We start from the raw sequence: 61,895 nt of genomic DNA, 5'->3' as shown, positions 1-61,895 counted from the left end.
TTCTCCGGATGTATTAAAATTTAATAAGAAAGAATCAACTCTAAACCCCAATGTGGACCTGATATAGATTAAAACTCATTGATGAACTTAGACAGGTCTAATTGGATCAATTTAAGGTTCTTTGGATTTTTGAGAATGTAAGGAGTCCAACGACGTCCTTTATTACTTATTTCAACTTTTCTAGATGTATTAAAATGTTATTAAAATTATCAGCTCTAAATCCCAACGTGGGTTCACGTTGGGCTTGATATAGAATCATATCAAGCCCACGTTGAGCCTGATTTAAATCATATCAGGCCCACATTAAGGTATTCATATCAGGCTCATATTAGAGTTTAGAGTCAATTCTTTCTTATTATATTTTAACACCTTTAAAGAAGTTAAAATAAGCAATGAAGGACACTATTGAACTCTTTACAACCTCAAAAATTCAAAGGATCTAAAATGGGTCTAATCGGATCTGTCTAGGTCCATCAATGAGTTGGTCAAAACACACTTATGAACCTAGACAGGTCCAATTGGACTCATTGACCAAAATCCATTGATGCACCTAGACAGATTTGATTGAACCCATTTCGTGTTCTTTGGATTTCTGAAGCTGCAAGAAGTCCAACGGTACCATCTATTACTGATTTTAGCTTTTTTGGAAATATTAAAATATTATTAAAAGAATCGATTTTAAATCTCATCATGAACTCATGTTCGGCTTGATATGGAATTCATATTAGACCCACATTGGACCTGATATGGAATTATATAGGGCCCATGTTGGACCTGATATGATTCCATATCAGACCCATGTTAGACCCTATATAATTATATATCAGGTCTAATATGGGTCAGATATGATTTTATAGGATCAAAATGAACAAGAGAGGAAGGGATTGAATCTCGTTTAAAACTTTTTCCCCCTTTTTAAAACTTTTTGGAAAACTAAGTACGCGGCAAAAAATAAAAATATTGTTTTTTACTTGGTTCATAATTTTGCGACTACTATTCCAAGGCCCATGATCTCTTGGATCATTTCAATTTGGGCAATCTACTAAATTTTCCTCCAAAGAACCTTTGGGCAAAAAGGTCTAATGCAAAAATGAATAAAATGTAACACACTACACTTTCTTATGCAACAACAATAATAAATAAGAAACAACACTTTAAATTTTACTGACACTTATAGTAGTTGAAGATCATAACTCGAGGTCAGTGTTATTCTAATTGCAGCAATTAAGCATAACAAAGTCGTAGCGTAATAGTAGTAGAAATACAACATAACAAAATGAGCTTGAAAGCTAATGAAGAATTTTTATCAAAAGCACTAGTTGGACACTTCTTTTATATTGCATTGGGGGATGCTTTGGTTTATCTGGGATGTTTCCATCAACTCTGATCCAATTTGAGTAGTTTGGCTTTTATCCACTTGGGGGGTGTCTTCATTCGGCTGAGGGCACCTCTAATGCTCCAACTTGAGGTGCCTCCAGTAACCTAAGGCACCACTAGTGCTAAAGTTTTATCTTTGACTCTTATCTACTTAGGGATGCCTCCACTTACTCGAGGTGCCTTCAAGCCTTTACTAAGGGCGCCCTCCTCGAAGCACCTCAAACATTGTTCATTAGAGTTTCATTTTTTTGCTCGAAGCTCCTACAAACTGTATTAGTCTAAATAATAGAATTACCTGTAAAACAGAGTTAGCACAGATAATAAAAATTATGAATTAGATCCTGTTTAACACGACTAAGATCTAGTCTTGGTCACAACTTAGATTTTTAAAATGAATCTATGTTGAACTAGCGGCTACAATCCCATGAGGACTCGTCCTCATTGGAATCTTGATCTCTCTCTTCCAATTGCTTATTTCTACTTATCATTTGCAGACTTACTTGATGTTTGACACATTAGGTCTTCCTGCTATATATCTTATCTGGACTTCAGCCAGTTGTCAGATCTTGCTAATCCAACTGGACTTCCTGCCAAATATCAAGTTCTCGTTGATCTATCTGAACTTTCTGTCAGCTGTCTGGTCCTAATCTAACTGAACTTCAGCCTAATATTTGGCACTTGGTCTTAGTATTAAAAAACGCTAGATCTAACTTTAACCATTTATCATATATCAAAATCTGAATTTAATTAATACGGCTGACCGCACCAACAAATTCTATATTTAGTTGCTTGATTAGATTTTCATAGGACAAATTGTATCTGAGTACGATCAGACCTGCTTATTTTACATTTATTACTAGATATCATTTAATATTTATCGAAGTCTGTTTAAACCAGATCAAATAATCAAATTCAGTTTATTAGAGAACTCATTGAGTAAATAGACTACATCAGCATATGTCTTTATTAAATTTTACTGAAACATGTTTTGAGTGATATTCAAAGGTTTTTCAATTTCAACTAGCTAGCCATGATTCTCAGAAATATCTCATGCGATCTGAGCATGTTCTTCTTAAATGTGTTTGAATGCTTCGACGTCTCATCGTCCTATTATCATCTCTTATCTAAATATATTGATATTTTCAACTAATTACTTAGCTAATTCATCTAGATACTATCAAATTGGTCCACTAGTTGCATGAATGATGGATTTAAATCTTTTGGACGGCTAATTATAGATTACAAATTAACGAAAGCAAATGGATATTAATTTTAGTTCTTTAGTCTATGGATGAGTTGCAGTCTTACAGCCTGGCTGAACTGTTGAAAATATTCCTTTAGTTAGCCAGGTGCTAATGGAGGATTCCCACTTTCTTCATGTTGTTGCCCATCATCCAAACTTTTGCTAATGGATTTAAATGTGTTTTACATCAGAAACCGAAGATACAGTTGATACGGCAAATGAGGTAGGACTCCCGAGTAGAAAGTAAAGTCAAGTTTACTAGCTGACGGGATCAAAGTCTAAGAAAAGTTAACGTAAGCACCTTAGTTTCAAGATGGCTCTTAAAGGCCGATCGGATGGACGAGATAAACCCCCAAGGGTGATAGAGCGTGACTCCCAAAATTCGAGTGGATAATGCCGATCGGATATTAGTGGAGTCCACTAAACCCAACTTGAATAGCACACGGAATGGTCCCACTACAACACTGTTTCTTAAATGATAACCATGAAGTAGCCCGTGTAAATTTCTTAATTCCCATCTTTTAGCTCTATTCTTTTTTGCATTTTGTAATCATTCAACGACGATGGCACTTCGATTTCGCCAAGAAAGCACCGAGGAGGATTGGATTCAATAATTAAACAAAAACACAACCGATATATAATGAAACTCTGATCGCAAATCAAGAAGGAATATGTAAAAGTTATGGTGCAACACGTGGAAGCCACAGTGATTGAATTAAGAGCGTCGTCGGAGTGCTACGTTTCGGAAGCTGGTTGGCCACCGTCAAACTTCTCCGCTGTTTGATGAGCCAGCGCTGATCTAAACTCCAATGAACATACCGGCAATTCGCAGTGCATGAAGAGTTATTGGCTTGTACGACGGCAGGCACCCTGCAGATCCATATAAAAATAGAAGCAGCAATTACGTAAAAGAGGATAGCTTTTATCTTTTATGTGTACCAGACAAATAAAAACTCCATGTGTTAAACTAATCCTTGCCCGTATAATCTTCAGTCCTATGACTTTGTCAACAAGCGAACTGTGGACAAGCGATACATAGATCCTTCTAAGCTCCGCATCGAATATAAGCTGATTTTTATCATATCCGCCACCGCTAATCTCGCCCTGAGTCCACGGCTTGCAAATCCAAGATTTAGACGCTACTGAACTAAATATAACTCGTGTGCGAGCACATCTAGTCGGAAAAAAAATTATCTGAATGAAATAAATTAATATCCGATGTTTTCGATGTTCATTTCGGATGAGCTTATTTCATTTTCGGCTTCTTGATGACCTGTTATAATTATAAGTTCGGCGTAAACTTCAATATCTAATTCAGATGAAGACGATTCATCTCACGTTGTCTTAAGATTCTTGTGCTTCGTTCATGTTGGCCTTTTGTTCTTATCCTTCTCTTTTAATTAGTTTTGGATAGTTGTTTTTGATGTGTCATTCTTCATCACAGTTGTAGCATTTAATCTTTCTTCTGTCTCTTGGATTTTTCTTGGCATACAACTCATTAAACTTGTTAGATCTAAATTTTTTTTTGAACTTCCTTACCATATATGTTTCTTGATCTGAGTCGAGTGAGGAGTTTGATTCTTGCTCGATCTTCTTAGCTTTGAAGGCTAGGTTTTGAGTTGGCAAGAGGTGATCTGCTGCGGATGATACGCCACATGTCCGTGCACACCACATTAATCTAGGTGCTTGAATTCAATTTCTTTTTTAAAAAAATCAACATCTCCTCAAACATGAACATTATACCCCGTGAGCATCTAAAACTTTTTTATCTTGAACATTATGCCCCAAGAGGGAAACCTAAACACTAGAGGGAAAATCTTATTGGCTCAAATTTATTATAACTCAACTCCTAAATCCTAAACTTGTTGGTTGGTCCTAAGAAAATCATACTGGTTCCACTGCACAAAAAATTTGTACAAGTGTCGAACCTTTCTTAACAACCTATTGTGTTCTTTAGAAATTAAATTCGGAATCGCAAACGGAACTTAACATTATTGATTTCAAATTTAACTTATCTGTTCTGAGTGGTCTAGACTCGGATCGCAAACGATACTTAATATTATAGATCCAAATCCACTTAGATTACAAATGTAATTAAATATTTATTTCAGAAATCGACTTCCAGGTCAAACATGACGAGACACTTGGCCTTATTGAGTATGGGAACATCCACCATTACCTCGACAAAGCCTCTTAACGAAATTCAATATTTAATTTCCTTATATAATCTTAGGTTTAACCAAAAAGAACAATCGAATCACAAATTCGAAAAAACAAAACAAAAAAAACACAACTCCGAATATCTAATCCGAAAATCTAAAATCACTAGCCTCTTGTGTTTGGAATTCATACAAAAAAACTAGTATGATGCGAAAAATAATTACTAGTTATTCCTTTCTTTGTAAGCAATAACCTCTTGATCTTCTACCGTATTCCTCTTCTTATCTCGGATGTTGTGTGGGCAACGATCTACCGAGATGAGAACCACCAACACCTTCCTTCTTGCAAGATTCGACCACCAACCTTCAAGCTCCAAGGGATGCAAGAGCAAAGCTTCCTTTCTCTCCTTCTTCTCCTAGCTGGAACCGGCCACCAAGGACTCCTCTTGTGTTGATGTCGCCGACCACCAAGGAGGAAGAGAAAAGGAGAAGAGCAAGGAATTTATAGCCGACCACCACCAAGGAAAAGAGGAGAGGAAAATAGAATAGAGTTGTGTCATGAAGGCACCCCCTCCCTTTCTTTTATAATCCTTGGTCATGACAAATAAGAAAAATTTAAATAAAAACTTCCTTATTTTCTTTACCATGAAAAAAAAATTTAATTGATTAAAACCAATTTCCTTTTCTTAAATCATCATGTCGGCCACCTCATAACTCCAAGCAAAGAGAGTTTTAATAACACAGGAATTAAAACTTCCTAATTCGCTTCCGAAATTTTTAAAAAATTTCTCTAATAATTTATCCGTTGGTTATAAAAGGAAATTTTATAAATTAAAATCTCTCTATTAAAACATGTGGATGATTTCCAAAAAGGAAAGTTTTCTCTAAAATTAAAATCTTCCTTTCAATCTACAAATAAGGAAAGATATCAAATCTTTTCTTAATCTTTTGTAGAAACTTATAAAAGGAAATATTTAATTTTAAAACTCTCTTTTAAATCATGAACATGGTTACAAAAAAGGAAAGTTTTATTAAAAATTAAAATCTTCCTTTTAACTACAAATAAGGAAAGATATCAAATTTTTCACTTAATCTTTTGTAGAAGGAAAGATTTAAATTTTAAACTCTCTTTTAAAACTATGATATCACATAAGAAAATATTTTAAATAAAATCCTTTTTTTTTTCTAGTGGCCGACCACTTAAGCTTGGTAATTCAGCGGTAAGAACAGAGACCCCCCCTCTGAGGGAAGTTAACGCCACGTGGAGTCAAAGGGCCGAACGACCGACCGGAGAAGGGGGAGCTTGGTCGGCCGGACGGGGTCTCATCAGAGTCAGGCACCCGGCGAAGAGTCAGGGTTCCGACGCTCGGGTTGAAGAGAGGCATATGGCCGAGCGGATAGCCCGTTCGGCCGAAGGCATAGAGTAGCATATTGCAAAGTCTCCACAGAGCACATTACCGGGAATCTCCTAAGTGGACCAGTACACATGACCGGCCGGATGTGAGTGTAGTGCCGACCGTCTGGACACCCGTCATGGAGTAAGGAGAAAAGGACAAGGAACATCTTCTGACAGTGTGCATGCTCTATGGCCAGGCCATACTCCAAACCTTACGACAAGGGGTTCCGCTGTCCCATCGAAGACGTGCTTGGACTGTAGCAGTATGGTGTCAGGCAAGCTTTCTGACGAGCCCTTACTGAGGTATGGGCTGGGGACACGTATTCACCTCGGTATGTGTGCATGAGCTCCTTCCCAGCTCTATATAAGGAGCCTCGCACTTCACCGGAGGTACGCATTCTTGCATATTCGAAGCCACTTCTTTGTTGTCCACTTGCCTGACTTGAGCGTCGGAGGGTCATCGCCGGGAACCCCTTCCCGGCCCGACTTCTTTGCAGGTTCGCCGGAGGCCCGTACGTCCAGTCGGGGATCTGCGTCAGCAACGCGAAGAGCGCCACGTGCCCAGCGTCCGTTGATTCAGCGTTCGGACAGGATCAATTTGGCGTCGTCTGTGGGAACGCTCCTGCATCCGATCAAAAGCAATGGACGAAGCTGGACGACCGCATACGGTGACGTTCTCCACGGAGGAACTCGACGCTCTGATCGAGTCGAGGGCAGCTAAGCTTGTGGAGCAAAAACAGAGGGCACAAGCCGAGCGGATTGAGCAGCAAGCAACATCAGTATCAGGGGGCCGAGCGGAAGCACCTCAGGCCACGGTTCCGTTTCACCGGGCCCAATTCTGCATGCCTCCGGAAGCCGCGGCAGTTAATCGTGATCGAGGGTCATCATCAGACGAAGTGCCAATACGAGACAGCAGAAAAGGCAAATCCCCCCGAGCGGACGCTTCTCCCGAGCGAGTCAACCGTCAGTTTTCGGAAGCCATCTTGCGAGACCCTCTGCCAAAGCACTATGTGCCCTCGGCGATTGATGAATACAATGGAACCACCGACCCAGACGATCATTTGGGTAAGTTCGATAACACGGCTACCCTTCATCAATACACAGACGGAGTAAAGTGTCGAGTTTTTCTAACCACCCTCTCGGGATCGGCTCAACAGTGATTTCGGAGGTTGCCGGACGGATCCATCACAAGTTTTAAAGACTTCTGCACAGCCTTTCTTCACCACTTTGCAAAAAGTAGGCGCTATCAGAAGACTAGTGTCAGTCTGTTTGCCATCAAACAAGAAGCCCGCGAATCACTCCGAGCCTATATCCAGCGGTTCAACAGGGTGGCCATGGATATCCCAACTGCCACCTCGGAAACCATGATGAATGCCTTTACACAAGGCCTCGTGGACGGGGACTTCTTCCGATCGCTCATCCGGAAACCGCCCCGAGACTACGACCATATGCTATACCGAGCCAATGAATACATCAACGTGGAGGAAGCCCAAGCGGCCCAAAGAAAGGAAACTCCCACCGAACGGGCTCCCCCTGCCGAGCGGAAGCCGCACACTGCTCATCAGCCGCCCAGAGGACCGAGGGCCGAAGCAATCCGCTCCCCCTAGGCTAGGTCCCATGTACAAGAGGTAGCTGCCGAGCGGCCCAAACCAAAGAGGAAGGTATGGACCCCTATGTTCTGCTCTTTCCATCGGACCGACACACACAATACAAGAGATTGTCGAAGCCTTCCTCTGATTGCCCACCCCGTGCCCCGGGGTGGCCACCGCCGATCGCCATCATCCGACAGGCGATAGAGGCCTCGTGAAGCCGATCGGATGGTAGCCGACAGGAGACAACAACAGACTCCTGAGCGACATCACACTCCGAGGCATGAGAATCCCCGAATGTCTAGGGAGCGGCCCCGACCGTCCTCTCGGGAAGAAGAAAATATAAGTAACACTTCTCGTGGCGAAATCAACATTATAGCTGGCGGGCCGACCGGAGGCGACTCTAACCGAGCAAGGAAGGCGAGCGTCCGGCAGCTCCAGATCCATGCGATCGGCTGCAGCCAGGAGCGGGCGAGCGGACCCGAAATCAGCTTCGGGCCCAAGGACTTGGAGGGAGTCGAAGTGCCGCATGACGACGCTCTCCTCATCAGAGCGGTAATAGCCAACTACACTATTCACCGCGTTTTTATTGATACAGGAAGCTCAGTCAATATCATATTTAAAAAGGTCTTCGACCAACTACAAATTGATCGAGACGAGCTACTACCCATGACAACCCCCCTCTACGGGTTTACGGGCAATGAAGTTCAACCGGTCGGACAAATCCGACTGGCCATTTCGTTGGGAGAGGAGCCGCTCCGAAGGATGCGGACTGCAAACTTCGTTGTGGTGGACTCTCCGTCGGCGTACAATGTCATATTGGGACGACCGGCTCTCAGTGAATTCCGAGCGGCCGTCTCCACCTTCCACCAGAAAATCAAGTTCCCGGTTGAAGACAAAGTGGGAGAAGTGTGAGGAGATCAACTAGCGGCTCGGCGATGTTACGTCGAGATGGTCCGAGCAGAATCCACTTCCGCTCGAAAGACGCCACGGATCGAGGTGAACGCTATAACTGAAAAACCTCCCTCTTTGGTTTATGAAGAAAAAGAGAAAGTGCAGATTCACCCGACCCGACCGGAGGCCACCACATTCGTTGCGGCCGATCTGGAGGCGAGCCAGAAAGAGGAAGTGATCAAATGCCTCCAGAGAAACTGTGATGTCTTCGTCTGGTCGACGCACGAGCTGCCCGGAATTTCGCCGAGCATAGCGCAGCACGAGCTACATGTCTGACCGGATGCTCGGCCGATGAAGCAGAGAAAAAGGGATTTCAGCGCTGAACAGAATGTCATCATCCGAGCGGAGGTTGAGAAGCTCCTGGAGGCCGGCCATATACGCGAGGTTCAGTTCCCTAGCTGGCTGGCGAACGTAGTATTAGTCTCCAAGCCGGGCAACAAGTGGAGAGTGTGCATAGATTTTCGGGATCTCAACAAAGCTTGCTCGAAGGATTTTTATCCTCTGCCTCGGATCGATCAACTGGTGGACTCCACAGCTGGCTGCGAGTTGATATGTATGCTCGACGCTTATCAAGGCTATCATCAAGCGCCGCTCGCCCGAGAAGATCAGGAGAAAGTTAGCTTCGTTACAGCCGACGGTACTTACTGCTACAATGTGATGCCGTTCGGACTGAAGAACGCTGGAGCAACTTACCAGCGCTTGATAAACAAAGTGTTCAAGGAGCAGATCGGACGCAATCTGGAAGTATATGTGGATGACATTCTCATCAAGTCGGTCTGAGCGGCCGATCTCTTTAAAGACATGGAGGAGACTTTCCGAACACTAAGGAGGTATGGAGTTAAGCTCAACCCTCAGAAATGTCTGTTCGAAGCAAAGGGCGGGCGTTTCTTGGGCTACATACTGACCGAGCGGGGCATCGAGGCAAATCCCAGCAAAGTGAAAGCACTATAAGATATGCCGCCCCCAAGAAATACGAGGGAAGTGCAGTGCTTGACCGGTCGGATAACTGCTTTGTCCAGATTCATCTCCAAGACGGCCGACCGGAGCCTACCTTTTTTCAAAATCTTGCGCAAAGCCACTAAGTTTCACTGGGACGAAGAATGCGATCGGACGTTCGAAGATCTGAAAACATACTTGAACTCTCCGCCTGTGCTAGCCAAGCCAGCTATGGGTGAGCCACTTTGTATCTATTTATTTTCAACTGAGCAAGCAGTCGGCTCGGCACTAGTAAGGGCTAGTGGAGAAGAACCTGTATATTTTCTAAGCCATATTTTAAAAGATGCTGAATCTCGCTACACTGGACTCGAGAAGCTGACTTTTGCTTTGGTCCTCGCCGCTCGGCGCCTCCGTCCCTATTTCTTGGCGCACACTATCATCGTCTGGACAAATAGCTCATTGGGGAGAGTGCTGTTGAATCCAGAAGCGTCCGGACGGCTCATCAAATGGACAACGGAGTTAAGCGAATTTGATATTCTGTATCAACCCCGTTCGGCGATAAAGGCGCATTCCTTGGCGGATTTTATCACCGAAGTGCAAAGGCCAGAGCCCGAAGCTATGTGAAAATTATTTGTGGACGGATCGTCCACCCGGCTTGGGAGCGAGATCGGCATGCTATTGCTCTCTCCCCAAGAAGAAAAGATACACTTATCCGTCCGGCTGGATTATAGAGCTATAAATAACGAAGCAGAATATGAAGCCCTTATAGCCGGCTTACAGGCCGCCCGGCATGTGGGAGCTGGACGGGTGACGCTGCATTCAGACTCTCAGTTGGCCGCTCAACAACTCTCATGCACTTTTGAAATTAACAACACTCGGCTCAAACTCTACGCTGAGGCCTTCGAAAAGCTTAAAGCCAATTTCAGAGAAGTCATTATCCAGAAGATACCCCGCGCAGAAAACCAGGCGCCCGATGAGTTAGCCAAACTCGCAAGTTCGATAACGTCGGTCGTCATCCAGCAGCCAATTGAACAAGTATCTTTGGTGGCACACATCGATCGGATGGAGGACCTCTCATTTCCGAGCGATTGGAGGACGTCGATCATGGAGTTTCTCCGCTCAGGGGCTACACCGTCCGATCGAGATGAAGCCTAGCTTATGAGGAGGAGAGTCGGTCGGTTCACACTCATTGGAGATCAACTTTACAAGAAGGCTTTCTCTCGTCCGCTTTTGAAATGCGTGAGCTCGGAAGACGCGGCGTACATCCTCCAAGAAGTGCTTCAAGGATCATGCGGAGGACATCCGGGCGGACGATCGCTGGCTAAGAAGATCCTGCTGGCCGGATACTTTTGGTCGACCTTGCAAGCAGACGCCGCTCGGACCGTTGCGACGTGCCTTTCTTGCCAAAAGTACCATAACTTCTCCCACCGACCAGCGGAGGAAATGAAAGCCGCTACCGTGTCCTGTCCGTTCGACCAATGGGGAATGGATATTGTGGGTCTGTTTCCTATGGCGACCGGGCAACGGAAGTTTCTGTTAGTGGCGGTCGACTATTTTTTCAAATGGGTGGAGGCCGAGCCGCTAGCCAAGATCACCGAGCAAATGGTCAAGAAGTTTATCTGGCAACATATCATCTGCCGGTTCGGCATCCCCCGTCGACTTGTTTCCGACAATGGGCGGCAATTCGCGGGAAAGTTGTTCGAAGATTGGTGCAAAAGTTATGGCATCGAGCAACACTTCACGTCCGTGGCATATCCCTAAAGCAATGGTCAAGCCGAAGTAGCCAACCGGGAAATTCTTCGCATTCTGCGCGCTCGGCTCGACCATTTGGGAGGAAGCTGGGTGGATGAAGTGTCGGGCGTCCTATGGGCCATCCGAACGACCCCGAAGGAGGGCACGGGTGTGACGTCATTCCACTTAGTGTATGGGGCTGAAGCAGTGATTCCAGTTGAAGTGGGCGTCGAGTCCGTCCGGATCCAGAACTATGATGATGGCAACGCCGAGCGGAGAAACATGGAGCTAGATTTGGTTGACGAGGAGCGAGCCAAAGCATTCGTCCGGCTGATGGCGTACCGGCAGAGAATGAAGCAGAATTACAACCGGCGCGTGATCCGTAGAGCATTCCAAGTTGGCGACCTTGTTTGGAAGAAAGCAAAGCCGGTCGGCGACGTCGACAAACTGGAGGCTCCCTGGGCAGGCCCCTTCAAAGTCATTGAAAAGCTCCGCTCGGGTGCTTATTATTTGGAGGATGAAGACGGTCGGCGGCTAGATCGACCATGGAGCGCGAATCATCTTCAGCCATATCGAGCTGGGTGAGAGGTGCGCTGATGTAATTTTATATATGTTTTGGTCGCCTATGTCCTTGTAATGCAGGAAGCAGAAATAATTAAAGGATGGCAAATAGCTTCGCCGAACGGCAGTGTCAAAATTAGCCTTAATGGTCGTCGAGCTCCGACGTTAAAAATCAAGAGACGAGCGGCGTCTATAAATCTTCCGAGCGGAAGACCGTCGAGCCCCGACGTTAAAAATCGAGAGACGAGCCGGCGTCTATAAACCCTCCGAGCGGAAGACCGTCGAGCTCCGACGTTAAAAATCGAGAGACGAGCCGGCGTCTATAAACCCTCCGAGCAGAAGACCGTCGAGCTCCGACGTTAAAAATCGAGAGACGAGCCGGCGTCTATAAATCTTCCGAGCGGAAGACCGTCGAGCTCCGACGTTAAAAATCGAGAGACGAGCCGGCGTCTATAAACCCTCCGAGCGGAAGACCGTCGAGCTCCTACGTTAAAAATCGAGAGACGAGCCGGCGTCTATAAAACCTCCGAGCGGAAAACCGTCGAGCTCCGACGTTAAAAATTGAGAGACGAGCCGGCATCTATAAATCTTTCGAGCGGAAGACCGTCGAGCTCCGATGTTAAAAATCGAGAGACGAGCCGGCGTCTATAAATCTTCCGAGTGGAAGACCGTCGAGCTCCGACGTTAAAAATCGAGAGACGAGCCGGCGTCTATAAACCCTCCGAGCGGAAGACCGTTGAGCTCCTACGTTAAAAATCGAGAGACGAGCCGGCGTCTATAAACCCTCCGAGCGGAAAACCGTCGAGCTCCGACGTTAAAAATTGAGAGACGAGCCGGCATCTATAAATCTTCCGAGTGGAAGACCATCGAGCTCCGACGTTAAAAATCGAGAGATGAGTCGGCGTCTATAAACCCTCCGAGCGGAAGACCGTCGAGCTCCGACGTTAAAAATCGAGAGACGAGCCGGCGTCTATAAATCTTCCGAGCGGAAGAAGGCAATAAAAAAGACTTTGCGAACAAGTATCCAAGGGTATTCGCCATCGATAATCGTTCGACCGCCCCTACGTTCCGCTCGGCCTAGTACCCAAAGGTACTTCAATATCCGCGAACATCTTCTGGCGAAGCAGGACATATTCAGCCGAGCGGAATACTTACTCAAAATACTTCGTAAAAATCCCTTTCGAACACGAGAGGTATGATATGAGGCGAGCGGATAGCATACATATCGACTAGCAAAAGGACAAAGCAAGCAAAAGGAGATTATATTAAAGAAACTAAGGCTGAGCAGCCGGATTACAAAAGGTGATAGTTTATCACCGAGCGGCTAGATTACATTTAAGCTTCTACTCTAAAGAATCGTAAAGATCCTTCGGGATGTTATCGAGGAGCGCCACTTGATCTGCGGCCGGGATGACGGCGGACTCGGGAAGTTGCCCCTTGGACTTCAAATATGTCATCGTGGCGGTCATAGCAAGGTCGAAGGCAGTATACATCCGCTCGCAGACCTTCTCCGAAAATTCGGCCGAACGGATGTATTTCTGTTGCAGGGCAGCGACCCGGCTTGGTTCGGCCTCCAGGTATTCTTTAAGGGTCGCTCGGGAAGCATCGGCGGCTGCCTTGTGTTCTTGTAAAGCCGCCTCGAGCTTTGCCACCTCGTCCGTTCGGGCAACCTTCTCTTTGGCCAGTTGATCCATCAGCTCCTTCACTTTCTGCTCCAGCCCCCGGGCCTCGACATTCTTTTTCTCCAGATCGGAGATGGCCGTGTTTTTCCGAGTGGTGGCCAAGGTTATCTTTTGGTCGAGCGTCTTGACTTGCCGCTCGAGCTCACCCAAAGTATGGGCCTGATCGGCCGTCTTCTTCTGCTCGGTCGCCAGCAAAGCTTGAGCCTTCTTCAGCTCCTTCTGCAACTCGGCATACGAGGGGCCTTGAGAGCCGGACGGACCGCTTGCAGCCTTCAGTTGTCTCAACTCCTCGTCCACCATCGCCAGGCGGTTGGAGACAGCTATCTCCTCCACCCATCTCTGACGAAAAAGAAAGAATAGAAGTTGTTAGTGGCCGATCAGAAGGAAGGCATACAAAACGTGGAAGAAAACGAACTTACCCCCGTGGCCTCTTGCATATGGTTGTTAGCCAAATTGCGGAGGGGGATCATCACGACGCGCGCCCGAGCGTCGGCCCACATCTCGGTTAGGGGCCCCTTCAGGGTGATTGTGTGCTCGGGCGCGGTTGGCCGATCGACCTCGGGTAGCAATTCTTCCGTCGGAAGGTGAAGTGTAACCCGGACAGTGCGGCCATGACCGGGGGTCGTCTGAGCGGATGATGGGAGAGGATCGGAAGTTGGCGCCGAAAACTGGGATAAAATGGTCGAACGTCGGACTTGACGAGGAGCAGGCGGAAGGACGCTGACTGGAACGGCCTCGAGAGGGTCTGCCGGCGCGTCCAACTGAGAAGGGGTCCGGTCGGAGGAAATAGCCTCGACCTCTGGAGCCTTGCCGCGAGCGGTTGCAGTAACCCGCTCGGATGGTTGGACCGCGGACGCGGCCGATCGGAGTAGAGTCTCCACTCGGCGCCTCTTTTGGTCAGGTTGTTCCTCTTCCCGAGCGGAACCTTTTTCTTGGACAGTTGGTCCTCCGCTGGGGGTGGCTCCGCTTGCCACGTTCTGCTGAGAGACCTGAGCGGCCGACTCTTCATGAGTCCCGCTCTCCCCTTCGTGTGAGCCGACCGGTTGGATGCTGAGCGTCTCCATTTCTTTGGCTGCCGCGGCTTCGAGCGTCGCCGCCTTCCTCTTCAGAATACCAGCCATGACCGACTCCATGACAATATTTGCTGCAAAGGAAAAAGAAGAAAATCAGTTAGTAATCAAGGCAAATGACTAAGTAAAATTCTTACCGAAGTTGCTCGTGAGGGGGGTTCTGATCGGACTCAGGCCGAATATGTACTTGACCCCTTCCGGAAGGAACTTGTTGATGTCGAACCGCAGGCCGGCGAGCATGTTGGCGGCGTGAAGATAATCCGGCCGGGTCTTGAATTTTTTGAGCTTTGGGGAAAGAGGATTCCCGACCTGCCATTGGGTTCGGAAGGGAGCCCGCTCGGGAAAGCGAATGTAAAAGTAAAATTCTTTCCAATGCTTATTGGAAGAAGGAAGTTTATTGAAGAAAACCAAGCCAGGCCGAGCCTGGAACATGTACTTGCCCGGCTCGGACTGTTTTGGGTAATAGAAGTAGTAGAAGACCTCCGGTCGGAGGGGATTGTTATGGATTTTAAAGAGGACGACTACACCGCATAAGAGGCGGAAAGTATTGGGGACTAGGCTTCCGAGCGGAATGCCGAAAAAGTTGCAAACTTCTACAAAGAAGGGATGAATGGGGAGTCGCAGACCGGCCGTGAACTGGTCACGGAAAACACAAAACGCTCCGCGCGGCGATTTGTTTGGCCGAGCGGAATCTGTGGGTAAGATGATTTCAAGGTTGGAGGGGATCTCAAAAGTATTAATTAGAAGGTTGGCGTCACGCCGATCGAAGCGCGACTCCATGGTAGTGTACCATGGGCCTAGGGTTTGGTCTTCGGGTTGAGAAGATTGGGCCATTGTCCGAGCGGACGAAACCAAAAAAGACGAAGGCAGGAGATAAAAGCAAGATGACAACGGAACAGTATCCCGAAGATGGAAACTTGGGAAAGAAATGCAAAGAAAACACCGGAAACAAAGAGGGAAAGAAAGAGAACCTTGCAACGAAGAGGAGGATCGAAGAAAGAGCACCGGAGATCACCGAAACCAGAGGAAGGAGATCGCCGGAAAGCTGGAACGCGATAAGTTGGGAGGCACGCAAGAGCAGGAGTGCGGCGAAGGGAGAAAACGGAGCTTTTTATAGGGTGGAGCCCGAGCGGCCTCCACCGTTGGATCCAGGTCACGAGAATCGGAGCACTTATCGCGCCGTTCATTTCGAACCGCCTCGATCCCATCAGAACACCATGCCGCCGCCGTACGATGACGGCAACGTCGCCACGTGGCATTCAACCACTGGAACGCATTTAATGAGCGCGTGCTAGACCTTAATGATGGAGATTGGCGGAAAATTCGAAGAGATGCTGAGTAACGGTGGCGTTGACTGGCGTTTTGGCTGCCCCTGATTTCCGAGCGGATGTTGGTTGTAGCACGCCACTCGGCCGTACTGATGGTCCAGTCAGTCGGACTAATCGCCTCCTTCAACTAGACTTGAAGGGGAGGCAAGTGATCCGGCGGTAAGAACAGGGACCCCCCCTCTGAGGGAAGTCAACGCCACGTGGAGTCAAAGGGCCGAACGGCCGACCGGAGAAGGGGGAGCCCGGTCGGCCGGACGGGGTCTCATCAGAGTCAGGCACCCGGCGAAGAGTCAGGGTTCCGACGCTCGGGTTGAAGAGAGGCATATGGCCGAGCGGATAGCCCGTTCGGCCGAAGGCATAGAGTAGCATACTACAAAGTCTCCACAGAGCACATTACCGGGAATCTCCTAAGTGGACCAGTACACATGACCGGTCGGATGTGAGTGTAGTGCCGACCGTCCGGACACCCGTCATGGAGTAAGGAGAAAAGGACAAGGAACATCTTCTGACAGCGTGCATGCTCTATGGCCAGGCCATACTCCAAACCTTACGACAAGGGGTTCCGCTGTCCCATGGAAGACGTGCTTTGACTGTAGCAGTATGGTGTCAGACAAGCTTTCTGACGAGCCCTTACTGAGGTATGGGCTGGGGACACGTATTCACCTCGGTATGTGTGCATGAGCTCCTTCCCAGCTCTATATAAGGAGCCTCCACTTCACCGGAGGTACACATTCTTGCATATTCGGAGCCACTTTTTTGTTGTCCACTTGCCTGACTTGAGCGTCGGAGGGTCGTCGCTAGGAACCCCTTCCCGGCCCGACTTCTTTGCAGGTTCACCGGAGGCCCGTACGTCCAGTCGGGGATCTGCGTCAGCAACGCGAAGAGCGTCACGTGCCCAGCGTCCGTTGATTCAGCGTTCGGACAGGATCACTTGGGATCCAAGCTTTGGCCAGCCACCTTAAATTGGCTCCACCCTTAGCTTTGGTAGGCCCTAGCTTGGGCTCCAAGCTAGCTTGGCCGACCACCTCAAGGTGGGTAGAAAGGTGGGTATGCGGTGGGTAAAATTCTCTATATACGAGAGGCTACGATAGAGACCAAGAGGAGGAATTGGTTTTGGTCTCCCGATGAAAATAAGCTTCTCGTGTTCGCTCCGAACACCCAACTTAATTTCATCAATAATAATTCATACCACTAAAGAATTATTATTAAACTACTGTACCAATCCCAAATTACATTTTGGGCTCCTTATTATGAGTGTGTTAGTCTCCCTGTGTTTAAGATGTCAAATGTCCACTAATTAAATGAGTTACTGACAACTCTCTTTAATTAATATCTTAGTCCAAGAGTAGTACCACTCAACCTTATTGTCATGTCGGACTAAGTCCACCTGCAGGGTTTAACATGACAATCCTTATGAGTTCCTCTTGGGGACATTTATCAACCTAGATTTCTAGGACACAGTTTCCTTATATAATCAACAACACACACTATAAGTAATATCATTTCCCAACTTATCAGACCTTTTGATTTATCGAGCTAAATCTCACCCTTTGATAAGTCAAAGAAATAAATACTAAATATATGTGCTTGTTATTATATTAGGATTAAGAGCACACACTTCCATAACAACTAAGGTTTTGTTCTTTTATTAAGTCAACATAAAAAGAACTTACCTTAAATGGTCCTGCTCAATACACTCAGAGTGTACTAGTGTAATTTTATAGTTAAGATAAACTAATACCAATTTACACTACGACTATATCAATGGTTTGTTCCTATCCATCTTAATTGTGAGCTACTACTTATAATTAATAAAGAACTGATAACATGATCTTCTGTGTGACACCACACACCATATTATCTATAATATAAATTAATTGAACAACTACACTTAGCATATAAATGTAGACATTTTTGACCAATGTGATTCTTTATTTCAAAATAAATATTTACAAAAACTAGGCTTTTAGTATACACTCTAACAAAACTCTTGAACCCTAAATACATATAATATACCTCGTGAGCATATAAAATTTTTAATCTTAAATACTATAACTCAAGAGGGAAGCCTGAACCCTAGAGGAAAAATCCTATTGGCTCAAACCTATTATAACCCAACTCCTAAATCCTAAAATCTTGAACACTAAATACATATAATATACTCCAACACAAAACAAAAAAAATAAAAAAAAAACTTACTGAATGAATCCAGGCACCCGAACTAGTGTCACAGGTGATTGACGAAAGGTCCGCAACAAAGCATTTCTACTAAGTTGGCTCCTTTTTATTTCTTAGACTTGCACATCGTGTTTCGTGCAATTCTAAAGTTGAAAACAGACTTTCTAGGTACTTACCTCAAGATCCTTAGAAATGTAGAAAGAATCTACTATGGATGTTTAGTCCGAGGTTCTTGAGAAGATATTGAGAGTGTATAAGAGAGAATCCTGATTTGTTATTGTCTCTCGGAGGTTGGTGATTCTGTGATTAGTTCTTTGAGTCTGGCGTGTAGTTGAGCAACGGTTTCCCCTTCTTCGAGTCGGAGGTTGTTGAGTTGGTTCTAGAGCAGATCTCTTCTTGCTAGCTTAGCCAGTTAGCCTTCGAGGTTCCTTCATGCAACTCTAGGAATTTCTCCCAGAGTTCTTTAGCTGACTTGTAAGCTTCGATTCTGTTGACTTCTTAGGGTGGTAGAATGCTGAACAGATGAAACTCTACTTTATCGTTGGCCACGAAGTCCGCTTGCTCCTTAATCAAGTAGTGTTCTTCCTTTTCAGCTCCGTGCTGATCTATGAGTGCTACAAAACCATACTTGATAGTTAATAAAATATCAAAGTCAATTTAAAAAAATATCTCAATTTTTCTTTTCCAATTTGCGAAGTCCCTCTCAAACTTTGGTGGATGAATGTTTGCTTCAACCATTTGTTCTTTAAAAGGTGATTAGTTGTTTAGGCCACTTGTAGGTTCCGGTGCGACCGACAAGAGAGGACTGAATTGCCCTGAATATAAAATCAACACTTTCTTTTGCTTTCTGATTTTAGCAAAGACAAACACGTTAGTTAGTTAGAAATAAAAACATAAAAGAAAAATAAGAGACATGGGAAATTTACTTGGCTACAACCAAGAAGTTTGTTAGTCCAAGATTTTGAACGCTCCACTGAAAATCTCCTTCTGGTGGAGTAGCCTTTTACAACAATTAAGTACAGAAAACAATTAACTAGAAAGCAGTAAAACAATTGAAAACCTGTGTTGTATTGAACTCTTATGACCATGGTTCTATTTATAACCCTCTAATCGAAATAGTAATTTTGATTATGTGGCACTTCTGGGTGTGTGGACTCGATTCGGGTGCCCCCAGTGGTGCAAGTTTATTAGTTTTGCAACGGCTTAGGATAAAATTTTATCCCCATCAAGGTGCCTGGACTGGTCCAGGTGCTTGGACTGTTGCTGACATGGACTCAAGGCCTATCCACACTACAACAGCTCGAAGAGGCACCTGTTCTGTATCAGGCTGGCCCGAATGCTTGGACTTAGTTTAGGCGCATGGACAAATCAACACAGAGTTGACTTGTCCGGCTGCAACTCTAGTTGAATGGGTGATTCTCCGGCCATCCAGAGTTGAGCTCACCCGAACCTAACTCGGGCCTTCTCCTCGGGCAATCTTCTGCTTTGTCTTCTCATCCCTTGGACCGGTGTGCGCGTCCTTTTCGTCCGCTGTTGTACTCTTTCATAGCACATCGTCCCTTGAATGCACTAGTCCGTCGACTTGCTTCCCGTGTCATCATTCTCGCTAGCTGCGTTTTCCGCTTGACTTCTTATGTTCCTAAGTTCCTACATACTTAGACACAAGGATGAAATATAACAGAACCTAACTTAACCCGATTGATCATATTAGGGATACTTACACCTTCTACTACCATCTCTTTCTCCCTGTCTCAACTTACAACCCATCATTCTCCTCTACTCATACCATAAGTCCCATAAGTCCCTTATGTCGCTGTCTCTTTTCATCCTTTGGCTGCATTCCCTTACTATATGATAGGTCACATCCCTGCTTTCACTATCTGTTGATTTCCCCTTACCACTTTGCCCCACCATAATGTGTGATTCAACCACTTTCCCCTTATCTTATCGGTAATTCCCTTGTGTTATGGATGACATCTTCCATTTTGGGATGCCTGTGATGATCCCAACTCAGAGTGTTATCTAACACCCCACCAAGCACACGCGCACACACCCACCCCCCTTGTTTTTTCTCTCGGCTAGGCTCCTTGCTCTTCCAGATCTTTTCTAATATCTATTATTCTCTCTACATCGAGACTTGTATTCCTTTCATCTTTTTTCTTTATGTAGATTTAAATCTAGGATCATTTTTGGTCACCGTCTTATCACTCATGGCATCCGTATCTAATGACTTTAGAATTCTACTAGAAGTCATAACTAAAATTAAAGGAATGGTTCCAATTATCTCTTCTCTGCCCGGGCAATTGGAGCTTCATTTTGATCCTCATGAATATGCTAGTTATCTCACTATCTCTTCCTACATATGAAATGGATGTGTTTTATTCAATATGGTGAAATACACTTTATTTACATGCTTTGTCACCATATAGACGAACTATAGATGCTACCTTCTTCACCACCTATAAGGAGCTATTAGATGCTTTATGATGAATGCCCTCACAAGCAAACTATCTTTTGGATTCGTCAAGTATATAAAGATTTTTTTATTTTAAATAGGATTTTGTATTCATCAAGTATAGAAAGATATTTGTGTCCTCTTCTTCTTTTTCATCTCTTCCTTCTACCCTTGCAATTCTCCGTTGGTACCATAGTCACGTAGGCATGGTACCCAAATAATATTGTTCATGTCAAAGTCAGCACGGCTAAAATGTCAAACCTTGGTCGATAACTATGAGGCAACAAGTACATGTGTGTCAGGAGAAAAAAAAATGCTATAAGGTAGCAATTGACAAGAGTTCTCAGGTTGCCCATGAATGGAAAAGCTGGGTACTAATGATCAAGTTGACATGAGACCCGATATTTGTCTATATAAGAAAGTGGAGACTTTGCATGGTTGAAAGCCACTAACTGCCAAAAGAGTTAGGGTCCTTGCCTGAGAAGATGAAAAAAAAAAAATAATCAAATTGGGTAATATTAAGTTTGGGATGATCGATTTGATCCCATGGAAGTTTTTCATCAGTCACCGGGATAAATCGGGAAGCGCTCGCAACGGGCAGTCCAAGAGCCCAGCTTCCGTTAGTTGCGTGCTTTATTTAGAGGAAAAATTTCTACAAATTCGTTATAGTTGGGGCTCAAATTATGAATACCTGAGTGACAATCTAAATATCTCGCCGTTGCAATGAAGACATTCGAAAAGAAGGATAAACAAATACAACATTAAAGGGATTCCCTTAACAAGGGCTCCATCCACCATCATCACCATCACCTGCACGTCCATGATATGTCACAGCAGCAGCAGTCACCAGATCCAGATGACTTGCCACCTAACATGGCAGCACCAGCTTCGCAATGTTGGTCGTCCAATGCCTTGATTGAGCCATTTGAAGGTAGTGCTGCAAAAATATCATAACTGGAAGCAATTGCGCCATTTATCATCGTTGCAATTGGTATAATGGATTTAGAATAATTGCCAACCCTGTCGTGTTAAAAATACTAGTTGCTAATCATATTACAGAGACGAGTAGACTCGGAGTTGGCGATGCAAACGGCAATCGGAGCAGTCAAGGAATAGTTCAGATGTGTTTTTCTCAAAGAGAGGCAGCCTTGAAGAAGTTCCGGGAAAAGAGGAAAGAAAGAAACTTTGTTAAAAAGGTAGACAACATTTTTTTTTTCTTTCCATCTCAGAAGTAACATGAAGAAATATTTTATGGGAAATTTTCTAGTTTGTTTCCCAGATGGCCTTTTTTCTTTATTTTTCTAATGACGGAGCCAGTAGCATGCTGTCAACCTTGATTCTGTTAATTTTTTTTGGAAGAGTAGGACCTATTAGAATCATGAACATCTCGGATGGTTCATGGAATTCTCTTTCTATCATATTGCCCTCTGATTCCTTTACACTTGAGTAATTTGGAGCTTTGGATGGAAGTGGACTGTTCGTTCGGTTGGTTTTGTTCTCAGGTGCGTTACCAGAGCAGGAAAATACTTGCAGAGCAGAGGCCGCGTGTCCGTGGACAATTTGTAAGACAGACCGTGCACGAAAAGAACAAGGAGGTGAAAGCAAGACGACATCCAGTGCCATTTCTAGTGGAATTGCCATTGAAATAATCAGCCAATTGGTAATAAAGTAGCATGCAGTATTAGCTCTAGATGAACACTAGTAAGTCTGTGTTGCCGAAGAACATTGGTCGAGGTTATCTATTTGAAACTTTCAGCAAACTTTGAACATTAGCTAATAAAGCGTTTGTGGTATTAATCCCTAAGATCATGAATGAATTAACTAAGATCTTAGATGGTGGCTCACATTTATTAGTTCGAGTTTTTTTATTTATTTTTGTATACTCTTAGTTGGCAAAAGATAACTTGCCCATGTGTGCAAATAAAATTCACAAATCTTTTCCTGAGTAGAGCATGAGATTAATTCAATTTTAATAACTTCAATAATTTGTTTTACAGGCAATTCAAAAAATATAGTTGATACTCCTTTAGAAACTATGAGTGTAAAAAGATAGTGTAATAAGATCATCTCATGGCTATTGAGAACGAATCAAATTAAATAGTTATATTTCTCAAATTTTCTGAGGCGTCTTAGATCAGTTAGCACATGATCTACCAGTATCTATATCAAGGTGCAGCTGTTGCTGAACATGAACAAGAGTAGTGTCAGCTCAAAGGAAAACCACATAAAGGCTGTCAACAAGAATGCTGCTGGAAATAATTCGCAGGTCAAGCACAAAATTTGGGGTATGAAGATTTCAGAAGCAAGTATTCCAGTTGGATTCAAAAGCACATTTTGACAAAACATATCTCACACCACCTACGGCCATGAGAAAGCCCCACAAGTGTCACGAATACCATGTTTTACATAGCAAGTGATGCTTACTTCATATGCTGCACTCTTGTGGCTGTGATAGTGAAACCGCGGAGAAACTTGCTACCTTCTCATGGAAACACTGATCTGCTACAAACCCTAATCAAGTGGGAGGTACAACCGTAGCCTTCTGATATCAGTAATAGAATAAGCAAAGAGGGAAAACAATACATTTAGAGGAGAGAGAAAAAAAATTCCATTTTCCTGAATACTTTTTAGCTGAATAGACATACCAGATAAGAGTTGCTTTGGCCACTAAATTTCGTTGAACCTTGTGAAAACCTTAAAAGAGAATATATAAAGCAACAAATTAGCTGAGTTGTGAGATAGGCATGGGGTCCCAACTATTTTGCTATGGAAGCAATATGGTCAGTAAATCAACATGTTGTGGGTGTCAGTGTGGCCTCCCTCTAAGTGCAGATAAGTTGGAATCAAGAGTTATGCCTCATGAAAAGTAAATGTAACAATATTTTAGAAAACAAGATACGAATGTATAAAAGGGTAATGACATCTATTTAAACAGAACATTTTTTCTAGTAAATCAATAAAATGGTGTTTTAGTGTTTGAAACACCAAAAAATAAAAACATGAAAGAAACAGCCAAATACCTGATTGCTCTAGCCTTCCTTTTCTCCTCCTCTGATGTATCCAGCTTTGAGTTTGGTGCAAACCGTTCCAATCGAGCCTTCTTCTTTGCTTCCTCATCAGCTACATCATCTACCTTAAGCCCAAACCTAAGATATGGCAAAGGAAGAGACTTAAAGGATTTGCCATCAGGAGGGAAAAAAAGGCTAATACATGGTACAGCAAGCAAAAGTATGAACCTCTCTGCACGTGCCTTTCTTTTTTCCTCCTCTGGTTGTCCAACAATCTTACTTCCACTAAAGTTTGAACCAGTTCCAAACCTTGTAATAATATACACATTGTTTTGAGAAGTGCATTTATAGCTCTTGCGCTAAAAATTGTTCAAATCTAATGAAGCCAAAGAGGAATAATGATCAGGACAAAAGTTACATGTGCAAACACCAAACATGAAACTACATATTAAAGATCCGCAATAAATAGCGAGATTGGACATTGTAGCTAGTTATATGTGCACTTCAGAACTAAAATAATCATCAAAATAATTTGATAACTTATTTTTCATTGGTTTATAACCTCAAAAAAAAATTCTAATTTTTATACTAATACAATTGCAGATTCACATATTAAATTTGAAAGTACTAAAATATTATCTAATATATAATGTAAAGTTCTATTTATATTTATATTATTTACACTTAATATTTATAGTATTAAATTTAAATATTTTTACTGCTCATCTAATTTTTATACCAAATTCTAAATGTATTTGAAAACTGCTTCAGCAAAGCATTTTCGGGAACTATCCCACATGCATTGGAAAAAGTGGCTTTGGGAATTCAGTACTTTGGAGAAGATTGGACTACATGCATAAGGTTACCAAACACATATTTCGATCCCAAAGTGCTTCAGCCTTCTGAAGCACCATTGGGAGAGCATTCCCAAACTCAATCAATTCCATTAAATGATTCAAAACACCAATGCCTAAAGCATAAAGTAGTTATGAATCAGCAGTTATGCAATATTACCAAGACATCAAAACAGATAGACATGGCTGTAACATCCAAAAAAAAAATCATATCCAAAAATATTTTAAACCACAACTGCTCCCTAGTGCTTATCATCATTGAAGTGAGAAAAGAAAAAGGAAATTCATGTTAGGAAAAAATTTATTTTAATGGGAGGAATAAAAAATCTTGAGCACGCAAAGAACCAAGTAGTACAATTTGCAATCATTTGAGTTTACTTTTCAAAACAAACACAGGAAGGTCCCAATTTTGAAATATTCAACATCAAGATCTTCTTTTCCTACTATGAAGTTTGACTTAGTACAAATATGTTGCCTTAAGAAAGAGAAATAAGTCTCTGTTTATCATTAATAATCATAATCAAGTCTTCAACTCTCCTTGGAGTCATCCTCTACCTCTCTTTGTTCATTATTCTGCAATGCTTGCCTAAGATGCATCATAGGTCTTCTTTGAATTGAACTTAACAAACACAAACAGTGAAGCTTTAATTTAGTTACCATATACATGCTACAATTACTCCCTTAAAAAACTAAACACAAATTATTAAAAACTCAATTCAAATAAACCAGATATGACCTTCCAAAGGTTACAGCACAATGAACAATACCATAAATGGGAAGTTCACTAAGAGACTAAATTTGAGACAAGGAGATAGTAGGGTTTAAGGACTTGAACATCCAACAGTATCGATCTAGAACAAGAAACGTTCTAATCTGTTCAAAATGCAATTTGGATGCATAAATGAATCCATTCTGCAAGAACCGCAAGCGTCCATTTTCATTAGGAAGAAAAAAAGCAAGATAAACAAAAATTATGCATTCGTCTGTGCAAAGGGAATCAAAAACTTAAATAGATTAAAACATTCACCTCTCTGCTCGAGAATTTCTCTTCTCTACTTCAGAAAGCACGACCTGCATCCCAAATCTCTCGGCTCGCCGCAGCTTCTTCTCGAGATCAGTGACAGGGTTCGACTCCGAAGCATTCGTCATGGCTGAGTCGGATCCTCCAGTTGGGCGGGGCCCAACAAGCTTAGCCGCCGTCGGTTCCCCGACCTCCTCCGAGATTCCAAGAACCTCGGTCTGCCTTAGGGGAAAAGTAGGGTTTTCCAGGGGTACAGCTGGAGGCGGAAGCTTGTTCACCAAAGTCGCCACTCCAACGGAAGGATCCTCCACCGCCGGTTCCAAGCGCAGCGCATCCATGGCCTTCCCGGATTCTATCGAGCCCTTGGGGTTTCGGACGACACCTGCGAAGAATCGGGAAGTCGGGAGATTGGCAATGGAAATATATCAAGGTTAAGTATTTTTTTTATGTAAAAAATATATATATATATTTTTTATATCTTCCATTTTTTTTCTCAAACAAACATTTCTCAACCGTAAATGGTTTTCTAAACTCTCATATTACATTGGGTGTAATGTAATTAAATTTATAATATAATGTAATATAATATTATATTATTATATTTGAAATGTAATAGATATAATTTTTGATCTATTATTTTTTATAAACAATGTAATTCATATTATTATAAAATGATAAAAATATCCTGCGATCTCTACCAACGGCCACCGCACCTCTATCGGAGCTTGCGGCAACCAACGGGCGCTGTCGTTGGCCTCCTCTACCAGCCGCCACCACCAACAACCGTCAGTCGCCGACGGTTGCGAAGGCGGCCAGTGGGGGAGGCGGTCGGCAACGGCGGGCGACAGTGGCCGACGACCGGTGGTGGCGACCGGAGGCGACGGCGGTGGGCGGGGGGCGCCGACAGTGGCTACTGGTGCGACGACTGAAGGCGGTGGGCGACTGCGGCCAACGACGATGGGTAGCGGCCAGAGTGGACTAGGGGTATATTCGACATTTAAATTTTGGTTAAACGGTGACCTCGTAATGTAATCGGATTACATAGTATTTACTTTGTAATCCAGATTACAAAACTTCACTACCTTTTGTAATCCATATTACATTACATTATAAGTTTAAAAATTAAACCAAACAAATTAATCAACCTTGTAATGTAATCCTGATTACATTACAAGGTAGATTACACGCTACCAAACGTAGCCTAAAAGGCTAAGGGGGTGTTTGGTTTGTGTTTTCCATGCTGTTTTCTGTTTTCATTTTATGAGAAATTGGAAAACGCGTTTGGTTTGCGTTTTCCACGTTCATTTTTAAGAAAGTAAGAGAGCGTTTTCTAAGAAAACGAAAAACGCGGAAAAGTCATTTTCTAAAAAACGAAAAACACGCGTTTTTCAAAAAATAAAAATGGAAATGGGGCAAACCAAACGCACTCTAATCTTTTAATATTTGATGACTAATTATTTAAATTTTACAATAAAATTTAATATAATATTATGACTACATTTAATATTTTAATCATCATCGCGTAGACTTATAAATTAGACTTGATAAAAATACGATTTACTCATGTAGTAGTACAACACAAATGCGACAAGAACAAATATTACAATTGATCTTAGCCAAAAAAATTCATAAATTGGACTTGGTAAGGGTGCATCAAACATACAGTAGTGTAATGCAAGGACAACATATGAGAATCAAGAATCTTAATGAACTCTCCCTTATAAAGAAATAAATTGAATATCATACTTGATTTTAATCAAAAAGTTGAGAAAAGTATACTTGCTGATGTCGTTGTCCTAAGATATTTATAGAAACTTCTATGATGTTGCCAATCTTAAGATGTGAGACTAAAGAGAACCATGACAATACATATTCCCTCATTTATTAATGAAAAAAAATCTCAATAATACATCGCAACTGAGTATAAATTCTAAATCCCTGATTGATTAATGAAAAAAATTTCAATAATACGCTGCAATTGAGTCTCGAACTCTAAATCCCAGATTGATTAATGATAAAATTTTCTAATAATACACCGTAACTGAGTTTTAAATTTTAGATCACTGATTGATGCATCTGTTAAAATTAGTAATAAACTTTGAAGTTATTTTCAACGTGAAAAGAAAAAAGAATATTAATGTAATTTAATTTTAGACTTTAATTAAGAGTTAGTTAGTAAAGGTCCAGATACTTTATCTTGACAACCTTATTCGAATTGTTGATAATTTCATCTCTCGGTCGCTTAGAAGCTACTACAGTTGTTTGTTCGATCTGGTCGCATGTACATTCTGATTGCTTGCACGCCTCGATCGCTCGTACGCCCTGGTCGCTCCGACCTAGCTACGATTGCATGGACCCTCCGAAATCTCTTCGTCGAGAGTTATCATCAGTCAGTCGCCCCTGAATTCCATACGGTTGCTTGGAACTGTTAAACATGCTTCCTTACAGTTGTTACACATAATAAATATGATATAGAATGCGAAATTACTCACACTCGACTAGATTTGACTCGGCTAGTTAGGTTTTGCCAAGTAATTAGCTTTCAGCTGATTATACACATTTGGACTTATGTCAAGCAATTAACTCCAACTGATTACACACACTTACACTTGTGCCAAGTAATCGAATGCGAGTTGATTCCATATACTTGACTTAATTTATCTAGTTTTTAGCTAATAATTTTATATACCAAGTCTTAATCACTTAGACTTGATTCACATAGCCACAGTTAGGAATTTGTCTCTTAAATTTTAATTACTTAAACTTGATTCGCCTAGCCTCCGGTTAGAAATTTTACTTGTCAAATCTTAATCACTTGGATTTGCTTCATTAAACCTCCAACTAGGAATTTGATTGTGCTTAGCCAAGACTTAGATGTCTAAATTCACTAGGACTTAATCACTGTCTAATTTATAACTAGGACTTTAACACTTGTTCCTACACTTGCAAACTTGACACAACTGATTAAATCATAACTAATTTAACTTTAACCTTAATCATATATTAAAACCCTAGATTATATATTGTGCATCCAATACTAACACTCCTCAATATGGTCGGTCCCTCGGGGCTAAAGCACAGGTTGACAATATATGACTCTTCCTTGGTTATAAGTTGTAAAACTTGTACTAAATCTTAATTTGTAAAATATTAAATCTAAAATTTGAAACTGTAAATAATATTATATTAAAATCTTGGACTAATTTAATCAAAATCATTTTAATTTTTTTATTCATGTGATGTGATGTGATGTGATGTGATATTTTTAAAAAATAATAATGAATCAGATAATACGATACATGGATTATTAATTCAGTTTTACAAAAAAATTTTATCAACTGAGATAAATTAAAAAATACTCATTAGCAACCTGTATTTTATGACTGTGCGCCCCAATAAAAAAAATCTTTATACATATATATAGTAGGGATCAAGCAATTACTCACCAGTCCCTTGGCTTATGGACCCCTCTTTTCATTTGTCTTTATTATTTTATCAATTGTTTTTTTTTAATTCATTAGTTATGATTTATGAACGCACCAAGACGTGATATCAGTCAAATACATCGCGCTAGCCCATTACGAATCACCGGTTGATCCCAAGCCTGTCACTTACCAGTTACACATACCTGCGCCATGGACAAAGATGCAAAATATCTGCGGTAATCACACCTATCAGTGTGGTCATCGCTCTCCGTCACACGGGCAGGTTTGGGACACCGAACCTAATCGGCTTGTGCGGACATAAATATCGAGTGGTCGGCTTGTGCTTCACCGTCGGCGTTTTTTGGTCTTCGCGATGGCAGCACAGGCAGCGGTCGCAGGCGCCGGGTGGATTTCTAATATATTTAGTTTTTTGGTTTTTGTTTCGCAGTCCTTGATCTGATTAGTTTGTGTCTTGATTCTTGGTTTTGCTGATCTTGTAGTTGTATTCTTGCAGTTTTGTGAAGGAGGTGCTTCCTCCGTCCCTCGATTCGTCCTCGGAACCACCTGCTCTGTTCGACGGCACCTCCAGGTAATATCGCCGCCGGATGTTTAAAGTAGGAACATTTTTGGATTGAAGATTGTTGATTTGCTTCCTTTGGTATCGGTTCGTAGGTTGTATATAGCCTATATATGCCCATTTGCACAACGCACCTGGATAACTAGGAATGTTAAGGTATGTTCTCTTCGTTGGTTACAAGATGCGATAAGTCTAAAGAAGTAAATAAGGATTTTTTTTTTAACTAATTATATAGAAGATTAGGTCTTTGGACGGTCGTGGGTATTACTTACATGACAATCTTTGCTCCGATCGACAGGGATTGCAGGAAAAGATCAAATTAGTTCCGATCGATCTGCAAAATAGGCCAGCGTGGTACAAGGAGAAGGTTTATTCTGCTAATAAGGTTTGATGCACCTTGATTTTCCTTTTCTTTTTTCGTTAGTTTGCGTTTTGCTGCTTATTTTTTAGGATCTTAGTGGTGAGAGCAACACTTGTTCATCAGGTGCCTTCTCTGGAGTATAACAATGAGGTGAAAGGAGAGAGTTTGGATCTAATTAAATATATTGATGAAGCATTTGAAGGTCCTGCTCTGCTGCCTGATGTAAGTGATTTCTTGATGCTTTCTTTAATGGGGATGCCATGTCTGTTTGCATCTAATACTGGAAGCCATAGGATCCTGCAAAGCGACAGTTTGCAGAGGAGTTGTTTTCTTACACTGATGACTTCAGCTTGGCCAATTACAAGTCATTGCCTTCGCCGGCTGATATCGGTGATGAAGTAGGTGAGTGGTTGACTCTGAATTTCTGCAATTTCCTCATACACCAAAAATGATATTATAGGCATTGATACACTTCAACTATTCTGCGCTAGTTGCTGCTTATGATAAGATAGAAGATGCCCTTTCAAAGTTTGATGATGGACCATTTTTCCTCGGCCAATTTAGTTTGGTAAGTATAAAACCTAATATTTTTTCTCTCCATGGCAATTCATTATGCATTATATCTGTCTTTGTCCTTGTCTCTTATCTCGTCTCCTGTCTCTTGTCACCTGAACGTGGAAATTTATAAATTCTTAATTGAGTCTATCCATTAGATTATGACAATTTTCCTTATATGTTTACTTAATGACTTGCTAGATGTATTTATATTTTACATATTTTAACTGGAATTTTTAACACTGGATAAAATCATGCTACAGTGACATATTTACTTGTTCTGTCTCAACTCTGTATACCTGTAATATTTTCTTGTCATCTGAACGAGCGAATTTATGAATTCTTAATTAAGCCCTTCCAATAGATAATCACCATTTTGTTAATTTGTTTACTTAATAACTTGCTAGATGTATGTTTTACATATTTTAACTGGAAATCTTTAGCCCTGGACAAAATCATGCCACGCTAGAAGTCTAGAAGACCGAAAAAGATTTGTCATCAACTAGCCAATGCCTTGTAATCTTCGTCAGGAGATATGAATGACAGATTTTAACACTTTGCATTATCCAAATTGCTGGTTAGTATGCACTAGCCACTAGGAGATTCACTATACTGGAGGTGGTGTTTGATTGTGCATGCATGATAATCTGTTCATTCTTCAGGTTGACATCGCATATGCTCCATTTATTGAGAGATTCCAGATCTTCTTTGCTGAGTTGAAGAACTATGACATTACCAGTGGCAGGCCTAAACTGGCACTATGGATTGAGGTGCTTTGATTTATATAGTGAAATTGAATGTTCTAGCTGCCAACATCCGTCACATTATACCAGAACATTAAAGAACATAAAATCAACTCATTGTCAATCTCATAAACCATTTCTAACTAAGATCCAAAATCATCAATATGCACTTTCCACTTCTAGATATCTAACCAAGAATGTATGTTTTAGGAGTTGAACAAGATTGATGCCTATAAACATACCCGACAAGATCCTCAAGAGCTACTGGCTAGAATGAAGAAGCGCTTAGGGGTAAGATATGGCTTTTATTGTCTTTTGATTCCCAAGTTGCATTTGAATGTTTAAAAGGAGAAACTTTGTTATATTTCTTTATTATTTTAATCCCTTTTGCAGATTGCCTGATGAATCCACCTTACTAGTTTTTTAGGTATGATTTGCTAGATTTTTTTTCCTAAAAATCTAGCAATGAAGTGAAACAGCAGTTTAATGCAGTAGTCACGTGTCTTCACTGTAGTTTTTTTCTTCTTATATTTTACTGCCTCACTTGTAATTAGCAAAAAATTTCACCTTCACTCATGACACTAAAATTCCCGTATCTGTGTTCAGATATTGCCAGCAGCGCGGTTGTGATCTCGAATCTGGGAGCTTTCCGGACACAGATCTTTGCCTGACCTGCTAAACTAGTACAAGTATTAGCAAAGTGTGCTGTATGCTAATTGCATCTGCTTGCAGTTGCTATGTGCTGTTCTCCTGTATAATTGACTGGTAAATATTCAATGTTATGATCCTGGATTCCGAATTCCCACAATGCCAATGTGACAACAAAAAAAAAAAAAATTTGTTTCTCTCTGTAGTACGATTCATCTCCCATGCGTAAATGGCAATCGCCAGAAAGCAAGAACATTCTCTGTCTCAAAAACCACAAGAAATTACAATGTAATGCATCATGAAAGTCATCTATATAATTTGTAGTCCAACCTATTTATCATTGCTCCAGCTATAATTAGCCGAGTATAAAACGCCTTTTATATTTATCCGCAAAAATCTGTGAAACATAGAGAAGTGTCAACGAAGTTGTTGAGTAGAATTCCACTCAAAATAAGATCGAGCAAAGCATGAACAATTAGAAATTCAATAGCTACTACAAATAAGTACACGTCAAGATCCAATTAAATACAATGGCGCAAATAACAAAACAAAGTATGAAATGAGATATCAATAAACGAGACAATATTTAGAGCCAATAAATCAGGTAGAAAAAAACTACTTCAAGCAATCAATTACCAGCCTTATGATCGACCATCTTGAACATGGTAGGAAATAAACGTACTTCAACCAACTATGATGTCTGAATGCACTCTCAGCACAAGTACACAGATGCTGAATGCAAATATAAAACAAAGTATCAAACTGCAAGTGAAGCAAACTCCTAGACTCTCAGTTAAGAAGAAATCCATCACAGTCTAACAAGAATCAAACCCCTCGTAATAAGTTTACCATTATCACGTATGATTGACCATGACAAACAAGCATATACTACTTTTGGTAACACTTGTTCTAGGTATTCTCACAAATATAAAGTCAAATATCAAATCAAAAAACTATAGAGGAAAGTCAATTTAATCCAAAATGTCAAGGTACTTAAATAGATGATCTCTTAATATTTAATCATGCTTGATAAGTCCCATTAAGCAATAGCGCCGCTAAAGGGGTAGAGTCACTACCTCTTATCACTTCCTCTATCTCCTTGGCCCAACTCTAATGCCATGTTAAGCATTGTTCAACCTAAAATGCTAATAGGTGTGAGACCTCTTGATATTTAAGCATGTCTCAAAGTCTTACATCACATCTCCTCCTTTTATCTCCATCTATGTCTTTATTTAAGAGAGTAAAATGAAAAAGAAGAGTGAAATGGCAACAAGGTTTTCTTTTCAATCATTTAGGAGTTGATTTTAAATAATGCCAACTCTCTTTTACTAAAATTTGGACTAAGATGAATCAAGAGAGAGTGTAATCTCAATTTGGGCATGAGAAACTAATTTCAAATTCTAATGACTAATCCAGATATAATTGAAGAATAGGCTTATAACCTATAGGCAACAAACTCAAGACTAGGGTAAGCTTTACTAATTTGATCAAGGACTAAGTTCCATCTCAAGGTTTATAGTTCAAGGGTTCCAAACATGTTCAACAAAAAATTGCTTACCTTGCTTTAGGAAATCCAAATTGGCTTCATCGTCCAACTCGAAGAAATGCCAACTTGTATCATGAAAGGCCTTGAAAATCCCATCTTCCTCGTCCTGCTTCGTCTGCTCCAGGACTACTCCAGCCTCCCCCTTCTCCTCCATCTCCACTTCCGTCACATACCTTCTAACCTGGAGAAGGCGCCTCGCGGCCATCTCTACGGCAGCGGAAGCAGCCGACCGACCCAGCTCCACATACTGATCGTATGCCGTGAAGCTGTTTCCCAGCACCACCATCCTATTCAAGCAGGAAGGCCTCCAATTTACCTCCAAAAGCCCGTCGTACAGTGACGCCTCGCAATGAGGCATATAGAACAGCGTAGGCTCGCTCGCCTCCCTCCGCCCCCTCTCGTCCACCGGTATCACAGTGCCGCCGAGCGCAGCCAACACGGCGCACTCAGTGGCGGACAGAACCGGGTCGAAGACCTCGAGGGACGGCACGGACGGGCCGAGATCCCGGCGGAGGAGGACCGCGAGGGCGAGCTGGAAGCGCGAGGGGGCAGAAGACTCGATGCTGCCGACGCCGTATACGACCATGCGCATTTCCGAGGCGGATGACAGAGCCCTAGCGAGGCCGCGCTGGACCAGGGGGCCGCGAAGACGGTGAAGGAACCTCCGGTAGAAAGGGGATCCTTCCAGCCTCTGGATGGTGGACTCCATCCTCCGGAGCAGCCTGGACTGCAGCTCCTGGTCGACGAAGGGGTCGAGGGGGATCCAAGGTGATGGGGGATCCTCCCGTGATCGGTGACCGGCAGTGAGTTGGTTCTTCGGTGGGTGCGGCTTGAGTCGGCCGCGACGGCGACGGGAGACGATGGTCCAGTCGCCGGCGGAATTGGGATTGGGGATTTCAGGGGCCATAAATCCTGCGCCGGGTACAGCAACGTATCGATTAGGGTTCTTAAATTGAAAAAAAAAATAGAATATATTTAAAAACCAAATTAGGGTATTCGGACTAAATCTCATCGCCGTCATTAATCAAAACTTTGATCTAGTTAAAGAATAAAACTTTTATGAGATCGGACTGAAACTTTAGGTATTTTTCTCCCTGTGCAAAGGAATCACTTGCTTCAATCGAACAAGAAATTAAAGTTGATTTTTTTTGTGTAGGTTCCATAAACACCCTTGTTCGATTAGTTACGCCATCACATTTCCGCATACCCCCCACATTTTTTTATTTCATTAAACCTCATGATTAAACAAAATTAAGTCTAAGGTACAGTTTGTCATTAGCATCTAGCAACTTCGTGCTGGCTCAAGAACACGTCCGTCAGCACAGTCTTTGACTGGAGAGACGCCTTCAGCAGCTCAACGCCCTAACAATAACCACGCATTAAATAGAAGATTAATCGGTACCAAACTAGGCAACTTAATTAATTAAGAAAATAGAATTTGACTCTCAACTTGTTCGAGACCGAGCGTCACAGTTTGCTCTTGCAGAGCAGCAAGATTCTTGACGTGCAACCTGTTGAGGATAGTGATGCTAGAGATGGAAGACATGGGCGTCACAGTGAGGTCGTCCGTGATCGTGTACGTCACCACGCCCTTCACGTAGCCCTCGGTGCCGACTGCCGAGGTTCCGATGAGAAGAAGGCCTTTGGAAGAGACGGAGGGAGGATGGGAGTTTGCTACTTTTAGGATGGCGGATTTTGAATGAGAAGATTGGTAGTAGGACTCTTCTAAAGTGTGTACGGTCTGGTAAAGGTTGGCGATGGAGCCGACCATGGTGTCCTGCTCGGTTACGAGCTTTATGACGGCGGATAGCGGTAGATTTAGGAGACCGAGAAAAAAATCGACGACTTCCTTTCCGGCTTCTGCGAACAGAACTCTGTCGGAGGATTTGTCGACGAGGAGCTTCAACGTCATCTTGGTCTCCGCCATCTGTCTCGGCAAGTTCAATCCGGTGCGGAGAAAAGATGGAGAGATCACGTCGGATTTATAGCGCTCAGGAGTCAGGAGGCGGTGGACGGACGGATGGGCGCACGCTCGGTGGGTATTGAGCAGGGGAATTCGAGTGCCGCGGAAGTCGAAGAGTTTCCATCTTTCATTAAATGCTATCAAATTAATTGCGACCGCGTGGCGCTCACCGCCGTCGACCCCGCGCTGATGTGGTTGGTTGGTGGCGAGAGTCGAGACGGCGATGTCGACCACCGACTCGATGGAGGTGGGCGCAGTGCTTCGTCTCCCCCGGCGCCATCGCCGCGTTCTCGCACCGTTCCAGGGTCGCCATCATCTCCCGCGCTTCCTTCGAGCCGGGGTCGACGGAGAGGAGGGCGAGGAACGAGATCGGCGAGTTTAGGGGTGGACTGCCTGGATCGCAACTCGAAGCCGGCTCCTGGAAACCGCGAGGTCTTGTCGCGGAGTTGCTCCGCAGTGGCGGCGTCGTAGTAAATGGAGGAAATTACAGGAATAAACGCTTCCTCTTTCGGCTCTGACGACGCCGACTCGACGGAGTTCTTATCTGCAGTTTAAAATCAACATTGGAACCAAATCGACCAGATCACATATTGATAAAAAAACATGCACGGATAAAAATCCCACGAACCAGGAGGGTGAACGCTGCAAGGGATCGGAGTGTTAGGGAGAGTGACTTTCCATTAGAGCTCCGGCGAGGAGGCACGTGCAACTGTTGGATGGGCCACATTCAAGTCCGGCGAGCAGTAGCCTGAGGAAGAACGAGTGCAGGGTGCCCGGGTCGGATCGTCATTTGATCCTATCTTAAAGTTGAAGATGGAGCGCTAGGTATGTGACTGTTGTTGGCACAAAATCGATGAATAACAAAGGATGCGGAAAAAAGGAAAAAAAAAAAATACACGTAGCACTAAAAAAAAAAAAACACAATAGCAAGGGGAGAAAAACTGTGCATAGGTGGAAAGCAATGCACAAATAATTGAAAAATAAAAATTGGAGAAACTTTAGTTCTGAGATCTGATTTGTTTCATAGCTTCGACCCCTTTAAATACAACTCAAGTGATAAGATTTAACCATAAAAATAGAATGACTCATACCACTAAAATAGGAAAGATTAATATCACAGAAAAAATAAATAAATCATGAACGAGAAACTTGCGGAAGGAGAAATAAAACGTGGTCATGCCATGTCCGAATTATTTTCCTACATTTACTCCCCCTAATTCTGACATGACTCTAAATCACAAACGCCGAGTAGTTGTCGCATGACAGCTAACTTCACTCCTGGCAGTGCTTTAGTCAATACATCAGCTCGCTGTTCTCCAGTATTAATGAATCAACCACAATCTGTCCATTCTCAACACATTCTCTGATAAAATGAAATCTTGTATCTATATGCTTGCTTCGACCATGGAATACTGGATTCTTCATGAGTGCTATAGCAGATTTGTTGTCAACAAACAACGTTACCGGCTTTGGCTTTTCACCGGTTAATACGCTAGTAAGACTCCTCAACCAAAAAACATGGCAGGCCGCAGTTGTGGCTGCCATGAATTCTGCCTCACAAGATGAAAGCGCCACTGTCTTCTGTTTCTGTGAATTCCAGGACACCAAACTTTCATTAAAATAGAAAGTCATTCCACTTGTGCTTTTCCTCCCATCGAGATCGCCGGCTAAATCATTGTCCGAGTAGCCGAATATACTAATTTCCTGGGGTCCCTTTATGTAAGTAAGTCCAAAATGTATTGTACCTTTCAAATACCTGATGATCCTGTCTGGAAGCTGAGAAAACGAACCTGCCGGTATGACGTGTCTGGAAGGTTGACCGCATCCCCATGACCCGGCTGATGATATGTCCGCTGCGTTGACCAGATCGTCAGAAGTCCTCCTCCGGTCAACTGTACCTGATCCAGCGACCGGGTTCCCCCGGTCTCTGGTACCTCGGTGCTCGAGGCGAATCCCACAGACATTTAAGTAACCGCATAATAGTATAGTGATAAAATGAACAGATACTGAATACGAGAACTTACCCTGGCCCAGGGGGGCGCCCTCGGATGGATGGGTGAGCTGATCGCGGGGCTGATCTAATCGTCGTGACCACAAGAGATATGTAAACGTCCATCGTATGAGTAGCTGGCTCCTGATCATGTAGTAACGAGAGTCATAATGTCCGGCACTATGCGTATATCATATTCCATCACGAAGCTACAGTAGACTCTGTAGTAACCAAGAATAAGGCTGTTAGATCATGCGACTTCACTGAAAGTCCGGCGTAGGTCCTCTCTTCGATGAGCTTATAAAATAAAGACAGAGATCCTTAGAGCGTGAATGGCCTCGCCGGCGACAAACAGGTTGTCGTGGTCGTGGATGATGAAGCGAAGGAAGACAAGGGCGCCGTGCCCGCCACTACAGAGAGGAACACCTTCACCTTCGGCGACTGCCACTTCATCCATGTTACCACCACATGGATCGGCCGCCTCACCCCTCTGTGTACACCTCCACAGTGGTGTTCGGGCAAGGGGAAGCCAACTTTGGCGGAGGCTCCGGCTAGAGGAGAGGCAGCGCCTCTGTTCCGGTGGGCGGCGACTGGTGAAGGAGGAGAGGAGTGGCCGGTCTATCCGTCGGCGTCATCGCGAGGAGGAGAAGTCCCACAACAGAGTCGCAAGGAGGAGAAGGGAAATGGCGGCCGCCGGCGGCCGGTGTCGGCGCTGGTGAGGGGGGGAAGAAGAAGTGCGGTGGCGGCGGGCTCAAAAACACGAACCCCCTGCCCCTCTTCTGTGGTGAACCGTGCCCAGCTTTAAAACACAACCCTATTCTTGTTAAGTGACCAAACTGCCCTTTTTCCCCTTCCTAATTACGTCCGAGCCATCCCCATATATCTGCATCACCTGAGAATTTATTTGACCACTTTGTGATGCATGGTTGTAGGCCTTTCCATGTATCTGCTCGCCATCCCGACAGGATATGACAAGTCTGGTCGTGTGTGTAGCAAATATCTCAGGTAACCAATGACGCGTCTGTACTCTGTGGCATCAACTGGAGTCCCTTCAAAGTCTTTATGTAGTTGTGTCTTGGGTTCCATCGGATGTTTTGTGGCATTACAATCTGCCATCTTGAATTGAGACAGAATTTTCTTAGCATAAGTTGATTGTCTAAGTAAAATTCGGCTCTTCTGTTGTTCCACTTCAATCCCTAAGTAGTAGGAGAGAAGACCCAAATCACTCATCTCAAATTCTATCATCATTTGTTGCTTGAACTTGTTGATTCTTCCTGTGTTACTTCCTGTCACGATGAGGTCGTCGACATACACTCTAACAAGTATACTTGCTTCTCCTTCACCTCTTGTATATACTACATGTTCTTGAATACATTTTTTGAAGTCGAGCTCTACCAGACTCCTGTTCAGCCGCATGTTCCAAGCTCGTGGAGCCTGCCGCAGTCCATAGAGGGCCTTGAATAACCTGTACACCTTATGTTTCTGATTTTGTACCTCAAACCCTTCCGGTTGAGAGACGTATATTTCTTCTTCTAACTCTCCGTTAAGGAATACTGACTTCACATCTAGATGGTGTACCTCCCAGCTTCGATTCCCTGCAAGTGCAAGAATGACTCGAATAGTATCAAGTCTAGCGACCGGTGCAAATACCTCTTCAAAGTCGATGCCTTGTCTTTGTACATAGCCTTTAACAACTAATCTTGCTTTATACTTAACAACTTTCCCAGCTGAATCTTTCTTCAGTTTGTACACCCACTTTAGGCCAATAGGTTTGTGGCCTAATGGGAGCTCAGTTAGGGTCCAGGTCTTGTTCATCTTAATAGTTTCTAGTTCTTCCTCCATTGCTTCGTACCAGCAAGCCTCGGTTGCAGCCTCTTGGTAACAGGTCGGCTCTTCAGACATCATCAGCATTACCTCATTCTCTTCTTCATCAATACCAACCACTTCCTCAATGTTGGCATAGATATCGGCAATGGACCTAAACCAAACTGGCCCTTCATGAGAGTCAGGTGAGGTAGTTGTATCGGTGCTCGATAATGATGTAGATGGACTTGATGCTCTTGTCATGGGTACCACGGCTGTTGCCGGTGGTGCGACATCTTCTGTTCCTGCCTCAATGTCTGCTACAACAATCACCTCGTCGGTGTCGAGTGCATCCTCCACCATAAACTCCGGTAAGTTTTCTTCATGGTTAGCACCTGCAGTCTATGTCCATTCACTATTTTCTTGAAATACTATATCTCTACTTACTTGTAGCTTGTCATGCCTTGGATCAAATAGACGATGAGCTTTGCAGCCTTCCTCGACACCCAAGTATACCATAGGTGAACTTCTGTCGTCAAGTTTCTTCAGGTGAGGGGTTGTATTTTTCACGTATGCAACACAACCGAACACTCTCAAGTGGGCGAGATGTGGCTTTCTCCCCACCAGGCTTCAAATGGGGTACGGTCTCCTAGCGCCTTAGTTAGGAGACGATTTAGCAGATAGACAGCATGCCTAATTGCCTCTCTCCAGAACCTTGCCGGCGTATATGTACCCTTGAGGAGAGATCTTGCCATGGCCATTACAGTGCGATTACGGCGCTCTACAACGCCATTCTGTTGGGGTGTGTAGGGAGCCGTAAGGTGCCGCTTGATCCCTTCATTTTCACAGAATCGAGTGAACTCTGTGGATAGAAACTCACCGCCACGGTCTGTCCGAAGTGTTTTGATTTTGTACTCAGTCGTGTTCTCCGTCACGGACTTGAATTCTTTGAATGCTTGGAATACATCTTTCTTTGCTGCCAATACAAATACCCACATCCATCTTGTACAATCATCAACAATCAAAAAGAAATATTTGTTACCAGCCAGTGTACTTGGTGAAATTGGCCCGCAAATATCAACATGGAGAAGTTCCAACGGCTTTGTCGCTCTAAAGTTTGCTTGGTGCGGGAATGGTGACCTTGCATGTTTAGCGATCACACATACCTCACAAAGCTTGTTCGGCTGGGGCAATGGAGGCACATCAACTGCCAATTTCTTCTCCCCTAACAGCTTCAAATCGTGAAAATTGACATGTCCAAGCCTTGTGTGCCATAACCAGGTTGGGTCTTCTAGGCTTGCTAGGAGACAGACTTGCTTGCATGTCTTCAAGGTTACCTTGTACAAGCGATTTTGTGTTCGCTTTACCCGCATCAAGAGCTTCCCGCTCCTATCAATCACCTTCATGATATCTTTCTCCATGTGCACTTCGTTCCCAGTTTCTGTCAATTGACCGAGACTTATGATATTACTACAAAGTTTCGGAATGTAGTATACCTCGTGGAGAGCCTTCCGATTGTCATTCTTGCATTCGAACACAATCATCCCCTTGCCCATGATCTCAATGGTTGATCCATCGCCAAATCTCACCTTCTCGGTGATGGTTTCATCTAGTTCTTGAAACTTCTCGCGATGGCCAGTCATGTGGTTGCTGGCACCGTTGTTAAGGTACCAGACGTCTTTATCTTCTTTCTTAACGCCGCGGTACATCTCCGGTAGCAACCTATCTTCACTGAGCAGAATAGTATCCTGCCGCTCATGCCTAGTGTCAGACTCCTCGTGGGACACGGTCATCATCAGTGTCGGCTCTTCATCGGTGGCACAAGTGAGGTGAGCCTCATCATCACGCCGCTTGTTGTAGTATTCGGACGCATAATGCCCCATTTTCTCGCAATTGAAACATTTTATATGTCTCTTGTCTTGAGTGCCACTGTTGTTGCCGCTAGTCCCTCCTGCACTGTCTTGGCGTTGCGTACCACGGCCACGACCGCGCCCTCGCCCACGTCCACACCATTTGCCACGACTAGGGCTGCTGGACCCACGCCCCTTTCCTAGGGATGTAAATGAACCAAACGGTTCGCGAGCTATTCGTAGCTTGATTCGGTAAAAAGCTCGTTCGAGTTCGTTCGTTTATCTTATCGAGCCGAGCTCGAGCTCGATTTCGAGCTCGACAGTTTTATCGAGTCGAGCTCGAGCTTAAGGATATTCGGCTCGTGAGTTCGCGAACATGTTCGTTTATAAGCTCGCGAGCCAAAAAAACAAGTCTTAAACTGAGTCAAAAAAACGAGCTCTAAAACGAGCCAAAAAAAACGAGCTCTAAAACGAGCCTTAAAATGAGCTTTAAAATGAGCCAAAAAATGAGCTCTTAAACGAGCCAAAAACGAGCTCTAAACGAGCCCAAAAATGAGCCCGAGCTTGCTTAACGAGTTAGGCTCGTTAACTTTGATAATCGAGTTAATAACGAGCCGAGCTCGAACTGTTCGCGAGCTTGATAATTCTAAAACGAGCCGAGCTCGAGCCTTGTGATAAAAGCTCGATTCGAGCTCGAGCCCGAATATAACTTAAACGAGCCGAGCTCGAGCCTAATACTGTTCGGATCGGTTCGGCTCGTTTACATCCCTACCCTTTCCTCCTAACGAAGTGTCCACGTTGCTCCCCTTCTGTCGCATTTGCCATCCGGCATGAGTTAATAGGAGCTCACCTTCAGTGTCGTTGGTGTTGCTGCGTAGTCGTAGCGTTCATTCTTCGTACGCTTTCAGTCGCCCTATAGCCTCCTCAAATGGTATAGACTCAAGGTCGTAGAATTGCTCAATACCAGCAACAATAGGAAAGAATTTATCAAGGACAAAATCGAGCAATTTTTTTACCAACAAGGAATCTTCAAGCATGGCACCAAGGGTGGAGAACTTGCTGCTTAGGGCGCTGAGTTTGCCAGCAAACTCATCAATTGTTTCGGTCTCTTTCATCCGGAGAGCGTCAAACTCGCTCTTCAATGTTTGTACACGTGCCTTCTTCACCCGATCACTACCAAGATACCTCGTCTTGAGGCTGTCCCATACTTCCTTCGCTGTCTTCTTTGTTGCGATCTAGAGAAGGATGTCTTCGGGGACACACTGCAGGATGTATGCACGTGCCTTTTTGTCCTTCTTTGCATCCACCTGGGCTCCTTCCGCTGGCTCCACCGCCTCCCAGAATCCCTGGGCATCAAGGATCGCCTCTGTCTTTATTGCCCACACAGTATAATTGTGAGGACTTAGCATCGGATAGGGAAATGGCACTCCGCCGTTCTCCTTTACTGGGATGCTCGACATTTTATGGAATCGTAGATTCTTGGATGTCTTATACTACCAACGCTCTAATACCAAGTGTTGGCACAGAATCGATGAATAGCAAAGCATGCAGGAAAAAGGAAAAAAAACACACGTAGCACTAAAAAAAAACACAGTAGCAAGGGGAGAAAAACTGCACAGGTGGAAAGCAATGCACAAATAACCAAAAAATAGAAACTGGAGAAACTTTAGTTCTGAGATCTGATTTGTTTCACATCTTCGACCCCTTTAAATACAACTCAAGTGATAAGATTTAACCATAAGAATAGGATGACTCATACCACTAAAATAGGAAAGATTAATATCACAGAAAAAATAAATAAATCATGAACGAGAAACTTGCGGAAGGAGAAATAAAACGTGGCCATGTCATGTCCGAATTATTTTCCTACAACTATGACCGTGAAGATCTCTAATTTGAATCAAAGACTCTTGTCCGGTGCGCTAAGCTCTCTGCACATACTCAAACGAGCCAACAAAACATCATCACCAAGAATCAAGAAAGGAGTTCCTGACGAAGATCCTCCGACTCTCAAGTTAGTGTTTCTTCCAAGTGGAAAGTAGGATGGGTGCGTAGTACACTGTATGAAGTGTGTGTACCTTCCTGGAGATGCCCCCTATTTATATCTTACTTTATGACTTCCACAATCATGAGATGATAGAGAATATCGTGTGTCAGAAGTTGTTGCACAGTAGAATATATGCATCCTAGAAGGCGTATAGCAATCCGAGGAATCTTTCGCTACCTGTGTACCCTTTTTGTAATTGACGTCATCAATGAGGCAGTAGAAGGAATATGTGGTCATAATATTAATGTGTCGCTGAGGGAAATCATAATCGCCTTTGAGGAAGATTTCCTGAACCTGTATCATCACAGAAGAATATTTACTAACAAATGGTTGTTATATATTCTCTGACAAATTGTTGAATTCTCTAACAATGTTATTCCTTGAACATATCTCTGTTGGGAGTTATCCTGCCTAGGTACATGTAAGATGAATAATGAATGGAACCTTGAGTTTTATAAGACTGGCTAGTACTTGGCACTGCCTTGATATATATATGTGGTAATGTTGGAGCTTTGAGTGAAATCTCGTCCTGTCTTTAAGGACATTCGAACATCTGTTATGGTTCTGAAGATCTGAGTGAAATCCTACCCTATCTTTAGGGATGCCTGAACATTTATTATGATTCGCCAAATATTTTGGAGATCTGAGTGAAATCCCGTCCTATCTTTAAAGACACTCGAACACATAAGTGGATTTAGGATTTTAAATTTGGGAGGATGCATATTTAGTGATAAAAATAATTATCATAAAAAATTTACTTACCTTAAAACGACCGCATATTAATTAACAGTCTCTGAATTCTCTATTTAGGGTCGGAATCATGCTCAAAACTTCTTAGAAATTATCGTCCTAGGTCGTACGGTGGTAGATTAAGTTCGTGTGTAGCTCCGACACGAAATAAGGGCCGACGGCTCATCTCAAGGTCACGATATTACTTTGAGATTTTGGTACCAAACTACTAATAGAAAACTTAGGTTAGAGACTTTCTGAAAATGTAATTAATTTTGATTTTCGACAGTGGCATAATCAACGGAGAAAGAAGTGGTAAGTGTTTTGCAGTGAATTGAGTAATATCAAGATATCCTACCATCGAAAGAGAAGGTCTGTATAGTAAAGTAGGAAAATTTTCTATTCAGTAATAAACTAATGATATTATTACTGTATAATTAAGGATCATTCAAATATAAATATAAGATTATTATTATTTTTTTTTGAAGATTTTTATTTTTTAAATGAAAGTGTCATTTAAATTTTTTATTCATATGTAAGTACCAATATATCCTAAATAGTCTTAGCCCATTCGTCCTAGATACTTGTCACATGAATGGTGTGTCATTGTCTGGGGTTAGCGTGCCGGCTATGCGCTTTCAGCTGTGTACCTGTATTTACCTCTCACTATATCCATGGGACCGACTCTAGGGAGGCCGCTAATGTGTTGATTCCACATTTTTTTGTCACATGAATGGTGGCTAGAGTACCATTACTTTAAAATGACAATCTTCCTAATGTATAAGTGCACAATTTGACGAGTGGTGGTGGCAGGCTAAGGTGAGATGTGAAAATTCTACATATTAGCATGTAGCGCTAAAATACAGTTATTACATGGATCAAGGTCTTAGTAGTAGCTAGACTGCTAGAGTAATCTTAAAATTAGGATGAGTGTACTCAGAGGTATTATTGTAGTAACATAGAAAATAGCTATAACATATCAAAGAGATTCCTTTCCAATCGAGACATAGCATATGTTGGAGGCATTAATCAGGGAGGATTTACCCCAAGTCCTTATGTGCATCCACCCTTGCCCGAACATTTGTTATGATTCTGAATAAAATCATAGAAACGGATCCCTTGAGCTCGAATGATTTTATGGTTGTTCTACCATAAACATGACTGTTTGTCTTCTAGAGAAGGGAAATTAAGTCATGAGGGATCAAACTAATCTTTCGATAGGAACGCCCGAATATATGGAGACTGATTCCTATTTACTGAAGTAATATCTTGAGGTATTCAGATCCAATCGAGTTATTGAGACCTATCCGACTACACCTAGGATTGGGATGCTCGTTCCCTAGGCAAGACTGGTCCTTAGGCCGGCCGGCCTTGAATTGGGGGTCCTAGTACTGGATGAGACGCTAAGCTTTGTCCAAGGATGACCCTTTGACCGTCACTTTTCCTTGACTTAGACCTCTACCTCCTCTTGACTTCACCTTTCACTTCAGCCCAAGGTTCTCATTTAACACTCCATATCACCATTGATGCATAATCAAAATTAAAGATTTTTTTTTATTGTAAAGAGAATAGTAGATTTTTTTTTTTTTTAATGCGCCATTGATGTGGTACATTGAGGGCTAAAAAATCTCATTTAGAGATGTCCTAAATAAGTATATCACCTCTAGTCAAGGTTATATTCTTAATATACATTTAGTTCACAAGGTATTGATATTTAATCAGGAAAGCCAAAGACAAACGCAAAAGATATTGTTTTTGAATAAAGAAACTTGTCAATCAGTTAATCTGGTTGCAATTGTTATGATGCTGCGAGCTAGAGCCGTAAATAACTTTAATTATTTTGTCTTAATTGTGAGTTCGTCTTGAATGTGTAGCAGAATACTTGAACTAAATTTGACACCACATGTACAATAGCTTAGTTTTACTTAATATCTGTCCTTTAAGACAACTAATTCAAGGTCCAATTCTAACGATTTATCATTACTAAATCTTTTCCCTATTGAATATCTTTCAGATACGGAGAAACCTTTTACAATTTATTTTTGAAATAAATATAACAAATATATCAATACAAATAAAACCACAAACAACTTTACAAATGAAATCTTACTTTGGATGCTTTTTATTACTTGGAATTGCTTGTTGGTCTGAAAATGCAGCATTTGATTCTCAAACCTTCAAGAATCGACACCTTTGATTTCCTCTGAAACCTTATTTTAAAGGATTGCATTCGAACTAATTTTTACTTAGTAATCGATTGCTTACCTTCATCAATCGATTGTCATCGAATCCGACCATTTAAATCTACAAAACAATTTTTTTTATCTTATCAATCAATTACTTGAAGTCACCAGTCAATTGTCAATGAACAGTCGACCGACCAATCAAATCAGAAACATTCCATTTGCTGTTATAGTGTCACCAATCGATTGTTAAAACTCACCAATTGATTGAGACTGTAGTAGCAAACCATAAACTCGGTTACGATAGCAAACCTTAATTATTGTAGCAAATTATATTTTTTGTGGTTAGAATTTGTAACGTATTCTAGTTAGTGTAGCAACCCTAAATATTGTAGTAGTAACCCAAATTACTGCAGTAAACCATAAAAATACCTCAAACCTCAATGTTGGGGTTTAGACTAGTTGATCGATCAATCCTTGTTTTTTAGCTTTAACAGGGTTGAATTCGTATCTTGCTTGGTATCGGTTTGATCTCAACATATTAGAATTTAGGACTTCCTTTGCTCTGCATGCGGTCAATCTTGACTTGTTGAGACTTCACTTCTTATGCAAAGTGTCTGATCTTTCATGACCCACTTAGATTTCACTTTTCATGATAAGTGTTTGGTCCTTCATAGTCCACTTGGACTTCCCATCCAGGCCCGGCCCTGGAGGAGGGCCATCCTGGGCGATGGCCCTGGGCCTAAATTTGGAAGGGGCCCAAATTTTTTTTTAAAAAAATATTATGTTTAATAATTTATAGTTATAATAGGAATGAAAACAGATTTAGATTTAGGGCAAAAAAATTGCTTCTGTGAACTGCCGAGTGCCGCTTGCACCTGTGAACTGCCGAGTGCCGCCTGCACTTGCGCGACACGATGGAAAGGAAAACTCGCTGGTTGCTGCAGCGCCGATGCCGCTGCGACGCCGCCTCCCAGCTATCAGGTATGTCTTCTCTCTCTGTCGCCTCTCTTAACTCTTCTTCTTCTCTTCAACGGTTATTTTTGTGACTGTGATTCTGTGATCTGTCGCATCTCGCATCTCTGTCACTTCTCAAGATTTTTTACCGTTATTTTTGTAACCACAGAGATGATAAATACAACCTATTGATTTAGAATTTTCATTGTGAATTTGAGCTTTGATCGTCTATTGTCTTGATTCGTTGTGAAAAATTGCTCTCAAATTTTTGTTAGATTTGTTTTTTGGAGGAGAACAGTGGTGTTTGGTTACTGGTGCTAGGCTAAGCTAAGGTGCTGTTGCTCTTTTCTTTACTCGAAGAATTACTAATTTACTATTTCTTAATAATTTTACTAATTAGCTAAGCCGCATCACGCATGTTGACCTTAGAACTTGTGACCTTAGTAGATAGTAGCACAAAATAGCAACAAGTTGATTTGTGACAGAAATTTAAGATGAAATGGATTTTTTTTATTAGGTTTTTGACTTCCATAAAAATTGTAACATGTATTTATAACTCTAAATTGTTTAAAGTCTTAAGCACAAGTTGAATTGTAAATCTACATGCATAGTTGCATCACGGTCTCGTTGTCCAGACTTGATGAATTATGTTGATGGCATCTGAAAGCGAACAGTTGAACTGAATTTAGAATCATGTGCCCTAGATCAATCTACTGTGCTCTACTGTGCCTTGTTTGCAAGATTGTTATTTTTCTAGTTCAACTGAAAACTGTCATTCCCAAAGGGTAAGTAAATTCCTTTGATATATATATTGTTTGATTATCATCAAATAAGGGATAGCTTCTAAACATCACGTCTTTACAGTTTACACTACCTTTAGATAAAGGGTATGAAATGCAATTTGTATAATTCTACATTTCTTATTGTGTCCTTTTCATTTTGTAACCTGTCATGAGTTTCAACTCTACTGAATAACTTTTGCATTTTTCTAGAATTTTGAACTTCACAAATTAAGATATGTTATGTGTTCTGTTCGTTAAATCCCTTTAGTTAATTAGGTGAATGAGCTATCCCTTTAGTCAATGTCAAATAAACTATCAATAATCCTACAAAAATAAGAAGAGAAAATTGCCAAAGGACTTATGATTGAAGCCCTTAGACTATAGATCTTAGAGAATTATAGCACTTGAGCACTTACTCTATGAGAAATAGAAATTCACAATGTTTTTTATACTCTTGGTTGTTCAAGAAACCTCTAAAGTACTTTCTCTGCTTGAACTTATGCACTTGAACTTGTGTTGTTATAATTAGTATTGTTGTTTCATTAAGTATCATAATGATAGTGTTTTCCGGCATTCACAATAATAGGTTATCCGACCTATTATTATTTCGCCCAGGGCCTCTTGAGTCGAAGGACCGGGGTTGTTCCCATCTCATGCTAATTTTCTATTGGACTTCTGACAGTCAAGTGTTCGGTCACCCATGACCTACTTAGACTTTCCATCTCATACTTTCTGATAGCTAAGCTTTCAGTCAATCCACTTGGATTTTTTATATTTTGTCAAGTATTTGATCAAGTTTGACCTACTTAACTTTTTGCTCAATCAACTTAACATATTGGTTAACTTTTAAGTTTTTGATCAATCTTGATCTACTGAATATCTCACTCGACTAACTAAAATATTAATCAAATATTAAAATTCTAACTCAAATTTAGTTAATTTGATCAACTTAGATAAAGACGATTGCACCAACAATAATTCCAATGCCCTTAATTATATGATTCTCACCCAAAATGTGATATGTTTCTCTATTAAATTTTAGTAGGAATTGTCAAATCAAATATTGGCCAAAGGTAGTCTAAACAATTGCTACAAAAGCCAAAACTGTTTTGATCCAATATATTGGAATAAGAGTATTTTTTAAGATAAAATATATATTTTTAAATTTTTAAAAAATAAAGTCATCATATTGATAATAATAAAAATAAAGCTTCAATTGAAGTTGTTTGTTTAACATATTGAGGTTATACAAAACTGATAATAACAACAATATAATGAAAAATATCAATTATGAGTTGGTAAAATTCAAAATTTTCTATCTAATCATTAATTTTAGTTTTTTTTTTTTTTTAAAAAAAAAAGAATGAGTACTACAAGGTTATTTATTGTGGTAGAAATGAAAGAAAATCTTAGATTTTTTTTTTAAACAAAGATAACATATAATAATAATAAAAAAAATACAGAAGGCTGATGAAATGGTTAAATATAACATCTTGAGAAAAAGGTAGAAATAAGGGGTTATATATATATATAGACAAAGTTATTATTTAGGATATGAGTTTGAATTTCGGTAAATTATATATATATATATATATATAGACAAAGTTATTATTTAGGATATGAGTTTGAATTTCGGTAAATTTTTTTTAAAAAAAAGTCCTTTTCGTATTAGTTAACTATAATTTTTCGATTTATCTCCTCATAGATAGTCATAGAGTCGATGATGCAAGACCGCTGGAATGATAAATTCTATCTTTTATTACCATATAATCTCATTCAAATAATTATTTTTTTCAAAAAAAAAATTATAAGTTTACAACAAATAGATAGTAAGTGTTGGTGCATTAAATGAATTAGAGAAGTGATCGGTAAAAAAATCTCTCGTACCCTTTAAGTAACTTAGTGGTTGGATATAAATTGATCATTTATCTCCTTTCTGTCATTTCATATCATTTAAGGATCAATGATAAAGAACATCTAAAATAAAACCTAATACGAGCTGGACTCCAGTACAATGAGCATTGGGCAATTGAATCCAGAGAAATGAAAGCATAAAGATTTCGAGAATAAAATTATAATCATCAAGTTTTTGGCTTCGAGCAACTTCATGGTATTTAGCTACGAAGTCAGGAAAAAAAAAATCTACCCTAATATTGACCGAGTGTAATGTACCCGATGTGGAAGTTCATGTGAGGCCCAATTGTTCATGCTAGCTCAGGATGCTGTGATTTACCTCCCTCGTGATGGTCTTGGGTCGGGTACGGCAGGGGCGCTGGGGGCGAACGATTTCGCCTTTTTGCCACATGTGAGGCCCAATTGTTGATTGGGATACCTTGTTATTGCATGTTAAAAACAAAAAGAGCCCGGTCTAAAGCCCGGGTAAACCAATACTTGGTTCCGCTATTGTTTAGCAATAAGGTAAACTAGCTACTGACTCGTTATAAAATCTTCAGTTGAGGAATTATTAGTCCTAAGTTGTAATTTATCGAACTTAGCTTAGCCTCGGACTGTGTGTGTTTACATTGGTGGTGTAAGTCAAGTCAAAGTGGCGTTAGGTTTCAATAGCTTGCTTTTAGTTCAACTAGAGAGGACAAATCAAGGCGTACAAATACGGGTGTTTGTTTTTTTTTCTCATGTTAAGATAATATATAAGAAATAAATGCAACTAACAAGCTATGATTTCTTAAATTATAAATAAAATCAAATTTCTCCCTTAATCAATCCTATCATAATTTTTTTATAAATTCTTAAAGGTTTTATTATATTCGATATTTTTTTTATAGAGCAATATTATACTAAAGAAAATGTAACTCACGGAACCCCAAGTTTGAGAGATTCAATCATGTAAATTTAGATTGTATATTTGGATTTATAAATGTATCTCGTGGATGCATTTAATGACTCGTTAAGTGATTCGAGTAAAATGAGAGAGAAAGGAAAGGAAATAAGAACGCATAATTATTTGAAATGAAAATAAAATAAAATCTCCTAGGACATCTCCCAGAGAGTTTTTTTTTTTTTAAGATTTCTCTTTCCTATATCATAAAACGTATGAAGCAGGGATATTTGGATACCTAAATCAATTTTAAACCTCTATCCATTTATTAATAGGATGAATTATACCTCACCTATCTTTTATTAAAAAGATGGGATTTATAAGACCCTTTGATCCAGAAGATTTGGTACCAGAGAGGATCTGACATCAACTTATGGGCATAACTAATGGAAATTTTTTGAAACTTTTTTAGATTTTTCTTTCCTACGTGTCATCCAAAATTAAGAAGCTTTTCGGAACCCAGCTTCTTAGGACATCTTCAAATGTGGAGAGGGTTTTTGGGTACATCAAGGGATAAATCATTTGCAATTACAGCTAAATTATAATCGTAATTCGATCACAATTGATTATGATTTTTCTCTAAATTTATCATTCCCCTAGGTTATAGTTGAGTCAGGATGAGTAGCCAGAGGCCCCCTCCCCCCGAATAGCTTGGTCACTTGCCCACTGCCGACGGCCTCCGGTCACCTACCCGGACCCAAATTATAATATGAGAGAACGGTGAACTCAAGAAGGGATTACAACCAAGTATAGTTGAATCACGATCACCATCCGACCGCAATTGCAAGTAGTCCATCCCTTGATCCATTTTTTTATGGACCAAAATATTTAATCTTTTTTTATGAACCCCACTAAAATCAAACCCAGCTTCTTAATTTTTTTATGACAAAGAAAGAAAAATCAAATAACATAAAAAAAAAATCACTATTGGAGTTGTCCTTAGTATTTTATGACACATAAGAAAGAGAAATCTAATAACATGGGGAAAAAAAATCACTATAGGAGATGTCCTTAGTATTTTTTTTGTTTTTTTTTTCATTTTTGGTAGCACCAAAAACCCTCTCTAGGATTGGAGATGCCCTTAAAGCATCTATATCAATCTCTTTATAAAATCTTTAAAATTTAAGATAAATCATCAATTTTATTATATTTAGACAAACATTTTCCATTACACATTACATTAACAATTTTAAAATTTTTTTATCTTTATTTTGTTTTAATTTTCTTCACTCTTTCTACTTTTTTATTATTATTTTCCTACTAGTGTAATATCTATTTTTTATTACCCAATTCATTCTCTTTATTGTTTTTTCTCCCAAATTAAATAATATTTTAATATTTAAAGGATGAATTTATTTCCTAAATTTAGAGTTTATGAAATCTTTTAAGAAATAAATAGGATAGCTGATATAAATATTTTTTTATTTAAAATATAAAATTTAAAATAAATTATGTATTTAAGGAAGCTAATATGGATACTTTAAGATTATCTACACTAGCTTCCTTATCCAAAATGAATAATTTAGGATAAAAAATTATTTTATTAAATTTAAATATTTACTTTACATTATACAATATATCAATTTTTTTATTTTTTCTTCACCTTTATTGTGTTTAGGAAATAAAATTCAATCCCTAAATTTAAAGAAATACTATTTATAAATACAAAATTTAAAGAATGGATAGGATAAGATGTAAAATCTTTTAACTATCCTATCTAAAATTTAAGATAAAATTTTTAGATATGATAATCAATGAGAATGCTCTTGGTCTAGTTCTTCATTTTTTAGTGGAGGCAAGGAAAAAAAAAACACCCTCTCCACCATTGTAAATGCCCATAGTACCTTTATATTGTACATTTTTTAAACTCTGTCCCTCTCCTCTCTTCCCTCCAATTTATCCACTCAAGTAAACAAATTAACTAGTGATAACAATTCAAGCACCTTGAAACAGCATTGCACAGACCAATAATCCCTTTAACTACAACTTCAAAAACTAGTTTATGCAAATGAAAATTTGTAGTCTATTTGGCAGCTGAAATTGCTATAACTCACATTGATAGACAAGCTAAGCTGTAGGAAGTCTATAACAGAACTAATCCACTAAACCGATTATATGGCATCACGAGTTTTATTTCTTTTGCAGAATGTAATGGCATGGTAAACACATTTAGTAGATTTCAAAACTAACACAACAATATAAGAGCCGCAGTTTGAGTAGTGAATCAACAGAATGCAGCAACACTCTATCAAAAAACCAAGTGAAAAGAGCAAAGTGGTGCGCATTGCTCTTATTTTGCTTTAGTTGAATTAACTAGCTGTTCGCTGAACTCCCAAAGCTTTTTTGCTAATGCTTCATCTCTAGCCTTGGCAGTTGCCTTCTCCTCGTTGCAATCAGCAAAGTATTTCCCCGTCACTCCTTTCATGTTTGGATTCAGTGCAACATAGCATGAAGTGGCTGCTCCCTGTAATTCAAGATACAAATTACAAATGCTAGTGCTCCCTGAAATTTATACAGTTGTGGCAATATGACTTCAAAGGTTCATGCAACATTTACAGGTAATGGCTGAAGTATCAAAGCCACTGACTGTATCAATCTTCCATTACCTATATACCAGGCCCAACTATAAGAGTAATTTTGTAAGAGATGCTATTACAAATAAGATTGAATTGATCCAGTAGTATGTTTCTAAAGAGAATATGGTGGTTGATCACCATTTATTAGACTGATACCAAGTGAAGTGTTCTTGAGTCAGGTTGGGTTTATGTGACATAGTCTATTATACCAGCAAAAGCTTTACATAAACTTGATTTGAGCCTGTAAATTCCTTGCCAGGTACATTTTATAGCACTTACATTTATATGCAGAAGGAATTACGCATGTCATGAGGCATAGGTCACCCTTTCTTACATGAGTGAACACCTCTATCATGTCAGCCTAGCTAAATACCGAATGTGAGAGCTTAATGAGATGCAGAAAGGAAAAGGAAAGGGATCTCAAGTTAGTTGCAGCGTTGGAGTTGCAACTGGACTTAAGAGCCATATGGAAGTGGTATATAAATTGGGATGGACAATATATTCTCCTATGGAAAGGACAGTACCACAACACATGCTTATACCTATACCTCATGTATAATCAAGCTAAAAGGAAAGGGGATGAATCCCTACTCCTTGCTCATGTGAGTCCCTTTGAGGCATATTGTGTTGGCCTCACCTAGTCCCCCTTTATCACTTTCAACAATGCTGTGAAGTAGAAAGACAAATGTCTTCTACTTTAGCATTTTTCTATGATTATGATAATTCAATCTATGGAACATGAATAGGAAAGTGGTTTGTCTAGAACTAAATGATGAGTGGAAGAAAGGTGTTGTCTGACCACATATACATATGTTCGTCGATCCACGTTTAGGACTAAAGCAGAGGGTATGTATTTAAAAGGGGCAGACTCAAACATGCTCCTTGTAAGGAACTGATTAATTAAAAATGTTATACCTAAAATGGAGAGACATATCTAGGGTACAATGAAACACAATATCAATATTGAGGATAACATCTACTATGCCACCCTGGTGCATACGGTTATGTGAAATCAATCAAATCTGACAAACCTGAGGTACAGTCTTCCACATGAAGCCAGATACAGCTCGTAATGCAGCTGCAAGCAAAAGAAAATTTCAAATCTGAGTTTATACCTGAAACTTTTAATTTTATAGTGGATTAATGGTTTAAAACCATCAATTGAATTAAGAAGCATACTTATAAAAGCAACAGAGTGTCTCATCAAGTTTGTCTCAATCAACCCAGGATGAACAGAGTTTGCTGTAACATTTGCACCTTCCTCCTACAACCATGAAAGTAGACAGGATGAACAGAGTTATCTGTGAATAGACAGCAAGGTATGCCATTCTATATGCAAATGAGTAAGGCTCAGAAGAAAAACAGAAGATATTTATAGTAAATACAGCAATAACATCCTTTCTAATTATCACTTTCCGTAATTAATTAGTGCATGCTATCAGATATTCTTCAGTATGATCTATTGCGTAAATAGTTCTTCCACATTCAGGCCGTGAAACAAGTTCCAGTAAATTCAAATTTATGGGTCTTCCACAAAGAGAAGTATGAGTTCTCATTAAGGCATCCTTGTACTGATTTTTTGTCCGCGCATCATAAACTAAACAAGAGAACAGATAATTTGTAGACAATGAAAAAAATTAGTGTTCTTTGCAATATTAAAAAGATTTTGATGTCAAAAGATTATAAGTGATAATTATTAATTAAAAAAATCTTGGCTGATTGAGATAGTATTCTTGTTCAGCATACAAGGCCATTTGAGATTCATAACATAGAGTGGTCGTTTGAAGTGGCTTGTATTAGTTTAGGAAATATAAGTTACACATTGTTACATAAAGGAAAAGTAGGCAAAGATTTCAATGAAGTTTAGCATTATCTTTTTGTTTTGCTGCATAATTATTTCTATTGGACATACAGGATACATACAATTAATATTTAATTGAAATGTGCACTGCAAGATGAAGTACCTTTAAGCGCCTTGCAAGCTCATTGGCATGCAATATGTTAGCCAGTTTGGATTGCCCGTATGCCATTTTATCATTGTATCTAAATCCAAGATGGAAATCCAATCAATTAATAAATAAATCAAACATTCAGTGGTCAACAATAAAAGTAATGCATCCCCTATATTATACAAATTTGTCCAACAACCATTAGTAACTTACGAAGCTTTGTCATTGAGTTTGTCAAACCGTATTCCTTCTCTATATGTCCCAATGTGAGCTACAGATGATAGATTCACAATACGCCCTTCGATTCCTGACTCCTTTGCTGTAGTTTTCATTTTCTCAAGTAGAAGATTCGTCAACAAAAAGTGACCTGGAGTCAAAAGGAATTTAAAATGAACTTAAGGAATTTAGAGAACTAAAGATAATTTGGTTGAAAAAATATCCAATAAAACTATTGCAGAGTATTAGGGAATGAAATTGATTTATTAAGTGTAAGAGATATACCCAGATGATTTGTAGCAAATTGCATCTCTATACCATCTTCTGAGAGTTTATAAGGGCAGTTCATCACGCCAGCATTGTTTCTGATGACAAATTAAAGATGTAAAAATTGGGGAAAAAGAAGAAGGAAGTGACAAGCATGCAACATTTGAACATGAGAAGCATGTGATTACATCAAGACGTTGAGGGGTAGATTCCTTTCAATGAATCTGTCTGCGAAGGCTCGGACAGACTTTTGTGAGCTAAGTTCAAGCTCCGAGACATCAACTTTGGCAGATGGAATACTCTGTTGGATATTCTCCTTTACCACATTGGCAGCTTCCATGTTCCTTGCTCCAATGATGACATGTGCTCCTCTGAGGGCCATAACCCTCGCAGTTTCAGCTCCAATCCCACTACTTCCACCTGGGGTTTGCATGAAAATTTTTATATGATGCAAGTACCAATTTCATTGTCGTCACTCAATGATTGGTTTGGGTTCAGCACTATGCTGCAGGTATACCATGCTTAAATCGTTTATCGTAACAAAGAATCTTAGGGTTAGGATATTTTACTCTGAAAAAAGTAGATGTTTAGGAACGCCGTGTACATTGCATAAAAGAAAATTCGACATTCATTTCAAGTATGAAGATCAAATGTATCAATACTTAAATCTAGAAGAGAGATTCTCATTCATTGACATAATATTAGTATAGCGATCAGCAAGCAACATTAATAAATTAAAATAAGAGTCAACATTTTAAAAGCTTTTTCAATATAAAAAGGAGCCATCACCAAACGAGCATCAAGGAAAGAGTGGGAGTTTGGATGAATTAGGCACCAAAATCAAGTCGGAAACAAATCAGATCTGTGCATCAAAACACGAATCAAGCTAGAGTTCGAAAAAAACCAAGCTCGCTTAAGCAAGAACAGATTTTCAAAGAGTGATTCTCCAGATCCTAGGGATGGACAAACCGGTGACGATGACGGTCTGCTTGGAAGCGTCGACGCCCTCAGTGACCTGCTCGGATGTGGAACTGAAGCCGAATCCGGTTGGGCCGGGCAGTCGGGTGAGGCTCCTGAAGAATCCCATGCCGCCTTTCGCTTGATCGCCGAGGAAACCGCCAAGAGAGTGAGAGACGAGTTGACAGGAGCAAAGGATGAGCCACGAGAGGAGGAGAGTGCGCCATTAATAGAGTAGGGCATCGCCACCGATCCCGTCTTTTGACTCCTCGATTACAATGTAGCGCCTTCCCAGATCCGTAAAAACGCCTTCCAGATTACGCCATTAGAATAAGGCCCCGGAAGGTTGGTAGCTAGGAGTCCCAGTCCACAAAGGCGGCCGTGCCAAATCGAAGCTTCTTTTCGGACTTGGCTCCGCTTCACCCTGCCCGAACCACCAACCATTCATTAAAATGTAATACAACAGGAAAATATTTATGGAAGGTTGACGGATGGCTTATAATGAAAATCAACGTAATAAATATTATGGAAGAAAAATTTATTAAAAGTTTTTAATAAAATTTTATTATGATTTTATATAATAGAATTGTGTTATGATTTTTCATAATAGAATTTTATTATGAAAAATCATAATAAAATTCTATTACGATTTTATCAGGTATGAGGTTTATGCATTATTTATAGAGATCATTATAAACTTATTGTACAACAATAATTACAAGAATCATTAGATATAATTCTCTTGTGTAGAGAGAATTCTAATAAAGTTTCGATCGTTTTTATAAAATAGGCACGTCGTTGATACACGGTAACTCTTGTTCTTTCTCTTCTTTTTCTTCTTTCTCTAGTTCGCTCTCCTTTTGTGTGTCTTTGTCTTGTTGCTCCGCGCGATCTCTTTTCTCTCTTTCTCTTCTTTCGCACATTAGAGGTTGAGAGATGTTGCCCTTTCTTTGCGCAACAATTGGTATCAGAGCTACAGGTTTTGGAGAATTTCTTTAACATGTCGGGATGACTTCTGCGAAATTTGATATGATGAAGTTTGATGGAACTGGAAACTTCGGATTATGGCATAAAAAAGTCAAGAACTTGTTAGTGCAACAAGGCATGGTGAAAGCGCTAGGAGAAAGGAAACCGGGAAGCTTGGAGAGATCAGATTGGGAAAATTTTCAGGCGAAGGCAGTAGCAATAATCAGACTTTGTCTTATAGATGATGTGATGTAACATGTCATGGACGAAGAGTCACTGGTGGTAGTTTGGCAAAAGTTGGAAAGCTAGTACATGTCAAAGTCATTGACAAATAAGTTATATCTCAAGTAAAAATTATTCAGGTGGAAGTTGACAGAAGGAACTGATCTGAGCTTGCACATCAATGTATTCAACTAGATTGTGAGCAATCTGAAGCGAGTTGATGTGAAGATCGAAGACGAGGACAAGACGCTGATGTTGTTGAATTCTCTACCTTCATCACCTACGTATGAGAATTTGGTTACTACTTTGATGTGGGGTAAGGAAACTCTCAAATTAGAGGAGATCACAGGTGCGTTGCTAGGTTTTCACCAAAAGAAGAAAACAAGCGATGAAGTTTCTCAGGGAGAATGACTTGTGGTAAATAGCAACCAAGAGCATGGTAGAAGCAAATCTGGATCGGGTAACAACAAGTCTCATTCTAAGTCGAGAAGGAAGAAAGTGATCACGTGCTACAAGTGTGGAGGCAAAGATCATATCAAGTGAGATTGTCTAGAGATAAAGAAACATGTTGCAGAGAACAAAGGTAGTTCGACAAAGTCTGTAAATATAATTGAATAAGAAAATTTCGAGGGCGGTAATAGAGATATGCTATCAGTTATGTTGAGTTTAGAGCAGCTGATGGATGCATGGATCTTAGACTCTGCATGTTCATATCACATGACTCCAAACAAGGAGTGGTTTAACACCTATAGGGTAGTGAATTCTGGTTCAGTGTTGATGAGAAACGATGTGTCATGCAAAGTTATCGGCATAGAGAACATCAGAATCAAGATGTTTGATAGTGTGATCAGAACCCTATGTGATATCAGATATATACCAGAGTTAAGGAAGAACTTGATCTCACTAGGTACACTGGATAGTATTGGTTGCAATTACAAATCAGTAAACGGGATGATGAAGGTCAACAAGGGAGCTCTGACGGTAATGAAAGGATAAAAGATAGCAAAAAACATCTACAAGTTGATAAGGACTACAGTTGTAGGTGGAGTCACCTCGGTGGAGTCTGAATTAGACAGAACTGTCTTGTGGCATATGTGGCTAGGGCATATGGGTGAATGTGGGATGCTAGAACTTCACAAGAGAGATTTATTGAAGGGTGTCAAGACATGCAAATTTGAATTCTGTAAATTCTGTATTCTTGGGAAATAAAGGAAAGTGCAATTTAAGACAATAACAAACAAGACAAAGGAGATTCTAGACTACGTACACACGAATTTCTGGGATCAGTCAGTGTAACATCACGTGAAGGACACTTATATTTTGTGAGTTTTACTTATTCCTGGTCCAACAAATCCAAAAGAGAAGATAGATGTTTTCTTGCAACCTCTGATTGCCGAGTTGAATGAATTATGGAATGTAGGGTCAGTGATTTACGATGTTGCAAGTAAAACTAATTTTAGATTGCATGCTGCATTATTATGGACAATCAGTAATTTTCCAGCATTCTCAATGTTGTCGGGATGGAGCACGGCTGGTAAATTAGCTTGTCCACACTGTATGACAGATTCTGATGCATTTTCATGACCTTATAGTGGGAAAGTATCTTGGTTTGATAATCATCGTAAATTTTTACCAATTGATCACTCTTTTAGGCGAAATAAGAAATTCTTTTTAAAAAATGTTGTTGTGAGAAAATCTCCTCCAGCTCATGTTTCAGATGAAGAAATCATTGAGCAAATAGACAGTTATGGATTTCTACCAGTATCTCAACCTGGTTCCGATGAGTTAAATAAATACATTGTTAGGATGTGCAAGTGTGGTTGGAAGAAAAGAAGTATTTTTTGGGAGCTACCATATTGGAAGCATTTACTTATTAGACATAATTTGGATGCCATGCATATTGAGAAAAATTTCTTCGATAATATTTTCAACACTATGATGAATGTGCCTGGAAGAACTAAAGACACTGCAAAATCACGTGAAGAATTAAAAGAACTAGTTAATAGACCAGAGTTCCATCAGGATGAAACAACCAACAGATTTCCAAAAGTTTGTTATACATTAGACAAAGATGGTAAGCAAGCTTTATGCAATTGGTTGAAAGAAATCAAATTTCCAGATGGGTATGCCTCAAATATGGCTAGATGCATGGATGTGAATAGATTAAAGATGTTTAGAATGAAAAGTCATGATTGTCATGTATTCATGCAAAGACTTATTCCAATAGCCTTCCATGACTTACTTCCTCAACATGTTTAGAAAGCACTCACTGAATTGAGTCTATTTTTTAGAGATTTGACAGTCAGATGTATTATGATGGATGATATGCTTCAGCTAGAAACAGACATTCCTCTTATATTATGTAAGCTGGAGCGCATATTTCCACCTAGTTTTTTTGATTCAATGGAACATCTACCAGTGCATTTACCATACGAGGCACAAATAGGAGGGCCTATGCAGTACAGATGGATATATCCATTTGAACGGTTTTTGAGAAAATTAAAAAATAATATTCGTAACAAAGCAAGAGTTGAGGGTTCAATCTGTAATGCTTATCTGGTTGAAGAAAAATCTTCTTTCTGTTCAAATTATTTTGCTGATAGTGTGCAAACAAGACACCGCAAATGTCCTAGAAATTCTGATGATGTTCAGCCGATAGACCCATCGATGCTTTCTATTTTCAAATTTTCTGGTAAATCAATGGGTGCATCACGTTCTAGATGGTTAACCGAAGATGAATACCATGCTGCAAAAACATACATACTATTAAACTGTGAAGAGGTCAAGTCATACATAAAGTAAGTTAACTACTCTAAATAAATAATTATTCATTTTTAAATATCTTTCTTGATATCTCAATATTTATATAATTACATTCTTTCTCAGCTTATATGAACAACAACTATATATACAAAATCCATCAATTGCTGCAAGTGAGGTAGCTGAAATGTTAGAGACTGAAATTGCACTATGGTTTCAAATATATGTAAGTTACAAAATTTATAAAAAATTTTCCTTCAATCCTATTAATAGGTGTCTTAATTTATATGTGGACTATATTTTATAGGTGAAAGACCGTAGAATATCAAATGTGCAAGATGATAGGATAATGAATATTGCATCAGACCCGCTTCGTAAAATTAAGGTGTACTCTGGTTACTATGTTAATGGCCTTAGATTTCACATGACACAAAGAGATTCACAGAGATTAACTTATAATTCTGGTGTTTGCGTCAAAGGATCTATGGACAACAACAATACTGAGTTTGATTACTATGGTAGACTTGAGGAGATCATAGCGATTGAATATCCTGCATTACCAATAAAGAAGTGTGTGTTGTTCAAGTGTTCATGGTATGATCCGACACCAAGAATAGGTACTAGAATTCATCCAAATTATAATTTAGTTGAGGTTAATGCAAACAAAAGATTCAACAAATTTGAGCCTTTCATTTTTGGGATACAAGCGGGTCAGGTTTTCTATCTTGAATACCCTACGAAGAGAAGAAGATCTAGTGAATGGTTGTCTGTTTGTCGAATCAAGTCTCGCTCAACCATAGAGATGCCGAACACAGTCACTCCTCAAAATCATGATGCATTTCAGAATGATGAAGTGGAGAGACATTTAGTTGATTTACAACTCCAATCTACTTCTCAATTACTTGTAGATGTTAATGTCACTTACGAAGAGATTGATGATGGAGAGATCTCGAACAGTGAGTATGAAGTTGAACTAAGCTCATCTAGCGAAGAGGACATAGCAACTGTACAGAGTTGATTAGTCAGATGGTAACGATGATTAAGTATTATAATTAGTAATCATCAAGTAAGTTATGCTTTCGTATTAAATTGTAATTTTATTATCATGTTTTCATCACCTTATTATTATGTGTTCTAATGTTGTTTTACAGATATCATTATGGCAGAGCAGCAGCCTGTAGCACCACGTGGCTATAAGGTCCTTAAAGTCGTCGGGGACTCGTACATATTTTTCATTATATTAATTCAAGTTAATATATAATTGATTTCTCTTAACTTAATATTATTTTGTGCAGGTTCACTCCAGATGGTCATCGAGTTGTCACATATATCACGGGAAAATTCAAAGAACGAGTTAGCGCATCTGGTACTACATGGAGGCATGTAGACCAGGAGATGAAGATATTTTACTATAATGAATTTGTGATACGTAAATTTAATATATT

General features: G+C 40.7%; 5 protein-coding genes across 10 annotated transcripts; 1 reads left to right on the top strand and 4 right to left on the bottom strand.

Moving 5' to 3' along the window:
* Positions 1-22,918: 22,918 nt before the first annotated feature.
* LOC121998369 (protein MODIFIER OF SNC1 11-like) lies at positions 22,919-25,973 on the bottom strand. 3 transcript variants are annotated; one of them, XM_042553275.1, is made up of 5 exons: positions 25,549-25,973; positions 23,896-23,976; positions 23,680-23,805; positions 23,305-23,353; positions 22,919-23,201 (listed from the first exon to the last, which is right to left on the bottom strand). In XM_042553275.1, exons 1-5 carry the CDS (start codon positions 25,878-25,880, stop codon positions 23,175-23,177), a joined length of 615 nt encoding a protein of 204 aa, XP_042409209.1. In that variant the 5' UTR covers positions 25,881-25,973; the 3' UTR covers positions 22,919-23,174. The 3 variants fall into 3 exon arrangements, with proteins under 3 accessions (XP_042409209.1, XP_042409210.1, XP_042409211.1); XM_042553276.1 differs by having other exon boundaries at positions 22,919-23,198; XM_042553277.1 differs by having other exon boundaries at positions 22,919-23,170.
* A 3,224-nt stretch (positions 25,974-29,197) lies between these two features.
* On the top strand, positions 29,198-32,011 carry LOC121998368 (protein IN2-1 homolog B-like). Of its 2 annotated transcripts, XR_006116484.1 has the most exons (12): positions 29,198-29,372; positions 29,482-29,556; positions 29,640-29,700; positions 29,843-29,929; positions 30,029-30,127; positions 30,199-30,307; positions 30,397-30,473; positions 30,904-31,037; positions 31,123-31,230; positions 31,414-31,494; positions 31,597-31,630; positions 31,810-32,011. XR_006116484.1 is itself a non-coding variant. In XM_042553274.1 (10 exons), the coding sequence occupies exons 1-10, from the start codon at positions 29,341-29,343 to the stop codon at positions 31,831-31,833; spliced, it is 753 nt and encodes a 250-aa protein (XP_042409208.1). In that variant the 5' UTR covers positions 29,201-29,340; the 3' UTR covers positions 31,834-32,011. The 2 variants fall into 2 exon arrangements, 1 of the variants encoding a protein (XP_042409208.1); XM_042553274.1 differs by lacking the exons at positions 30,904-31,037; positions 31,597-31,630 and having other exon boundaries at positions 29,201-29,372.
* On the bottom strand, positions 31,808-34,554 carry LOC121998367 (protein SENSITIVITY TO RED LIGHT REDUCED 1-like). 3 transcript variants are annotated; one of them, XM_042553272.1, is made up of 3 exons: positions 34,400-34,554; positions 33,410-34,309; positions 31,808-32,248 (listed from the first exon to the last, which is right to left on the bottom strand). In XM_042553272.1, the coding sequence occupies exons 1-3, from the start codon at positions 34,416-34,418 to the stop codon at positions 32,235-32,237; spliced, it is 933 nt and encodes a 310-aa protein (XP_042409206.1). In that variant the 5' UTR covers positions 34,419-34,554; the 3' UTR covers positions 31,808-32,234. The 3 variants fall into 3 exon arrangements, with proteins under 3 accessions (XP_042409206.1, XP_042409207.1, XP_042409205.1); XM_042553273.1 differs by having other exon boundaries at positions 34,381-34,513; XM_042553271.1 differs by having other exon boundaries at positions 33,410-34,554.
* On the bottom strand, positions 34,555-35,458 carry LOC121998370. Its single transcript, XM_042553278.1, has 2 exons — positions 34,848-35,458; positions 34,555-34,759 (listed from the first exon to the last, which is right to left on the bottom strand). The coding sequence occupies exons 1-2, from the start codon at positions 35,322-35,324 to the stop codon at positions 34,673-34,675; spliced, it is 564 nt and encodes a 187-aa protein (XP_042409212.1). The 5' UTR covers positions 35,325-35,458; the 3' UTR covers positions 34,555-34,672.
* Positions 35,459-52,648: 17,190 nt separating this feature from the next.
* Positions 52,649-56,737, bottom strand: LOC121998365 (short-chain dehydrogenase TIC 32 B, chloroplastic-like). Its single transcript, XM_042553270.1, has 8 exons — positions 56,515-56,737; positions 55,734-55,965; positions 55,564-55,643; positions 55,276-55,429; positions 55,078-55,156; positions 54,293-54,377; positions 54,145-54,191; positions 52,649-53,001 (listed from the first exon to the last, which is right to left on the bottom strand). Exons 1-8 carry the CDS (start codon positions 56,630-56,632, stop codon positions 52,828-52,830), a joined length of 969 nt encoding a protein of 322 aa, XP_042409204.1. The 5' UTR covers positions 56,633-56,737; the 3' UTR covers positions 52,649-52,827.
* Between the last annotated feature and the right edge of the window lie 5,158 nt (positions 56,738-61,895).

The sequence above is a fragment of the Zingiber officinale genome, chromosome 6A (genome assembly GCF_018446385.1).
Source record: "Zingiber officinale cultivar Zhangliang chromosome 6A, Zo_v1.1, whole genome shotgun sequence".
NCBI classification, from domain to species: Eukaryota; Viridiplantae; Streptophyta; class Magnoliopsida; order Zingiberales; family Zingiberaceae; genus Zingiber; species Zingiber officinale.
The sequence above is the reverse complement of the archived record's forward strand: the minus strand, read 5'-3'. Positions and strand labels throughout refer to the sequence as shown.

Coding starts and splice junctions, on each gene's coding strand:
- LOC121998369 (XM_042553275.1), bottom strand. CDS start 25,880: ATGGATGCGCTGCGCTTGGAACCGGCGGTGGAGGATCCTTCCGTTGGA. Junction 23,977..25,548: donor AGAAATTCTCGAGCAGAGAG/GTGAATGTTTTA, acceptor TATTATTACAAG/GTTTGGAACTGGTTCAAACT. Junction 23,202..23,304: donor GCCAAAGCAACTCTTATCTG/GTATGTCTATTC, acceptor TACTGATATCAG/AAGGCTACGGTTGTACCTCC.
- LOC121998368 (XM_042553274.1), top strand. CDS start 29,341: ATGGCAGCACAGGCAGCGGTCGCAGGCGCCGG. Junction 29,701..29,842: donor GGATAACTAGGAATGTTAAG/GTATGTTCTCTT, acceptor TCCGATCGACAG/GGATTGCAGGAAAAGATCAA. Junction 31,231..31,413: donor AACTGGCACTATGGATTGAG/GTGCTTTGATTT, acceptor TGTATGTTTTAG/GAGTTGAACAAGATTGATGC.
- LOC121998367 (XM_042553271.1), bottom strand. CDS start 34,418: ATGACGGCGATGAGATTTAGTCCGAATACCCTAATTTGGTTTTTAAAT.
- LOC121998370 (XM_042553278.1), bottom strand. CDS start 35,324: ATGGCGGAGACCAAGATGACGTTGAAGCTCCTCGTCGACAAATCCTCC. Junction 34,760..34,847: donor TGACGCTCGGTCTCGAACAA/GTTGAGAGTCAA, acceptor GGTTATTGTTAG/GGCGTTGAGCTGCTGAAGGC.
- LOC121998365 (XM_042553270.1), bottom strand. CDS start 56,632: ATGGGATTCTTCAGGAGCCTCACCCGACTGCCCGGCCCAACCGGATTC. Junction 54,192..54,292: donor ACACTCTGTTGCTTTTATAA/GTATGCTTCTTA, acceptor TTTTGCTTGCAG/CTGCATTACGAGCTGTATCT. Junction 53,002..54,144: donor TGTGGAAGACTGTACCTCAG/GTTTGTCAGATT, acceptor CTTGAATTACAG/GGAGCAGCCACTTCATGCTA.